Source organism: Dipodomys merriami, unplaced genomic scaffold (genome assembly GCF_024711535.1).
Source record: "Dipodomys merriami isolate MVZ:Mamm:240054 unplaced genomic scaffold, mDipMer1.0.p SCAF_20, whole genome shotgun sequence".
NCBI lineage: Eukaryota > Metazoa > Chordata > Mammalia > Rodentia > Heteromyidae > Dipodomys > Dipodomys merriami.
The window spans coordinates 24,455,647-24,527,735 of NW_027203382.1; the positions used below are offsets into that span (position 1 = coordinate 24,455,647).

At 39.9% G+C, this 72,089-nt stretch overlaps 1 protein-coding gene across 2 annotated transcripts; it reads left to right on the forward strand.

The window, feature by feature from the left end:
• Positions 1-1,346: 1,346 nt before the first annotated feature.
• Srek1 (splicing regulatory glutamic acid and lysine rich protein 1) lies at positions 1,347-40,599 on the forward strand. 2 transcript variants are annotated; one of them, XM_070031262.1, is made up of 12 exons: positions 1,347-1,602; positions 10,515-10,648; positions 16,775-16,890; positions 20,291-20,455; positions 20,838-21,016; positions 22,123-22,253; positions 23,088-23,202; positions 28,886-29,005; positions 29,357-29,719; positions 32,722-32,817; positions 35,162-35,306; positions 37,114-40,599. In XM_070031262.1, the coding sequence occupies exons 1-12, from the start codon at positions 1,442-1,444 to the stop codon at positions 37,261-37,263; spliced, it is 1,875 nt and encodes a 624-aa protein (XP_069887363.1). In that variant the 5' UTR covers positions 1,347-1,441; the 3' UTR covers positions 37,264-40,599. The 2 variants fall into 2 exon arrangements, with proteins under 2 accessions (XP_069887363.1, XP_069887364.1); XM_070031263.1 differs by lacking the exon at positions 1,347-1,602 and adding an exon at positions 16,367-16,490 and having other exon boundaries at positions 10,561-10,648.
• Positions 40,600-72,089: the final 31,490 nt, after the last annotated feature.

Here is a 72,089-nt window from a genome sequence, read left to right on the forward strand (position 1 = left end):
GCTCTACTTCTTGAGCCACACAGCACTGCTTCAAGTTTTTTGGCAGTTACTTAAGGGATAAATCTCACGGACTTTCATGGCTTCACTCAAACCATGATCCTCAGATCTCTGGCTCCTGGAGAGCTAGCAATTACACGAGTGAGCCACCTGCAACAGGCTCTTCTGTAAGGAATCTTTACGTTGACCAACAAGTAAATCTGAATGTAGTGTGGTGTGAGTGGACCACTAGGACGCTTTGGGTTCCTGTGAAGTTATCAGCTGTTTTATCTATTGATTTTAGACTATGGGTGCAAATGTCAACGAGGTGGAAAAGGTCAACAATCTTTGGATTCTCACGAAGGCCTTCCTGATCTTGCAAACGTACTGAAGGGGCTTCGTGACCTTCGGGGTTCTGTCCAAGCATTATGGGGCATTGGGGGTCGCTTATTGATTAAGTTGCAAATTCTAGATGGCCTGTTCGTTCTTCATGTGACCTCGCCTAACCGTGTCAGTATTAATACCTACGTAATGAATGAAGAACTGCAGAGCCAAGCCTCCTCCTAGAAACTCGATCGGAACCTCGCTGTTGAATAAAATATGCATGAAGGATCCAATAAAGGGTCCCACGCATCCATCCCGGGGGACCACGCAGAGGCAGGCAGGCACAGGAGGAAGATTATTATCAGGTTTATTAGCGGGGCCATAGGTTCCCCCAAGAGGGAGCCCAAGGCCTCGGTCCCCATCGAGGAGGGTCTGGGGGGGTAGGAAGTGAGGTAGATGGGAGTTCAGGTGGGACGGGGCGGAGAGAGGGAGGGGCCAGCGGTGTGGCGGGAACTCCGGGGTGGGAGGGGGCCCAGGTGTGGGTGGAGCTGGGGGCAGAGCTGAGCAGGTCACCGACGATCCGCGAGGTGCTTCCCCGCGGGGGCACCGGCCCGACCTACGCCGGCCCGTGCTACGCCGGCCCGTGCGACACGCGGGCGGGAAGGGCGGCGCCAGAGCTGGGTCAAGGATCTGTCTGCGGGGGCCGGGCGTCGTCCCTCGCCTTCACCGTGCCGCACCGCGAGTCAGGCGTCGAGAGCGGAAAGAGCTGGGTTTCCAAGGTGGGGAGGAACCCACGAACAGGACGCAGTCGGGAGGGCACGTCCCGCTAGACACGCGTGACACCCTCGCGGAGAGGAGCAGGAGCCCCAGTCCCCAGCGGCACCCGAAGCCCGGCAGGCTTGGGGGAACGTAGGCCGCAGCATCGCGAGACTCTCGGTTGCCGGGGCGACGCTTCCGGCTGGCGCGCGGGCGCGCCGCCTTGAGAGCAGACGAGTGGTGAAATGTTTGGCTAGACCTGCCCGGCGCCGAGAATTCGCCCGCGGGAGCGCGCTCGCGGCCGCGCGTAGTTTGCTTTCGCGGCTCGGTCGCTGACGCGTCGTAGACGTTGGGGAGCGGGAAGGCCGGCGGCCGCGGGCTCGGGATGAACAGCGGCGGAGGCTTCGGCTTGGGCTTAGGCTTCGGCCTTATCCCCACGGCGGTTATACAGGTGACAAATCTGTCGTCGGCGGTGACCAGCGAGCAGATGCGGACGCTCTTTTCTTTCCTAGGAGAAATCGAGGAGCTGCGGCTCTACCCCCCAGAGTGAGTGCCGGGGCTCGGCTGGGGGAGGGGCGCGGCGCCATAGAGACCCGGGGAGGTGGGGGGGGAAGGCGCGGGCGCGCCGGTCACGTGACGGTCGGGCGCGCCGCGGAGCCCATCTTTGATGAGGGCACCGGGCCCTCGGACCTGGCTCCCCGAGTTCTGGTTGTGGGGTTGACCTCGGCACCGAACGCTTAGGCCGGACTTCGAGTGGCTTCCCTTTCCGAGCCTCTGAGGCCTGCGCTCGCGGCCTGGCGTTTGCGCCGGTGTCCCTGTTCCCTCCCCCCCCCCCCATTTAAGATGGCCGCAGGTGGGCCGGAGTAGCCCTCCCGGCCAGCGCCTGGCCGAGAACGAATCGCCGAGGACGCGCGGAGCCACGGCCCAGGCCCCCAGCGGGAAACCCCGCGGCCAGCGCCCGGCGGGATCGGGCTGGTTTTTGTTCTCCCGTGTGTGCTGGAGATTGAGCCTCGTCTTGAGTGCATCCGACCGCGTCAGTGCGTCCTTGCGGCAGCCGCACTGGACGTCTTCCTCCAAGGAGGACATACAGACCCAAACCTTCGTGTCTGTAACACATGTTACATATGATCATATGTGGTACCCATAAGCAACCGCAAACAATAAATTACGTAAATATATGTGTACAAGGTTGTCCCTGCTCAGTACTTGTATTTTTTTGGGGGGGGAATCCCTGGTTCGGAGGCTTGAACCCAGGGTTTCATGCTGTTCGTTCTACCTTTTTTTTTGCTCATGTATGGCACTCTGCCACTTGAGCATACCTACATCCCGAAACTTTGCGGACCAGACTGGCTTCGATCCCCAGTCCTCCTGGTCTCAACCCCCCTGAGTAGTGAGGGTTACAGGCATGAATCATTGGAGCCCCACTTGTATACTAATTGTATACTTTTAAATCCAGATCGTAACGATTACTTACAGGTTGTAGACACTTTGTTGAAGCGCTAAATTTCCAAGCACATTATATTCTAATGAGAAAACAAGTCCTAAAGATTTCTGCAAACACATTTTTTTTTTTTAAAAAAGCCTCTTAGAAGCCGGGCGCCGGTGGCTCCCGCCTGTAATCCTAGCTACTCAGGAATCTGAGTTGTGACCGAAGTTCAAAGCCGGCCTGGGCAGGAAAGTCCTTGACACTCTTACCTGCAATTAACTACCAGGAAACTGGAAGTGGCGCTGTGGCTCAAGTGGTAGAGTGCTTGCCTTAAGCTGAAGAGCTGAGGGACAGCGCCTAGACCCAGAGTTCAAGCCTCACGACCGACACAGAAAGCTTCTTAGAATACTAAGGTATACCACATTTTATTATGTCAAAATCCTTTGAAAGGAAGGGAAAGTAGTAACATTTAATCGTTTTGGAAAAAATTGCATTTGATTTATTTGGCTTGTAGGGATGCATGAAGACCTATTCTTCATTTATTTCCAACATGCAGTAGTTATGCAGGTTAAGAAGATTCACTTGAATATTCAAATTTACTTAAAAGTTTTTTTCCCATTTTTGTTTTTCAGTATTGAATGCCTACAGAAAGGTTGAAATAGTTCATTGACTGTTCATCAGTGTTGTCTTCACATGCATTCATTAATTCTTTTTGCCACAGTTGCCTATTAAAATTCCCCATTTTTTTTCTTTTATTCTAGTGTATCATCAAAGACTACTCATGACATTTAATTCCTTTAGTCTACAACAGATGTCTCCCTTTCACCCTCACCTTTTGGATCTGTCACAGTATTGACATTTTGTTTTCTAGTTTATTTTGTCTTATATGACTCAAATCTGAGTTTATAGATTGTTTCTTCATAAGATTTAAGTAATATCTTTTGACAAAATCCTGCATAAATGTGTGTGTGTACATTTTGGTTAGAGCTACAGTATTACAGTTTATCTTAATTTAACTTTTGAAGGTGTGCTCAGCCAGTAAAATATTCTGTACTGAATATTAATGTTGGAATAAAGGGTGTTAGAAGAAATCTATCACAGGATATTCTTTTTTTTTTTTTGACAAGGTCTCACTATGTAGAGCAGTCTGGCCTCCAACTCAGGATCCTATTGCTTCATCCTCTAGAGTTATTAGTGTTACAGCTGATGTTATGCCTAGCCCCACATATTCTTCCTTACCAAACAAAATACCATTGTGTGGTTGAATTGTGTGACTAAAATCTGGGTCTGAGTGTTCATAATTAAATGTTACCACTTGGAAGATAAGAGCTTGGAGTTATCTGCTCTTATCTTCAGAACTAGCTTTGAATAAAATTTATTGTCTCTTACTAAAAAACAAATTGTTACTACTTAAAAGTCAAAGAGGATAAAAAGTTCTTTGCTTAAATATCTGGTTCATTAAAATGTAACTATGGACCTCCATAGCAAAACTGTAGCATAAATATAACACACATAAGCCAGTTAAAATCCTTAACTTGCTTTTCCATAAGTGCAGTGCTATATCCTTGTTCAGTGGTATTGACCTGCCTTATTAACAGGTTTTCTCTTCTATTAGGTTGCCACTACCTGGTTGTTACATTAAAGAAGAATTAGCACTCTTGGGCTGAAGTAGATAAAAATGCAGTAGCAGTGTTTGTATTGAAGGTGTAGTTTTTTGTTTTGTTTTTTTGCAGTGCCATATAGACAGTATTTTATGATTAATCTTTAGAAACTGGGGAAAAATTAATTTGTGTTAAAGTTGGAAATACATTTCTTTAGTCAAATGATACTAAAATTTTATGGGACTACAGATTAGAAGAAGGTAATTTGTGAAGCATTTGAAGGAGGCCCTGGGTTCATTCCTTATAATTGAAAGTTAAGATTTTGGTTGCTGTATAAAACTGATAAAAAAATTTAACTCGTTTAGAATAGAGTAGGAATTCAGTTTCATTTTACTTTTGGGGCTTTACAATGTAAACACTAATTCCTGCTTCTTCTTTGTCACTTCTTTTTGTGCTGTCATATGATTAATTATCTAGAATTTTTTTGGGGGGGGGGGAGGAGGTCAGTAGTGGGTCTTGAATTCTGGACCTGGGCACTGTCCCTGAGCTCTTCAGCTCAAGACAAATGCTCTACCACTTGAGCCACAGCATCTCTTCTGGTTTTCTGGTGGTTGGAGATAAGAGTCTCACAGATGTTCCTGCCCTGGCTGGGTTTGAACCTTGACCCTCAGATCTCAGCCTCTTGAGTAGCTAGTATTACAGGCGTGAACCAGTGCCAGCTTGAAATTCTTGCCCGGCTTAAAACCCTTTTCAGTAAACATTTCATTGAAGTATAATCGGTTTATAGCTCTGAGGTTTTTACAAAGTAAGCATACAGGACACTGTAAGTAAGCATAGAGCACACAGATCAGGAGTATTAGTACCTTACAGGTTCTTCTGTGACCTCCAAGTGACTAACCCCTACGGGTAATTCTATTTTGACTATGTTTAGGGACTGGGGTCTAAACTCAGGGTCTCATGCTTTCTAGTCACTACAACCTGAGCTGTACCCTTAATGCTTCTTGTTTTTGTTTTATTTCCACTAGAGCCTCACATTTATGCTGGGCTTGCCTGCATCTTCCTATTTACACTTCTGAGTAGCTGGGATAACAGGCATGAGTTTTGGTAACCTTTTGATCAGGCTGGTCTTTAGCTGAGGACTTTACAATCTTTGCCTCTTCAGTAGTTTTGGGATTGCAGCATTTACCATCATGCCCAGAAAAATTTGCCTTTTTATTTTTTGTTTTTTTGGTGTACTGGTGTTTGAACTCAGTATCTTTTACTTCCTAGGTGAGTGTTCTACACTTGAGCATACCTCTAGCCCCCCTCTTCAAAGTACTAAAAAGAAAATGCAGAAATCTACCAACTATTTACATTTATTTACTTAAAAATATAATTAATATTACTGTGTTGGTGACTTTTTGTTGCTGTGGCTAAGTACCTGACAGAAACAGCTTAAGGGAGAAAGGATTTATTTTGGCTTAGTTTAGAGGTTTCACTTCATATCTGCTGGCTCCATTGCTTTTAGGCCTGTGTCAAGGCAGAAACATCCTGTTGGAAGATCATTATTGGAGGAAAGCTGATTAACTTGAGGCATCCAGGAAGCAATGAGACTGGAGAAAGTGTCCTGTTCTTTGGAAAGATAACCATTAGTGACTTACTTCATTAGCTGCCTCTACCTTCTCAGTAGGAACTCATGAATGGATTAAGACTTTCTAAAGTTATAACCCTCATGATCCATACTTCTCAACTGAAGTTTTTGCATCATGCCACCAACTGAGAGCCAACTTTTTGGCACTTCATATGCAAATCTTAGGAGTCATTTTATGGAAAATAGAGGAAAACATCTCTGATCCTCCTACCCTATCTCAATCCCCCCCCCCCCCATGCCCAAAGGATTGAAACTCGAGCTTTGAAGAAATATGGAATTTCCATACAAAAAGGAGTTAGGGAGGACCTCTAATTCTCTAGATGGAATAGCAGATGCAAAGACCCCGATTATTGGTTTGAGTTCTTGAGGACTGGCTTTCTGAACTACAACTAATATGTTTATATCTGGAGTTTTGAGTGTAGTTAGATGAAACAAGAACAGAGGGTACCTTTGAGGAAATTTAATTGTGGATGCAATTTAGCAGTTAAAGGTCACTGGCAGCTTTTGAGGAAGACTTATTAATGAGCACTTGAAGTTGAACTAATAAGGGTGATATATTAAAAGCAATTGTAATCTAGGTAAAAAATGCTTCAGTCCTGAACTCTAAGGCATTGATAATAAGAATGATGATACAAATAATGTTAACAGGTTTTGGGAAGATAGTCTCCAGTAGGACTTATTGAGCAATTGGGTGAGGAAGATGGAGCTCAAGGTTGGTTTAGATTGGCAGGTTTTAAAACAACCAAGACCTGTTGGACAAAATAGATTGTTTCTTAAACTAAACTGACAGAGTTGGGAATAATATAGACTCATTGGGGCACTCTGAGCTGAAGCTGATCAATCAGCCTTGTATTACTGCTTGCTTTGGCAGCTCAAAAGTTAGTTTAGGAGCTCAGTGGCTCCTAAACCTTCTACAGAAGACATGTTCTGCTCATGTTTAATTGAAAAAAGGGATTTACATGGCTGAACCTTAAGTTCAAGGAATAGAAAATGGAATTTTACCAAGTATTTAAAAGGCATTTGGAAATATGTTGGCAAACATCACTAATGACGGTTAAACTAGTGACTCCCATAATTCAACCTACAGAAATGTGATAGTATCTTTAAGATAAGAAGTTTATGACAAAAGCATATAGTAAAGAGGGAGGATGATGAATTTTGGTCGTATGTGTTAACTGTAAGAAATATGAGGTAAGGGGCTGGGAAGGTAGCTCAGCAGTAGAGTGCATGCCTTGCAAGCATAAGGCCCTGGGTTCGATTCCTCAGCACCACATAAACAGAAAAAGCCAGAAGTGGCGCTGTGGCTCCAGTGGTAGAGCGCTAGCCTTGAGCTGAAGAGCTGAGGGACAGTGTCCAGACCCAGAGTTCAGGCCCCATGACTGCCAAAAAAAAAGAAATATGAGGTAAGCCACTGTGTGTTCAAGGCTTTATTGGGGAACTGACCTGCTGTGCTGCTCCAAGTGGGAATGGAGGTGGCAGCAGGTGTGGGTAAAATTTAAACAGAATATTAGGGGTCAGTCACATGGGTCACATAATGTGGACTGTGGGCATTTGGGGGAGAGTCAGTTCGGAGAAGGAGCTGATATGTGGTCTACCATAATTGGGGGAGAGAGTCTTGTTCCAAGGAGTGTAACGAGAGTGCCTCAACTGGGGCAGGAATTTGTATATCACACCGGGAAAACAGTACACCATTGGGGAAATAAAAACAGATTTTTGTAAACTGGTAGGGATGCTGGACAAGGACTTCGCAGGATTTTCAAGCTGACTCCAATACCTTAGATTCCCATCTTTTTTATGTATAGATCTAAAAAATAAGAGGCAGAGGGTGTGCGAGATTAATTAGCTGCTTCCCACTGGTTGGGGGTGGCGGGGGTTTTAAGGGTAAAAGGCAGAAATGTTGTCTAGTTCAGGAGAAGGTAGCAGCAACAGTTAGTTTCTTGGTGTTTAATGATGTATACATCTTTGCATGAAATCTGAAAGAAGTCTTACAAGATGGGCCAAACAATAAGAAAAGAGTCATTGGAAGGCCTATAAATAGCAGAAAGAAGGGCAGCAATCCATTTAGGGCAGAAAAGAAAAAATTGGATGACTTGGCTAGTTCTTGTCTCCTGGGTCCCAGGCAGTTCTGGGTTTTAGGCGGTCCTGTAGTTGGTGGATCATATCCCTGTATATTCCTGACTGATTAACATCTGGCAAACTGGGTAGGGGAGAGTATGGTGGACTGGTTAAGAATAACCACTCAGAAGTTGGGGCTGGATTGGAGTTGTTCAGAGCCCAGTGCGAGGCCTTGATCATTTCCTGTGCTATAGAATCTGGATGGGACATCCACTATAAATAGAAATAACAAGAAATAGATATAAATTCCTGCTCAGTGAGAAGGTAGACAGGTATGGGCAGTAGATAGGCACGCTTATGAACTGTTTTTCTTTGACCTCCTGGCTCTGGTTAATTGTGAAAGGGCAAGCACAAAATGACTCCATTTAGGATCTGACACCATCTCCCCCTCTTGTCTGTGCAGTTTTTTCAACTGTCTCTGGGTGGACCCTTGTCATCAGGAGTAGTTCTGTCCCAGTGGGTGTAGGAGGTCTCCTCTTGCTGGTATGATGGCCTAGTTGGTGTTTTTGCTCATTACTGGGATGGCATGTCCCAGTTGGCATTTGAGTCCCATTGGAGGAGGAGTGACTGGCAGATTAAATGAGAGTTTTTGCCAATAGCCCCTTTTAATTCCAATTAAAGAAACAAGGAGAGAAATAGAAATAGTTTTTAAGCAGGGCTTACTTGCAACTTACTAAGAATATAAGTTAAGTTTGGCCAATAAATACTTGTGAAAGTTATTTATTCCTCTGGGTCTGACTGTAAATGCTGCAGAGGATCAGATCTGTAATAACAATACTTAATAGTGATCATGGTGAGAATTTTGAAACAGCAACTGATTGAACAATCTAGTTAAATTTTAATATAGCACTTTAGAATACTAATAAAGATTGAAATCATTGTCAGCTCTATATCCAACGCAGCTTATATACTTGGGAAACAGACACATTTGTTTGGGAAACATTTAAAAATTCATAGTACTTTTAGAAACAAATAATATGAAATAAAGGATTTTACCAATCTTGATTAGTTGAAGTGATTAAGAATTAGATGATTAGGCTTTAAATACTAACTTTTTCATTTATTAGCTCTTAGATTGTGATAATTTTCTAGACCTGTTTTGTAACCAGAGTATTTAGTACTGCTACTGTGCAAGTCATGTATGATTTTTTTTGTGTTATCTTTTTGAGTGTGAAAAATCTTAATGCTTCCAATGATTGTAGCTTTCTGTTATGGAGAGAGAGAGAGAGAGAGAGAGAGAGAGAGAGAGAGAGAGAGAGTGTGTGTGTGTGTGTGTGTGTGTGTATGGGTTAGCTCTTTTTCTTGCTAAAAGATAATTCTAAACTTCAATAAAATTTAATTATCAATAAATTAACAAAATGCCTATGAGATAGGATATTGATATATGTAAAAGCTCTTCATTTGTTTTGTGTCTGGTACTTTTTTACTATGTCTGGCTAGAATGACTAGAATAAAATGGATTAGAATCTCCACCATTTCTACACCACCATTTTACACTATAAATTTGCAAAATTTGTTTTTTGGTTTTTTTTTGTCGGTTGTGGAGCTTGAACTCTGGGCTAGAGCTCTTCAGCTCAAGGGGAGTGCTACTGCTTGAGCCACAGTGCTACTTCCGGTTTTCTAGTGGTTTATTGGAGATAAGAGTCTCACAGACTTTCCTACCCAGGCTGGCTTTGAACCGTGATCCTCAGATCTCAGCCTCCTGAGTAGCTAGGATTACAGGCATGAGCCACCGGCGCCTGGCTTGCAAAATTTGTTTGTAAAAATCTTTTGTGTAGAAAAATCACATTACTGGGACTGGGAAGGTGGCTCAGTGGTAGAGTGCTTGCCTTGCTTGCATGAGGCCTTGGGTTTGATTCCTCAGCACCACATAAGTAGAAAAAGCGGGAAGTGGTGCTGTGGCTCAAGTGGTAGGGTGCTAGCCTTGAGCTGAAGTGCTGAGGGACAGCACCCAGGCCCAGAGCTCAGGCCCCATCACCGACACCCTTCCCCACCCCGCCCCGGCAAAAAAAAAAAAATTACATTACTATCTACTCTGAATCATCTGGCATATGTGAAGGACCTTAATTTAATTTCATATTATTTGATTGTTTCTAATTTCTAATTATGAATTTTTTTTAACCAGTGCTCTGGATGAATCCAGGACTTTATATGCTACCAGTGAACAACTCTTAATCCATTTTTAGTGATTTCAGTGAAGGGTTGAAATGGTTACAGATTTGTAGTCTTGAGATTGGAGTTTATAGAGATTTTTGCCTATTTATGATGATACACTGGTTGAACACTTGGGTTGCATAAAGCTGTTTTTGAATTTTACCTGGAATTAGGATTGATTTTCAAATTTTATGTATTAAACCTATAGACCTTACCCAGATAGGTTGAGAGAGGATCATGAGTTTGAGACCAGCCTCGGTGAATTTGAAGCTAGCCTGGGATACACAGTGAGACTGTGTTTCAACCAGGCCTCCCAGACTGACTGTATGAGTGCCTAGATTGCTTTCTTTTTCATTAGACAGATCATCATTAAATAACTAGGTTTTTGCCATTTCCTGTCTAAATGATCCCTAGCAACAAAAATTTCCCAAGTTTTGGTTAGTTAAGATTATGTAGAGATGTAAGGAAGAAATTTTAAATGTAAGTTGACAAGACCAAATGCTTATTAGTCTTTTTTTTTTTTATCTTGCAGCAACACACCTCTTGCTTTTTCCTCCAAAGTATGTTATATTAAGTTTCGTGACCCATCAAGTGTTGGTGTGGCCCAGCATCTAACTAACACGGTTTTTATTGACAGAGCTCTGATAGTTGTTCCTTGTGCAGAAGGTTGGTATCTTGAATTTTTTTTATATTATTGTTTAAACTGTCTTATCTGTTGCTACAGCCTTATGGCTCTTCTAGAAATTGTCATATAAAGTAGACTATCCTCTGGGGTGTGTGGGTATGTGTGTGTGCACATGTGTATGCACATGGTGCACTCACACTTTTGTGTACACACATCCACACTCAAAGAAATTTGGAGAAGGAAAGAACTTTTGCTTAATAGAAAATTAAAGTAGTTAATTTATTACTTGCATATGTGGTTTTACAACTTACTATTTGAAATATTCTCAGACTCTGGTTTCTCTAGTTTGATTTGTCTTTCTATAATCAGTTTGCAGATTATGAAAAGGTTTTTGAAATGGAAAAATATTTCACTTTACCCCTGTGTTCAGTATTAAAATTATAAGTAAGACAGTGTACACATTTTGCCAACTTGATGCTGAGAGATATTTATATTCATTAGAAAAATATTCCTAATTTATACTTTTCTATATTCTTTAAAGGTAATATACCTTAATCATTACTGTGACTCGATTCATTTTCAGTGTAATTGTTTGTTATACACCTGGAACTTTTTCCTTTTATTGGCTTTTTTGGGGGAGATAAGTTGAAAAAAATAAATCATTCTTCAAAGTTTCCATCAAACAAATAGTTATCAAAGATAGGTACAGGGTCAGAGGTCTTACAGATAGTTGTTAAATTTTATGCCTTAAACTACTTTAAGAGCTAATTATTCCTGGGTACTTATGCATGTAATCCAAGCTAGGCTGAGATCTGAGGTCATGGTTTGAAGCCAGCCCAGACAGGAAAGCCCATGAAACTACCATCTCCAGTTAACCACCAAAAAAGCCAAAAGTGGAGCTGTGGCTCAAGTCGTAGAATGCTAGCCTTGAGGGAAAAAACTCAGGGACAGTGCCCAGGCCATGAGTTGGCACCAAAAAAAAAAAAAAAAGATCTAATTGTTGCTAATTCTTTTTACAGAACCATTCACATGTAATAGACTTGCTGAATTTTAACATTTCTGGTTTGTAATTAGCGAGAGCACTGACTGGCATGTATATGCAGACTTTAGAATTATTAATAGATTTAAGTGTACTGTCAAATAGATATTTTCTGATGGATGATGGTAACTTTTACAACAGAAAGGTTTCTCAAACAGTTTAATAGACTTTGATAGGTAATTAAAAAAACTTGTTCTGGGCTTCGTATTAAAATATTGTAGAGTATCTGAAGTAGTTTGCTGCTTGCTTCAGAATGTCTCTTCTGGGATGTCAAAATAAACAGTGAATACCAGGCTGGTAATTTTGAAGTCTCAGAATAAGATATCTTGGATTCGGGGTTAGAATAGGTAGGGAATGTGCAAATGGATTACAGTTAATTTTATGCTTAATATATGCTTATTGGATATTCTGTAAACGTATAGAAAGCCCAAAGTTGGAAATTGAAATGGGAATGGAGCTAGTGTTTAGTTCTAAAATTCATACTAAGAAACTACACAGGGCTGGGAAGGTGGCTCAGTGGTAGAGTACTTGCCTTGCATGCTTGAGGCCCTGGGTTCGATTCCTCAGCACCACATAAGCAAAAAGAAAAAAGCTGGAAGTGGCGCTGTGGCTCAAGTGGTAGAGTGCTAGCCTTGAGCTGAAGAGCTGAAGGACAGCGCCCAGGCTCAGAGAGAGTTCAGGCCCACGACTGGACCCCCCCCCCCAAAAAAAAAAAAAAAAAAAAAGAAAAGAAATTACACAATGCAGTTTGTAAAACTGGAATATTATATAAGAAAATTGTACCACCAGTAGCATAGGATCTATATTATGTTAGGTCATTATTAGTAAATTGGAAGGAGTGAAGAACTAGATATTCCCATAGAATCATTCATATATTAGAGAAGAAGCCCTATTTTGTTATAAATGGTCAAGGTTATGGGCCTATAGAGCCTGTAGAGGTTTCTCTCACTGTTTTACTTGATATAGAGAGGGATAAATGAGCATTTAGTTACAAAATAAATATATTTTTAATACTACTATTTTAAGACAGTTTACTAAATTTTTGATTTGCAAATTAAAGCATACTTTTATTGCACTTTGAGTAAGTAAAAATGTCAGAACACAAACCAGTAAAATAACTGGTATTAAGAACATTCAGATAAACATTTTCATTAGTTATTTAAATATGAGGGTGAACTGTGGAACCTGAAGATTTCACAGCTATTAAAAGTGATTGATTATGCACTACCAGCATAGAAATAATGGATTCTTATACTAAAACATGGTAGCAGAGGCAGCTTGAAATAGACCAAGGATAGTGAGGAAGCTCTAGGGAGATGTTCTGTAGTGCTAAAATCAGCCTCTGCACTTACTGCTAACTGTGTTTGTTCTTCCAACCATAGAAGTAATAGCATGATGTAGATGAGAAAAAAACTCTAGAGAAAATATTTGTGAAAAGTCTTTTCAGTTTTCTTCAATTTGCTGGTTTTAGATTAGAGGGGCTAATATGTTTGGTGTATTATGTTAACAAGTTTCACAACTATTAAGCAATAACTATTGTTGATCAAACATGCCATTGAAAATAAAATGTACTTTCATTATACTTGTCTAAATATGACCTCTTTTTTGTTGTTGCGTGCATTTCAGATTTCTTTTTATAAATGTTAACACTTAGAAAAGATAAAGTCAAACAAAACAGGTGTCAGCCTAATCATCAGTCATAACTTTATGTCCACATTTTCTGGTAGATGGATTTTGACTATTAATTTGGTTTTGTATGTTTTCTCTATGTGATATTTGTGCATTATTAGATGACTAGACTGGCCAAGGCAGACCTGTTACACTTGCCTGAGTTAGGCATTGTTTGCCATGCCACTAAACCTGCCGTCAAGTGAAACCTTCATTGGGGAAATGCGATCGGAGTCTGAACCGCAGAAGATGGACGCCCTGTCTCTGTTTTTTATTGTTTTACTTTTAATTTCATTTCTTTTTCTTTATTTTGTCCCTTTTTCTTTTGTTTTTTTGTTTTTTTTTGTTTTGTTAAATCTCTTTCACTTTTAACTTGTGAGCTGGTTTTCCAGTTCTTTGTAAATGGTATTCCATTAAAAGTTCATAATGTGTTGCAAATTATATGGGGAGATGATTAACAGAACCCAGCCTTAAGATACATTTTCATGCAGTAAGTTATAGTGTTGTGAAGCTCAGTGTGAGTCCTATTTGGTGTTTATAGTTTGATGAGGTACATTTTGTTTTTGAAACATTAAAACCCTTTAAGAATCTTAGGAATACTTTCTCATCTCAGTGCACTGTTTTGTAAGTTTCTTTCCCCCTAGTCTACACATCTTAAAAAAAAACAACTGATAGCTTCTAATTTTCAATTTGTTCCCCTAGAACTCAGGCATAAAAAGTCATCAACTAAAATAAGTAAATTTTATATAACATTCTAAAAGGAGAGGAAAGGGTTTTTTTTTTTTTTTCCTAGCTTGTTTTATAAAGACCTTTTCTTACCCTATGTGGTGAATGGATATTTGAGAAAATGTTGATTATTCGTGTTTTTCAGTTTGCTTGAGTTTTTTATTGAAATTCTTTAGCGATTACTAGCCTTTAAATCTACACACACATAGGTACGTTAAAAATTTTTTTAACTTATTTTTTATTTTTTGCTGGTCCTGATACTTGAACTCAGGCCTGGGCACTGTCCCTGAGCCTCTCTCTGTGCTCAAGGCTAGCATTCTACCACTTTTGAGCCACAGCGCCACTTCTAGCTTTTTCTGAGTAATCTATTGAAGATAAGAATCTTACAGACTTTCCTGCCTGGGCTGGCTTTGAACTGTGATCTTCCAATCTCAGCCTCCTGAGTAGCTAGGATTACAGGCATGAGCCACTGATACCCAGCTAGGATTTATATTTTAATAATGTAAGAGAAATTGTCCCCTTATCCCACTCTGGTTTTTTTGAAGAGTACAATCTGGGAAAAGTAACTGTCTTATAATTTTGTATACTCTGACAGTATAGAGGATATATTTTATAAAGAATTTTATTTTGGAAATTAAGGAATGGTATTTTTAAAGCACCTTAAATCAAATTTAAGATGAAAACTATCAAATTCACAGTTGACTTTTAACAGATTTAAGTATTTTTTGTTGTGAATTTCAGATTTCTTTTTATAAATGTTAACACTTAGGAAAGATAAAGTCGAACCTAACAGGTGTCAGCCTAATTATCAGTTATTACTATCATGGAAAGAAATAAGCATCTGACAACCTGTAGATATGTTTTTAAGGTAGAAGTGAGATTTCATAGTATAATCAACTTTTTGCCCCTGTTGAGTATCCTTTTTTGTTTACACTCTTTATATGTAGTTTGGCATACTAATTGGCAAGCCGCTTTAAATTTGTCACATTATTAGATTGGAATGTTTGGGATTTTTAGTGTACAAAAGTTAGGATAGCGGAAGACAGTTTGCACCTCAGGACACAAATTGATTTATCAAAGGTACTTAGGTTTTACAACAATTTTTAAAATAACTATTTACAACAGATAAGATGAATGTAATATCAATATAAATAGTATAATATATATGGTTACATAGATACATGTGTTAATATAAGTAACTAATACATATAAAATAAGTTAGGATTTCACATCTTCAGTAAGGCCTTTTTGTTTCTATGCATGTTAAGTCTATTCAAAATTTATATAGAAGTAACTGTCTTTTGAAGTTAAAGTAACATAAACTTAGTACTGTAATGTTAGAAAATAGGCAATTGCTAAAGCTACTAAAATAATTTTATTCTGCTCACTAGATGAGATGACTATTACTTAAAGCAAGTTTGTAATTCCATCTTGAATTCTATAATGTTGTTTAGATATTTACTTCTGTTCCACTGGTTGTTTTAGACAGGATTTTGCCACTGAAACCGGCATGGTGCTTTTTGATAATTTATTACGTATATTTATTTCAGCTTAGTGTAATTTTTGTACACTTTTAAAATACTTTTAATGATTTCATAATGGGAATACATAGCCAACTGCCACATATGAGTAGTTCTAAACATATCAACATGTAGTCAACTTTTAAAAAATATTTTCTTTGCTAAGAAGATAAGGAGAATGTGAAAGTTTCAGTACTAGATTTAATTTATTACAATTGAGCAGTTGAATATGGCTAATCATGAATTTACTTTGGAGTAAATTTGATTTTTAGAGTGTAGACTTTTTTCCCGTAGTTTCTAAGATTAGTATTACTCTTGTTATTAAATAAAAGATTTTATTAATTATAAGTATCCATAAGTTGGTTCTAAAAGTTAATATTTTAAGAAGTTTCCAAAGACAAGGAATTTTTTTTAATTCTCATATAATTTTTTTAACAATTTCCCAGGCCTGTTCTATAGAATTAGATTCTTTTTAAGTATCAGATATGTATTCTTGGAGAGAGGCCTTATTAACTGAATGGGTGTAGACTTCCTTCTAAATTGAAGCCGATTACATGAAGTAGGTTTTTATTTTCTTCTGTTAATTTGATATTGAATCTTTTGGTAATTAGGGTAATCCTAATTATTTGCATCACAAGTAGGTTCAGTAACAGGGTAGAGGCACTCATTAAGGAACAAATTCAATTCGCACATATTTGTTTTTTCTTTTTCTTTTTTTTTGACTAATTTGGTTATTTGCCATTTCTGGGGATTAAACTTTAAAAAATGTTCTTCTTTTCTGTATCTGATGTTCTGTGTGCTATTAGTGATGCAGCCAACACGAACGGTTGTCATGTGTAACACAACTTTCGATCACCGCGAAAACACCGTCCTGGGAAAGCGTCCATGCTTGATATCGTTTGGTTCATGAACATTAAGTTTCCAGTACAGGTGACCCATAGCTCAAAGTGTTAAATAATTGTCTACATTATTCAGTTTTTAAAATAATATTCCATTAATGAGATTGTTAGTATTTGAAGTTTTGCTCACTTTTTATTTTTCCTAGTAGAGCAGGATAAAAGGAAAGACTTAAGTTCTTATTTATTTCTTTATACGGATCTAATAGATTCATTTATTATTATTATTTTTTTAAGTGCAAGGGTAATTGTAAAATCATAGTGTAAAGTTGGTGTGGTGTTTCTGCTTTCCATAATGTTTGGAACTTGCCTCTACAGGTAAAATCCCAGAGGAATCCAAAGCCCTGTCTTTATTGGCTCCTGCTCCAACTATGACAAGTCTGATGCCTGGGGCAGGATTGCTTCCCATACCAACCCCAAATCCCTTGACTACAGTAAGTATCATAAACCATCTAAAAAAGAAGTCAGTGTTGAACTATGTAATCAATTTATCTACTTTGGACCTGTTTTATTTTTATATTTTGGTGGTACTGGAGTTTAAACTTGCCTCTTGTTGTTGTTATTAAGGGAGAGGATTCAAAAAACTACTTAGATCTTTCCCATATGTTATCACTGAATTGAACTAGTTTTTTGGAATTAATTCAAGAGTCATTTAAATTTGAGAACTAAGGTAGATAATTGATTAGAAACTCAGTTATTGAAATTTAGTTCATGAAGACTAAAGCCATCTTAAAAATATATGATGATCCACAACCTTAACGTGAAAAGTATTTTAGAAAAACATTTATCTGATGCTGAGAAAATGTAAGGTACAAACATGGTAAAAACATTTTTCATTAATCACAGAATGGATTCCTCCTTGGTGATTTTCAAGTAAGGTTAAACCAGATAATAGTATGGGCACTTGGTTTTTCTTGTCATATTCATCTTTAAAAGGAAAATGAGAGTCAGGTGCCAGTGGCTCACATCTTGTAATCATAGTTGTTTGGGAAGCTGAGATCTGGGGATCATGGTTTGAAGCCAGCCTGGGCAGGAAAGTCCATGAGGCTCTTATCACCAATAAACTACCCCAGAACAGCTGAAGTGGGAACCTGGCTCAAGTGGTAGAGTGCTAGCCTTTAATGAAAGGAGCTTAAAGACAGAGTTCAGGCTCTAGTTTAAGCCACGGGGGGGGGGGGGGGGAGAGAAAAAATAGAGTTCTTTAAACTTATGTTCTTGAAAAACAAGTCTAGAGCCAGGTGCCTATGGCTTGCACCTGTAGTCCTAGCTACTCAGGAGCCTGAGATCTGAGGATAGTATTCAAAAGCCAGTCTAGGCAAGAAAGTCTGTGAGACTATTCTACAATTATCCACCAAAAAGTTGAAAATGGAGCTGTGGCTAAAAGGATAGTGTGCTAAACTTGAGCACAAAAGCTCAGGGACAGCACCAAGGCCCCGAGTTCAAGTCCTAGGACCAGTACCAAAAAAGAAGTCTAGGGTGGTGGGGAAATGTGCCTTAGTGGTAGTGCTTGCCTAGCTTACATGAAGCCTGGGTTCAGTTCCTCAGTAGCACATAAACTGTGGCTCAAAATGGTAGAGTGTTAAATTTCAGCAAAAGAAACTCGGGGACAGTGCCCAGACCCTGAGTTCACGCCCCCGGATTGGGGAGGAAAAGACTATAAAGAAAATACAAAACTTCGAAATACAAACTTTATGTCTTTTAATGTTTATATAGCATTGTTCTGCTGGAGAGCATGACTATGGCCTGTGAGGGAACACTTATTTCTTTTCAGTGATACTGGGATTTGAACTTGGGGCATGCTAGGCAAGTGCTATACCAATAAGCCCTGCCTACAGCTCAAACTGTTTGAAAACCAACTCTTGTTAGTGTGGGAGAAGTGTAGTGAATGAATGATTGGAAGGCAGTGGATGTTTGAGATTGGAGGCATGGATAGGACATTGATTCCTAAGGGTTTTTTATATCATGGAGAGGCGTTTGCATCTTATTTTTAAGGAAATTGGTAGTTGCTAAAGGATTCCTAAGAAGAATGATAATATGATTTGGCTTTTTTAAAAAAAAAGATCAAAGTGGCTGATGTGACAAGAGTAATTAGCATTAGTTTTATTAACTTGTGTTTTCACCTTTGGGAAGGATTATTTAATGGTTGTTAAACCTTAATTTATAGTAAATATATTTGAAGGTATTGTTGGTGGTCTGTATTTTCTAAAATAACATAGTAGAAATGAAAGTGGTTATATATTTTTTTCATCTTTGCAAAATGCTTTTGTTCTTATTTATTTGTTTGTTTATTTATTTGCCAATCCTTGGCCTGAGCACTGTCCTTGAGCTTCTTTTGCTCAAGGTTAGCACTCTACCACAGTGTTACTTGTGGCTTTTTCTGTTTATGTAGTACCCAGGGCTTCATGCATGCTAAGCAAGTACCACTAAGCCATACTCCCAGCCCAGTTTTTCCCTTTTTAAACTCTTAAGATGTTCTGTTTCTTCTGGTTTAAATTCACAGTATAGTTAACATCGTCATTAGTATGTTACTAGTAACTGAATTTACTAAAGCTCTGGGAAGCTTTTTCAAAGGTTTCTGTGTACCACAGTGTAAAGTAAGAGCTTACAGTGAAGTTTTTCCTAAAGTCTGATGCTTGTTACCCTGCTTTTACTGGTAGCTAAGTAGCTTTGGGCAAATTGTTTAATTTTTCTTATGTCTTAATCTGTTTAATTGGCATAACAATAATAAAACCACAATGTTGATACAAGGCTTATGTTAATAATTTGGCAAAATGAAATGTTACGATTGTTAATCAGAAACTGACAATTGATGGGTTTGAAGTACAGTTTAATCCTCATTGTTTGTGAATTCAGTTATATTAGGTAAAAATTTTTGTGTGTCCCCTTTTCTCTGGGTAGTACTAGCATTGACTTTGTGGTCATTTTTTGGAAAAACAAATTTTGATTTTGAATTTTTGAACTCAGGGACTTGTGCTTGGTATATAAGCTTGCCATGCCTCCTACCCTTTTGCTTTTTGCTTAGATAGGTAGGGTCTCCGCTTCTGGGCATGAGATACAGTCTTCCTAGGACTTCTTAGTACCTGATTACAGGCGTACCCCACAATGCTTGGCTTGTTCTTTTACAGTTCTTTCTAATTTTTTGCCCAAACTAACCTCAAACTCTCACCCTTCTTCATTTCCCAAGTAGTAAGATTATAAAGAGCTTGACAATTGTGCTTGACAAGCAATTTCAATTGCTATCTGATATACATATTTCCCAAATCAAATAGGTGGTGCACTTCCTTGTTTCAGTACACATTCTGTAAACGTGTAATTTTTCAGTCTGTTTAGTGTCACAGTTTTTGAATTTTTATACTTCTAGTCATTTAGCATAGTGCTAAAAGGAAAATACAGGTAACCAATGATAGGCTTTACGAAGAAAATGCACATGTACATAAGCTGAGTTGTAGGGTGCTAACCAGGAGCTAGTGAATCAATAACATTGATTGATGAATCAATAATATACTAATTAAGAAGCCTTCAAACAGAAATGTACGTAAGAAAATTGTCTATTGCCTGATGAAAATGTAACTAGAGGCTTCCATATACTTAGTGTTACATATTTCCTAGGATCAGTGGTTCCAATATCAAGTAATGCTGCTTATGAAACTTTATAGACTATAACTACTTTGACTAATAAGAATCAATTGTTCAGTTTTGGAAATATACATAGCTTAAAGTTAGAAGTCTTTACTTTCCATTGTTGAATTATTGTATTCTCAAAATTACAGATGATAATTTGGATACAAATAGAAAATGTATGTTTTGTGCTTTTTTTTTTTTTTTTTAATATAGCTTGGTGTTTCACTTAGCAGTTTGGGAGCTATACCAGCAGCAGCATTAGATCCCAACATCGCCACACTTGGAGAGATCCCACAGCCACCGCTTATGGGGAATGTAGACCCTTCCAAAATTGATGAAATTAGGAGAACAGTCTATGTTGGAAATTTGAATTCCCAGGTAACTAAGAAGAAACCAAATGCGGTACTTCATTCTTTTTAAAAATATTTTCAGTTGATAAAATAATATTTACCTTAGCTGAGCACCCATGGCTCACACATACTTAGTCCTAGCTACTCAGGAGGCTAAAAGAGGAGAATTGTGGTTCTAAGCTAGTCTGGGCGGGAAAGTCCGTAAGTCTTACCTCCAGTTAACCACCAAAAAGTTGGAAGTAGAGTTGTGGCTCAGGTGGTAGAGCACTAGCTTTGAGCACAAAAGCTCAGAGACAGTGTTCAGGCCCTGAGTTCAAGCTTCAGGACCATCACAAAAAAAAAAATGTTTACTGGATTTTATTTTAGAAAACAACAATACATTCCACTGAAGTGTCACTTTGTTTCCTCAGACAACAACAGCTGATCAACTACTTGAATTTTTTAAACAAGTTGGAGAAGTGAAGTTTGTACGGATGGCAGGTGATGAGACTCAGCCAACTCGGTTTGCTTTTGTGGAATTTGCAGACCAAAATTCTGTACCAAGGGCCCTTGCTTTTAATGGAGTTATGTTTGGAGACAGGCCACTGAAGTAAGAAATCCTAAACAAAGAAATTTTAATGGCTTTTATAATTTTTAATTAAATTTTATGTAGTTAAGGCTTTTTTTTCTTTTTTTCTTTTTTTTTTTCTTTTAATAGTAATTGTCAATTTGTGGAAAGGAAGACTGCTAAGTATAAATCAAATACACGACATTTTAGCCTGTATATTTCTAATACGTTTGAAGACGTTTATTTTGTCACTTCCTATTTTTAAGGTTTGATTTACTATTTATGAACCATATGTAATGGTTTTGTGTCTTTATTTGGTTTAAGAAGTTATATTGGTTGTATAATAAGGACTGGAGGCTAATGAACAGCTTAATTTGTAGATGGGAGTATAATACTTATAGTTCTAAAAATTTGGTAAATTCAAAATCCAAGGAAGAAAAATAACATTAAGTATACCCAGCAAGCCAAATATTTTAACTTTTAATATTTGCTCACCTCCTTGTTTATAAAAAATTGGTGTGTTCTTTCAGGTACTTAATAATCCTGTATTTCTTCTGGATTATTAAGACAACCATAGTTTTATCTGAATTTCATGATTGTCTCAGTTACACAGTTTGATCTGGAGCTTATGGTTACAGAATAAATAGCTGTTCTTAGTGTGGAGGGGACAGAGGAGGACACATCAGATTCATTTCTGTCTGTTAGAGAAGCCACTCTTGTTTAGTAGAAGTTTTATCAGATGCCTCCCACATTTGAAGCTGTGTCTGACTCACCTGTGGGACAGGGTTGATACACAGTATTCTCTTTATCCTGCTAGCTTGTACAGGTTACCAGCAAAATCATATCTAAAAGTGATTCCATTTTCAAATTGATATCACAGGTTAACTTAAAATTGTAAGATGTGTAGAAAATACTTGATCTGGTCTTTTTATTGTTAAAGAAGTTTTCTCTTTTTTCCTGGCTTTTGGGAGTTGAGGATAAAAAAGTGAATCTTGGTTTTGAGGCTGACTTAGGTTACTCTGCATTTAGCTATGTCATTTTTAATGTGCTTCTGAGATATCCTCAGATTTATAAATATGTGTAACATTTTTTTGTTTCATGTTTCACCAAATGTGTGTATTTGTGATACACTAATATTTTTAATTTAGAATAAATCACTCCAACAATGCAATAGTAAAACCCCCTGAGATGACGCCTCAGGCTGCAGCTAAGGAATTAGAAGAAGTAATGAAGCGAGTACGAGAGGCACAGTCATTTATCTCAGCAGCTATTGAACCAGGTAAGGCCATATCCTTGCAGTTTAAATATCATAGAACCTTAGAACTGGAAGGAATTGTAGAAATCGTATTGTTCAGTTCCTTCATTTTACCATTGAGAAGACTGAAACTCAAGAAATAGTAAGTGGCTTGCTCAAAGAATGATTTAGTATGAATTGTATTTTCTTGTAATACTAAATTAAAGCAAAAGAGTTACTTAGAAACTTTGTGAGCACAATCAGTGTCGAGAACTGATTTGCCTGAAAGCAAAGTATGAATAATATTGTGAAGCTAAAAAAAGAGTAAGTACACTAAAAATGTTACAATTAAGCAGGTTTACATTCTTTGTAAATTTTAATTCTAATGCTAGAGAAACCATGATTTAGAAAATGTGCAGATAAGTTTTAGCAGGGTAAAGGAGTCTATTCTAAAGTGTTTTTACCTTTGAGCAGATAAATAAGAATCCAATTTAAAATATTTTACCTTTGAGTAGATTTTCTGAGTTAATACTTGGTACTTAAAACTTCAATTCTAGCAAAATAAATAGAGGAAGGCATTAAATTCACTGTCATAGGAATTACAGACGTGTTTTAATCATACATTATGGCAGCAACAAAATACTACGAACAGCTGTTTATAATCATCTGGTTTATATGTACTGCTGCAGGGTGGCTGCACTCAACGAGTTTATGCAATGACTTTCTTGGATGTTACTGAAGGATAATTGCACAGGAGGAGGATGTGCAGAGAGTAGGCCCCTTGCACTATATATGTGGTACATTCCACTTGTGCCTAATTATTAATTGGGATCTTTAATTGTTCTGAGCTTACACTGCAAAGTGGTTTTTTCCTCCCAGAGTCTGGAAAGAGCAATGAAAGAAAAGGCGGTCGATCTCGTTCCCACAGTCGCTCAAAGTCCAGGTCTAGCTCAAAATCCCATTCTAGAAGGAAAAGATCACAATCAAAACACAGGTGAGAATTTCTTAACACCATATTTTAGTGTTTCTTTTTAGTTTTTATTTTAAAAAGGATTTTAAGAAGTTTTGTCAAAAATACAAGAATTCAGAATGAAATTTGTAAATTAGTGTTTGCCTGAAAGTGTGGTTACCATTAACTATTGCTCTGATCATAATACTGTAATAATAATGGAACTTTGTCTAATTGTTAATTTTAATGTTTGAACTAATTTTCAGTTTTTGAAGTTGAGTTTCTATCTAAAGACTAGTTTTTTTTTGTTTTTCTTAAGTGAGTCTTTACACAGCAGTGGCAGATCTGTTTACATTCTTATCTGGAAACAAGGGAACATGTTTAGTGGCTAATGCTGAAAATAGTTGCAGCTGTTTTGTCATCTTTTCCTAGTCTTCTCTAGGACTATATATAACTTTTTAATCTCCAGTGCTGTATCAAATGGAGCACTTTAGCACCTTGGTACTTTTGGGGGTTAGAGCTTCCTCTGTCCACTTTTAGGCATGAAACTTCAAGAGTAACTTGTAACCTTGGTACTGTTGTTGTGCTGTGCTTAAACTCTGTTTCTGTTGTTTATTTGGTTTATGATCATAGCTTTGACAGTCAAATTTTCTTTTTATAATCTGTCATTGATTTGTGTTTATACAAAGAAGACCTCAAAATGTAAACATGCAGTATATCTTGAATGTAGGTCCCTTATGGACATGTCTGAAGTGATAAATTTCTGGTCTTCCATAACATGTGTAAAGGGCTATTGAAATGTGAAAGTGTATTGAGTACTAGTTGCATGTCACTTATGTTACTAGTTGCATGTTACATATGTTACTCATGTCTTAAGGAGAGAGGGATAAGCATATGTGTAAATTGTGTGCAGAGGAGGATGCTGTGGATTCAGCCTTACCTACAAGCTCAGTTGAGGTTTTTTTGTGGTGACCAAGGAGAATCAAAGAATGAGATACGATACTGTGACCTTTCTTTGATTCTTGCCTGACTACTAATATTGATACGTACTTTTGTTACTGTTTAGTTTGCAAAATCTGTTGGGATATGGTTGTATTATCTCTGAGCTCTTACAGTAAGGCAAGTTAAGACCAAGGGAAAGAGAAAGAAGTTAATTTTGTGTAGAAGGAATAAAGCAGTGCAGCAGAAGCCAGAGTTGGAGAAGGAAAGTAGAACCAGAAGCACATTGGCTTGAGACCATGGACATTTCTGTATGTTGACAATATATGTGCGTAGAAGGGGACCAGGTAGAGACACCAAGGAAATACAGAATTGTACTGAAGTGTAATAACTTTCCTGAGGAGGAAAAAAAAAGACTAGTGTCTTCAATCTCATTTTGAAGTGCTGATAATCTCCGTGTAGCTTTTATGTGTTTTTGAAATTATGATAGTTGAGCCATATATTTTATCCATTATCCACTAAAAGTGTGTGTGTGCCTGTGTTTGCACACGTGTGCATGCACTAGTACTGGCACTTGAACTCAAGAGCTTCATGTTCTTCCTTAGCCTTTTCATTCAAGGCTGGTATTCTACTATTTTTGAACCACACCTCCACCCCTGGCTTATTGCTTTATTGAAAATAAGAGTGTTGGATTTGTCTACTTGGGCTGGCTTTGGATTTCAGCCTCTTAGTAGTTAGAGTTACAGGTGAGAACCATCACCAGCACCCAGCTAATGTTTTATTTACATTTTAATTTTAAGTACTATATATTTGGGTATTTCCCTGTTTAAAGAGAAAATTGAAATTAAAAATTCTGATTTTGGGGCTGGGAAGGTGGCTCAGTGGTAGAGCGCTTGCCTTGCATGCATGAGGCCCTGGGTTCGATTCCTCAGCACCACATAAGCAAAAAGAAAAAAAAAAGCCTTGAAGTGGCACTGTGGCTCAAGTGGTAGAACGCTAGCCTTGAGCTGAAGAGCTGAGGGACAGCGCCCAGGCCAAGAGTTAAAGGCCCCTGACCAAATTTAAAAAAAAAAAAAAATTCTGATTTTGATATTTGTGAGAGTACTTTCATATAAGTGTACCTATATAGCTAGTATTAGAAAATAGTAGCTCTTGGCACATGTGTGTCAGGTATATAGATACATGTATGTTCTTTTTGGTCAGCACATCCTGTTTTTACATATGCATTTAGAAACATGTAATCTTAACAAGTTCCTAAACAGATATAAAAGAAGATGCATTCGTTTTTTAAAAGAAAGAGGGAAAATCTGTTACTGAAAAATATTGGATGTAAGGATCTTAACCTTGAAGGAGCCTCTTAGGCTCCAAGGGTCAGGGATGGTAACAGGCCTTTCTTGGCTTTCCCTCCCCTGCCAGGGGCAGCTGGAATTCCTCAAGTCTTGCTCTACCCTCTAGACTTAGCAGGGGTCTTGCTCTTGAGCCAACCTTATGTACTTCTTCAGCCTTTTCCAATACTTCTATACCTGTTCTTCACCAGATACAAAACCACGCCCATGTGGGAGCTCACAGAGTTTCATTCAGTAGAATTTCTAGTTCCTAAACGGAAAGAAGCAGAGAAGGTTGGATAAGGGGCACTAAAATACCCTTAAATGGGAGGAATATGTTCTTAAGTTCCACACTGCAATGGGATGGTTTTAGGTTATGAGTTTATTATACCTTTTACAAAGAACTAAAGGAGATGGAATTTTAAATTCCCATTTGATTACTACATATTGTATATGTATTGATTTATCACATTGTATCCCACAAATGTGTAAACTTTTTCAATTAAGAAAAATTGGTATGATTTACGCTCCCTTTCGCCATTGTTCCTTCCCTTTATGATGGTAAGAGAGAGGAAGATTTTTCTTGTGATGATGTTTCTGGCTAGGACTTGGGAATTATGTTTCTACTTTGTTCAATTTTTGATTTTTTCTTCAGAGAGATAGTGTTAGAAAATGTAGGAATGTAGATACTATACAGAGTGGTTACAGTTTCATGAGTAAGGTAATGAGTACATTGCCTATTGAGCATTGTTATCCCCTCCTTTGTTTGTCCCCTACTGTCCCTATCCCCCCCCCCCAAGTTTGTTTTCAACATAGTGTCTTGTATGTCATCATTTCAATGGGTCAGTCTGTATCCTTGTTTTAGCATTTTGTAATTTCCCTTCCCCTCCCCAAATTAGAAAAATGTATATACAAGATGCAGGGTACTGGAATCAAATACAGTGACAATAGGGTTTATGTCATGGGGGAAAAACATATTAAAAAAAAAAACCACGTTGTACATTAAAAACAACAGCAACAAAGAAAAAAACCTCTTGTGTCCCTATCTTGGGGTTCATTTCTCTTAACATCAGTATGGTAGGAATGTTGTATTTTTAAGTCAGCTTTATAGACCAGCATAGGAACTATAAGACATTTTACTATGTTTTAATGAAAAGCAACTAACTTAGAAATGAACTTTGTTAGAACATGACAGTAAGTTACTATTTATTTATAAAAGTATAATTTTACAAATTATAAAGAATGAAAAAACTACTAGTGATAATGTATCTTGATGTTTGGCTAGATTATCCCTACTCTTTTCTTTGGTTTGGGTTTTTTTTTAAACTGTATTTTTTTTGTCTTTTCATTTTTGGTACTGGGGATCGAACCCAGGATGTTGCACTTGCTAGGCAAGCACTTTGCCACTGAGCTACATCCCAACCCTAGATTATCCCTACTCTTGATTTCATTTAGCATTCATAATCACAGAATTGTTGGTAGGTAAGATAGAGCTGAAACTAAAATTTAATTTCTTTTGGGCAGTGGATTTTGAACTCTAAATCTAAATGGTGAAGTAGAAAGCAAGTGATTGGTACAACCTATGCTTAGGTTTTTGGTTGTTGTGTTTTTTTTTTTAAGTTTCAAGCTAGGTGCCATTGGCTCACACTTGTAATCCTAGCTACTCAGAAGGCTAGGTCTGAGGATTATGCTTTGAAGCCAGTTGGGGAAGGAAAGCCCAGGAGACTTTTAACTCCAATTAAGCACTAAAAAAGCCAGAGTTGGAACTGTGACTCAAGTGGTAGAGCACTATCCTTGGGCAAAAAAACCCTCAGGGACAGCACCCAGACCATAAATAAATTCAACCCCAAGACTGGCACCAAAAAAAGAAAAGAAAAGAAGTTCCTTTGTTTGATTAATGTTAGAAATTAACTGCTTTGAGGAAAATAAAGCAAGAATTTATATTTTAGCATAGTTTACTAGACTAGAAATCTTTAAACTTTAAGTACATAAAAGCAAAGGCACTTTAAAAGATTATTTTTTATTACCTAGCCTTTGGTGGCTAATACCTGTAATCCTAGCTACTCAGAAGGCTGAGATATGAAGATTTTGGTCCAAAGTCAAGCCTGGTTGGGAAAAATCCATGTTTCTTATCTCCAAATAACTCCAAAAAGCTGGAAGTAGAGCTGTGTGGCACATCTATTCTTGAGCAAAAAAAGCTCAGGGCGCTTGCCTTGCATGCATGAGGCCCTGGGTTCGATTCCTCAGCACCACATAAGCAAAAAGAAAAAAGCCGGAAGTGGCGCTGTGGCTCAAGCGATAGAGTGCTAGCCTTGAGCTGAAGAGCTGAGGGACAGCACCCAGGCCAAGAGTTCAGGCCCCATGACCGGACCCCAAAAAAAAAAGTACACATTTCTTTTTTTTAATAATCATACTTTGAATTAAAAGTTTTAAATATTTACTCTGTAAGGCTTTAGGCAATTTTACATACATGGGATTGAGTCCTTATGACACCTATGGGAGATCTAGGTGAGAATCTTCTTCCTCTACAGACTAAAATTTAGACAGGATAGGAACTAGTCAGAACTCATGGTTAGTATGTGTGTGTGTCAGAGCTAAGTTTTAGGGCTGCATTGTCAAAACTCCAAAGCCGGTGAAGCTGTTTTCTTTGTTACTAAAGCTGTGTGCAACTAGCTTAACTTCATGTGTAATGATTTTTATTTTGTCTCACTGTTATGAAGTACTGTGATATATTTTCTTCCACATTCTATTTTTTTTATTGTAAAATACTATACAGAGGGTTACAGTTACATGAGTAAGGTAATGAGTACACTTCCTATTGAGCATTGTTACCCCCTCCATTGTTTTCCCCCTACCATCCCTTCCCTCCCTCCCTTCCTTTTTTTTTTTTTGATTGTGATTAAGTGATTACATAATTTCCCGAATTTCACAGTATTGTGGAATAATGATGCTCATTTAAAGTCACAAGTTCATTCTAACTTTCCTGGAGCAAATTGTCTATCACAGTCTATAACATATAGCGGTGTACACATGTTATACACCATACACCACATTCTATTTTTTTGTGGCAAACTAGTACACACCCATTTATAGATCTTACTGAGCCACATAACTCTGTCAAGATGAATCATAACCAGATTACAAGCAAACCAAGAGTTAAAGACAGTATATGGTGTGAAAACTTAGGCTAACAGAAAAATCTTTAATTTGAGGCATCTAATATTTTGGTGGAAAAGGAAGTCTTTCCTGAAAATATCAACGTAAGTCTGACATAGGAAATAACTATTTAATTCTTTCTGTTTTACACATTGAGACATCTGGTAAAATTTCTAATTAATGAAGAGGGTTTTAAAATATTTATTAATACTATTAGGATAAATGTTTACAATTTCTTATTTAAAAGACGTAACTTTTTTATAGTTGAAGTTCTAAGTTTTGATTTCCTAACATTTGTTTTTCTTCAGAAGTAGATCCCACAACAGATCGCATTCAAGACAGAAAGATAGACGGAGATCTAAGAGCCCACATAAAAAACGCTCCAAGTCAAGAGAGAGGAGGAAGTCAAGGAGTCGTTCACGTTCGCGGTGAGCTTCAGAGAAATTATGTATAAGCTGTCATTGGTTTCATGTTTTAAAAATCTGTGGTTTATGTTTATGAGAGAAGTAAGTTTTTCTGATTGTTTTAGTAATCTAGGATTAATACTCATTGTCACTTAACTTGAATCTGACTATAATTGTGACTCATGAGGTTTCCAAACTACTTAGCCTGGTAATCACTTCATTCACCAGCTCTGTGTACACCTGAGTTATATAGAAATTTATATGTAGTATCTGTAGCCATTATACATTATTTTGTGTTGGTAAGTTTTGAAGGGGGGAGGTCCTTTTTGCGTAGAATTATTTTAGTTATGAATTTATTTCTGTTTGCTTTTCAAGGGACAAGAGAAAAGATACACGAGAAAAGCTGAAGGAAAAGGAAAGAGTTAAAGATAGAGACAAAGAAAGAGAAAAAGAGAGAGAAAGGGAAAAGGAGCGTGAAAAAGAGAAGGAACGGGGCAGGAACAAAGATAAAGACCGAGACAAAGAACGGGAAAAGGACAAGGAAAAGGATAGAGAGAAAGAGCGGGAAAAAGAACATGAAAAGGAACGAGACAAAGAAAAAGAAAAGGAGCAGGACAAAGAAAAGGAGCGTGAAAAGGACAAAGCCAAAGAGGTAGATGAAAAAAGGAAGAAGGATAAGAAGTCCAGAACACCACCCAGAAGTTACAATGCCTCCAGACGATCTCGTAGTACCAGCAGGTTTGATAATAATTAATGTTTTTCACTAAGCGGTTTATTAATGACAAATGGGAACTTAGAGTTTAGCTAAAGAGAAAAGATAAACTGAAAATGGTACCAGTCTTTTCTCGGAACATTTCCCCTAATTGCAAAGTGAATAGTTCTTGAGAAGGATTGCTACAGTACTGAATCTATGAGAAAGGAGGTGATGTTGGACAAGATAATTGAAAAATTTTAGCTGTGTTTTACAGTACACTATTTCAACACAGGTGATTATTGTAATTATTTTCTTGGAGGATAGGATGTCACTGTAGGTATTCAAAAATACTAAAATTTAAACTATATATAAAATGTTTATGTATATAGTAATATATGAAATTATATATATATCTAGATTGAACTACTAGTCTTCTATTCTTTGAAATAGCGTGGTAAATTTTAACAGGCAAAAATGATTTTTTATTTGATTGATTTATTTATTTTTATTGTGAACATACTGTACAGAGGGGTTACAATTACATGGGCAAGATAATGAGTGCATTTCTTATCAAGCATTGCAGCCAAAAATGATTTTTTAAAGTTGTTTCGTAGTCACCTGGATTAATATTTTATCTTTCATGTTGCCTGTATAACACTGAAATTTTGATTGTCCTTTGTCAGCTTAGCTGTTTGTCTTAAGACCTTTCAGTTTACCAATAGGTACACTGCCATCAGGTGGCAGCACGTTGCCATAGGAAGGCTGCAGAAGACAGCCTTCCCCAGAGTTATCTAAACCTATGAAACCATGACTAAATTGGAATTTCTTGTTAAATTGTCTCATAAAGATGTTAAAAAATACAGCAAATATTAATGATGAGTTTTCATTGAAAACAATTTGGGATAAAGGAAGATGTTTCCTGGTTTTTAAATTTGTGCTTTTACAATTTATTAATAGCCTTTAATATTAAAAGATAAGGGGTAATGTCAGACTTTCGTTGGGTACTTTACTATGTGCCAAATACTATGTCTACTGACTTTTTCATGTCTCATCTTACTTAATTCTCACAACGGCTTATTAGAAGATTCATAGGAAACTGAAGGTTAAGCTTCATTCTTAATAGAAAAGCACTCTGCCTCTTGAGTTACATCTCCAGCCCTTTTTTTTACTCTCTTTAAAAAATTAGATATTTAAAAATTTTTAAATTCGTTTTTATTATAATAAAGGGAGATATAGGGGCTGAGAAGGTGGCTCAGTGGTAGAGCACTTGCCTTGCATGCCTTAGGCCTTGGGTTCGATTCCTTAGCACCACATAAGCAAAAAGAAAAAAGCTGGAAGTGGCGCTGTGGCTCAAGTGGTAGAGCACTGGCCTTGAGCTGACGAGCTGAGGGACCCACGACCAGACCCAAAAAAAAAAAAGAAAAAAAGGGTGATGTACAGGGGTTACCATTTCATAAGTCAAGTAATGAGTACATTTCCCTTTTTATTTGTTTTTTTGTTTTGCTGGTCCTAGAGCAAAACTCTGGGCCTGGACACACTGTCCCTGAGCTGCTTTTGTCCAAGGCTAGCACTCTACCATTTGAGCTATAGCACCACTTCGGGCTTTTTCTGAGTAGTTGATTGGAGTCTCATGGACTTCTTTGCCCTGGCTGGCTTTGAACTATAATCCTCAGATCTCAGCCTCCTGCGTAGCTAGAATTACAGGCACAAGACACCAGTGCTCAGCTGAGGACATTTCTTTTTGACCATTTGCACTATCATCCAATGCTTTTTTATTCTGATTATTTTTCAGATAGTGTCTTGTTTTTTGTTTCAGGCAGGTCCAGACCACAATTCTTCTGTTGAAATTGGGTCTCATGAATTTTTCTGTCCAGGATAGCCTGGATCTGCATTGCTCCCAGTATTTACCTCCCAAGTAGCCACCATAGTTTTTAAACTATTTGGTATTTATTGCTTACCTTGCCATATTTAGATTCTGATTATTAAGTTGATAGATAGCAGTAATAGTGGGAATGGCAATTTTTCTATAAAACAGTAATTTACATACCTTTTTTTTTGAGATACCGAATAGTAGTTCACAGAAAATTTGTTCCACAGAGGGCAGCAAGAAGCGTAGTTAGATGAATGACTAAGGACCTATAGGAAAAACATTATAAATTATTAAGGAAGATTTAACTTGGAAAGAATATGAGACATCAATTATTGTTTATTTGTAACATAAAAATGAGATCCTATACCCTTTCTCATTTCAAGTCTTACATGATGGTTTTGTAAGTCTGTATAATTTATGGTTTATATTTTAACCTTCACTAAAATCAGATAATAGTACATATTTATAAAGAATGTGAATTTAACTGGCCTTTAAGGGGGTTAGAGATGTAGCTTAAAGGTAAAGTGTTTATCTTGAAGGAGGTCCCTTCATGTGACTCTTAGCACCAAAAAGGCAGGGCGGGGGGTGTTAAAGTACACATAAAGAGTAGTGGTGCTTTTATGAAATTCCAGCACTTGAGAGGTTAAGGGAATCAAATTATGACTTTGAGGCTAGCTTGGGCTATATCTTAAGATCCTGTCTAAATTAATAAACAGGCTTCTGAAGAATACTACTTATTTGAGAGTATCAAGGTCTCTTTTACATTTATATACACATACACACTTAAAAAAAATTTTAAGGCAGTGCCAGGGTTTGAACCAAGTCTTATGATAGCTTGGCTGACATTCTACCAGTGAACCACCCTTTCAGCCTTGTTCTGCACTGATTATTGAGGTAGGGTCTTGCTTTTGCCCAGGTCTGAGCCTAGACTACCATCTCTGCCTATTTTACTCTTGCTGCTGTAGCTTGGATGACAATTAAACCATACCCAACTACAAAGTGAGAAAGAATCATGAATGTATGTTAAGCTAGTCCTTAAGTCTCAGTCTGATCTCGTCTCCTAAGGAACTAGGATTATAGGTGTGATCCAGTGGTGCCCAACTTTCTTTTACATTTTTTACACTACTGTTTTTTTACCCAGTTGTGATTTTTAAAAATGACATTTCTGACTTGTAGGGAAAGGCGGAGGAGGAGAAGCAGGAGTTCTTCCAGATCACCAAGAACATCAAAAACCTTAAAAAGAAAATCTTCTAGGTCTCCATCCCCTAGGAGGTAGGTTGATAATAAGAAATAATTTAAAAAAACAATTTGGCCCCTATACATGAGAGTTTATTTCTTGGCTTTCTTCTGCAGACCTTTGATTCTTACACTAGTATCACATTTTCAGTTATTGTAATTTTACAGTTATTTTGAAATCAAGAAGTCTTCCAGCTTTTTATTTTTTTATTTTAAACATTGTTATGGTCTTTTGCAGATCCATCAGGATTCCATATAAATTTTAGAATGTTTTTCTGTATCTGCAAACCAATGCTATTGGTATTTTTTTCTTTTTATATTGGGGTTTGAACTCAGAGCCTGTCACTTGTTGGCTGGAGGTGTACCATTTGAGCCATATCTCCACCCTGACTTTTTGCTTAGTAATTAGGAGATGGAGTCTTGCAGATTTTTCTGACAGGACTGGCCGCAAACTGTGATTCCTTCCTTGTCTGTTTCCTGCTTCGATAGGTTTATAGGCTTGAGTTACCAACACCTGGCTGCTATTGGAATATTGATAGTGATTGCATTGAGACAATATATTGCTCTTGGTTGGTATTTTAATCTTAACAATATTTAAATCTTATTTATGTCTTTCAGCACTGTGTTATCTTTTCCAGTGTACAATTTTTTGCCTCTTTTAAGTTATTATTTCAGCCTTTTTTTGTCTTCAGTTACTTTTCATATCTTTTCCTATCCTTTTCTCTTCCCTTTCCCTGTGTCTGCCAATGGCAATTTGGGTATTTATAACATTGCACAGGGGCTGGGAAGGTGGCTCAGTGGTAGAGTGCTTGCCTTGCATGCATGAGGCCCTGGGTTCGATTCCTTAGCACCACATAAGCAAAAAGAAAAAAAAAGCCAGAAGTGGCGCTGTGGCTCAAGTGGTAGAGCTAGCCTTGAGCTGAAGAGCTGAGGAACAGCGCCCAGGTCCAGAGTTCAGGCCCCAGGACCGGACACCCGCCCCCCCCCCAAAAAAAATTGCACAACAAAGGCTAATAACTGCAGACAGCTCACAAGAAGCATATGTGTCTGTCTAGTCATGTACCTAATAACTTTGTGGCCTTTGGGCCGGATGTTTCCTATGAGAAGGCTAGTGATATAATAGTAGGTTATTTGAACTTTGCTAGTGGTCATTCAGCTCTGCCTAGAACTACATCTGGTTCTTTATTTTTGTTTTTCCTTCTTTAGTCCATTTTATTCCCATATTGCTTTGAAAAATACATAAGAAAATACTGTACAATTACATCTAATCCACGGGTGATTGTATCCAGGATTTCCTATGGATACCAAAATCCATGGATGTTCAACCTTTACACAAAGTGATATATTTATAAATGATGTAACCATCCTCTTGGGAACTTTTTAATCTCCAGATTATATATAATGCCTAATACAATGTAAATTCTATGTAAACGATTGTTATATTATTTTAGAGACAAGAAAAAATGTCAAGGCTAGGACTATCATTCAGTGGTAGAATGCCTGTTCTCAGTACCACCAAAAAAATACATACTTAGTACAGATGCAACTTTTTTTTTTTTTTTTGTCCAGTCCTGGGGCTTGAATGCAGGGCCTAGCCACTGTCCTGGAGTTTCTTTCACTCAAGGCTAGCACTGTACCAGTTGAGCCACAGTGCCACTTCTGGCTTTTTCTGTTTATGTGGTACTGAGGAATGGAATCCAGGGCTTCATGCATTCTAGGCAAGCACTTTACCGTTAAGCCACATATTCAGCCCAGATGTGTCTTTATTCCCATATATTTTTTATTTGTTGTTAATTGAATCTATGGATTCTGTTGAATCCACAGATACAAGCCAACTGTATTTGGTCTTATTTTTGTCCTTATTCCAGTAGATAAATAAGTCTTGAATATTTAAAAAGTAATACAAACTGACAGTGTGTCATGTTTTATGTGAACACATTGTGGTTGCCGCAAAATGATATGTATCTGTAAAAATCGAATTGAGCTAAAGAGTACAGGTCAGATCATAGGCTCCCCATCCCTTTTTTTTTTTTTTTTTGGGTCCGGTCGTGGGGCTTGAACTCTAGGCCTGGGCGCTGTCCCTCAGCTCTTCAGCTCAAGGCTAATGCTCTACCACTTGAGCCACAGCGCCACTTCTGGCTTTTTTCTTTTTGCTTATGTGGTGCTGAGGAATCGAACCCAGGGCCTCGAGCATGCAAGGCAAGCGCTCTACTACTGAGCCACCTTCCCAGCCCCCCCCATCCCATTTTTTTTTGTCAAACCATTTTAATAGTATCATTTGTAGTGGATTATTTTAGAGATCTTGTATTAGATAAGGGTATTTAGTCAATACAATAGGTAGTTTTTTAGAATTTTACTGACATATATCAATATTTTACAGTCGAAACAAGAAAGACAAAAAGAGAGAAAAAGAAAGGGACCATATCAGTGAAAGAAGAGAAAGAGAACGTTCAACGTCCACTAGGAAAAGTTCTAATGACAGAGATGGGAAGGAGAAGCTGGAGAAGAACAGCACCTCAGTTAAAGTAAGTAGCAATCAGGACCTGGGCATAAAATAACTGAGATTGTTTTTAAACGGCAAGCTTTTTTTTTTTTTTTTTTTTTTTTGCTGGTCATGGAGCTTGAACTCTGGGCCTGGGCACTGTTCTGAGCTCTTCAGCTCAAGGCTAGCACTTTACCACTTGAGCCATAGCACCCACTTCCAGCTTTTTCTGTGTATGTGGTACTGAGGAATCGAACCCAGGGCCTCATGCATGCAAGGCAAGCACTCTACCACTGAGCCACCTTCCCAGCCCTAAACGGCAAGCTTTTTGAAGCAGCTGTATCCTGTGTATTGCTAGCGTTGTTAAATATTATTAATATTAACAATTTTTAAAATTAAAATTTAAAGAGACAGTATTTGTGCAATTGCATTCTTTATAGAGAATTGAGAGAGTGGCATACAATAAGAAAATTTTTTAGAAAATCTACAGCTAATAAATATATTTGGTTAAGGTTTCTTCCTGATGCCATTTTCCTCAGTATATACATTTCTGCAAATTTGATGAGGCTTTCTGTTACTGCTTTTGTAACATATAGCTAAAGTCAGGTTTGTTGAATAATACATAGTTGAAAGCCATTTTCCACCAAGCAGACTTTTTCTTGGATATTTTAAATACTTATGGAATTGTATCTGTTTACTATCCTTAAGGCATATTTATATTTGTACATCGTGAGTTCTAAAATTACATAATTTTTACTTACTCTCATTGCAGAGGTTTCTTGCCATCACTGGTGATAACAGTAATATCTATTGAATGTGTATTCAATATGTGCCACATATTCTTTGTTCTCATTTAAGCTGAGGACAGAATTTGGCCTGTTCTAGAATAGTCTTTCCTGATAGGATTTTCTCCATTCTCCTATTTTTATTTCTCATTGCATTTTTTTTTTAACTATTTTTTTTTGGGTGGGGGGTGGCTTTTCTGTTTTGGTACTGGGGATCAAACCCAGGACATTGCACTTGCTAGGCAAGTGTTTTGCACTGAGCTACATCCCAGCCCTCTCATTGGATCTGTAAAGCAGTTTCTTTTTTTTTTTCTCCATTCCTGGGGCTTGAACTCTGGGCCTGAGCACTGCCCCAAAGCCTCTGTGCTCAATGCTAGTGCTCTCTCACTTGAGCCACAGCTCCACTTCCAGTTTTTTCTGAGGAGTTTATTGGAGATAAGCATCTCACAGACTTTGCTACCCAGGCTGGCCTTGAACAGTGATCCTTAGATCTCAGCCTTGTGAGTAGCTGGGATTACAGGTATGAGCCACTGGCACCCGGCTGAAAGCAGTTGCATTGTTTCAATAGATATAGCTCCTGTTCTTAGGTCTTTCATAACATTCATTCTACACTTAGAATTTTTGTTTCACTTATTTTAATTTCTGTGGATTGTCCATCTTTTGAAGAAAGCAGAAAGGGCAAATTTTGATAGCTTTTTGCATGCTTCTTTTTGTATATGTGCCAGTCCTGAGGCTTGGACTCAGGGCCTGGGGGCTGTCCCTGAGATTTTGTGCTCAATGCCAGCACTGCCATCTAAGCCACAGCTCCACTTCCAGCTTTTCAGTGGTTACTTGGAGATAAGAGTTTTATGGACTAGCCTGCCCAGGCTGGCTTCCCATTGCCATCCTTAGATGTCAACCTAAGTTGAATAGCTACTATTCTAGGCATGAGCCATTAATACACAGATACATGCATTTTTAGTGGAAGAAAAGACTCCAGTTTTATTTATTCCCCAAAGATGAAGTTACATCATTTAGTGAAAATAGACAGGTTGAAAGTAGTAAATATGTACTTTAATATTGTAGGAGAAAGAGCACAATAAAGAACCAGATTCAAGTGTGAGCAAAGAAGTAGATGACAAAGATGCACCAAGGACTGAGGAAAGCAAAGTACAACAGAATGGGAATTGTCAGCCAAATGAAGAGAGCCTCACTACCAAAACAGAAGTGGTATAGGACTAATGTACCTTTACAGTCAACGCTGGAATAAAATCCAAAGCTTTCCATTCTCTCAGCAAGACGTAAACAGCAAGGAAACCTAATGGAGTATAAAGATAGACTCTAAAGCTTCTCCAACTCTTAGTTGATGTTGTGGACATCTTGTTACTGAGTAAGAAAATAAAGCATGGACAACATGAAAATACCAGATGTTACCCAAACTCATCATCTAAAATCTGTGCATTTCCATGGTGGCTGACACACTTGTGTGGTTTGTTAGTGTTTGCCAAGAACCATTGCAAACAAATTAAACATCAAAGATCCACCTTTCTATTTTCCCTAAAGACTTGAGATAAGCATTGGAGACTCTTTAAAAAATGCTAGTTACTGAATTTTGTATTGTTTTACTTTTTTTAAAAAAAGTTCAATATATATAGGTTGATGTGCTTGAAATCGGTGCAGATATATATACACACACTTGTAAGTGCAAAGTATGTAAGATGTTTTAACAGTTACTTCACAGGATTTACAGTGATTGTGGTAAATTCTCACTATTGTGTTTTCTTTTGCTCACTGCTTAGGACAGCAGTTTTTCTTTAAATAGTTTTACAGATTAAAGTTACTTAAATAAGTGGATTATAAAACAACTGACAATGCATGCTACTGTTCTCTTTCAAAAAGGAAGAGCAACTGTGCTGAATACTAAAAAAATATATTAGTATTCAGTGTTTAGAGTCAACGGGTCTACCCACACAGTAACTGTTTCTTTTAGAAGTTTCTTGATATTTCCAAGCTTATTATGAGTACTATTGCAGTGTATTTTTTCAGCAGTAGGTGGCAAAGGAAACTGGGTTTTCAAAATGGGCTATGGAGCACAAGCTGAAGCTTTAGTGCCTTCTACAATGTGGTATACTGTTTCTAGAGTTTTATATGTGTTAGTCATTCTCAATTCATATGTAATCTAAATGGTTACTCTATTGACACCCATAGAGAAGCATATAAGTGGTATGCAGAAGAGCTTACTTAGAGAAGTCCTGTTTTGAAGACTTTAGGGTTTAATTAAACAACAATTCAGTTTTGGGACCATCTGTTTTATACTGTGATAATTGAAAATGAACATGCTTTTATTTTCCTCAAATCAAACCATTTAGTTGACTATTTTGGATGGCCTTAATTATTACCTCTCAATCATATTCTCATAAGTGATGTGTAGAAATTATATTTAAAGGGAGGACTAGGAATATACAGGATCTTGTTTTATGTTTAAAGATGCATTTACTTGAGTTTAAAATATAGGTCATCCATCATTATTAGGCTTGCTTTTCACAGAAAAGTATTTAAATGACAATAGTTCTAAAGTTTTCTCCCCAAACGATTACCTGTAGTCTCTGAACTCTTTGCATTGTTACATTTCCAAAAAGTGATAAATTAGCATGTTAAAAAAATCAAGTATAATTATTTTAATGCAGTCTAATACAATCAAATTACTCAGTTGCCTTACCTCATGGGATGAGTTATAGATTTAAAGCTAAGTAGCACATAAGTTACTTGGTTTCAACTTGAGTTTTAATGTTAATACTGTTGAAACTTTTAAGCATTTGGTGGAGAATGGAAAGAGTTGCCCTTTTTGCAAGTAATGAAGCCTGATTTGATTATGAAGCTGCTTAATCATCTTCATGTGTTCAGAATTACTGTGTTTTTTTCACTGTGTACATTAAAATTTTAGCAAATGCTTTACTATGTAAAGTATAAATGGTCATTGTAATCATTCAGCCACATATGTTGGCTGGTAAACAGCTTATTCTGATATAAGAATGCTTGGATGCATATGGGAAGATTGTGAAGGAGTGTGTGTCTTACATCAACAGCTGTCTTATTTATGATATGTAAGTAGAATAGAGCATATGTTTGGATCTTTGTTATTTTTCAGTACCATTTCTCTAATAAAGCTAAGTATTTTAGAGGAAAGTTATTTGTTTATGCATTTCATAAACCATCTAACTTCATCTTGCTCTTGTTTTAGTTGTTACAGAGATTGTTTTGGGAGGGTGCATGTTTGTGTGGGGACTATAAAAAAATCTTTTAAAATTTAAGTGTATTCTTGTACTCTGGATCTTCATTAAAATATTTTTTATGTTGGAAGTTAATATTTAATTTGATTCCTACTGCTTTGTTTTGTTGTTGTTGCTGATAATTTATTCAGCACTAAAATAATCATACCAATCATGAAGAACTGATAGTTAACGTTGAAAATGGACCGGAACATAAGAGATCTAGAAAGTGAAATTAGGTTTGTATGTAGGATTTGACTTTTACATGGAAGCAAAGCTCTTTAGGTCTAGAGGTGCAAGTGTGTATGAGAGATATAGATAGACTTTTTTTCTCTGTTGTTCACTTAGACTTGGTAAGTTTCCATTTCTTTCAGGGTATTTTAGTTTTTCTTTAAGACTATCCTTTCTCATCCAAGGTATATGTCAGGAAAACTTGAGGTAGTTCCCAGGTGACAGCCTGGTAACGGGGTGACTTGTCTTTCTCACAGTTCTGAACCATTTGTGTTGGTGCCCTCTCTTATTCTGACTTTTTAGCAGAGCACACTAATTGATAACTTCAGGTGAGATCCTTTATAAACTGCCTAGTTATACATGGGGGAGTTAAATATTCTTAAATGGGACAATTATTTCCATGTTTTTTTCCACCTCATCTAAATAGCTGATAATTATATACACTAGTAAGATTGTGACCTTTTCTGTGTTTGGAATTTTTTGAACAGGCTCATTGTTATGTTGACCTTTATAAGTGTCAGACGACATACTCAAAAATAAACCTGGCATTTATTACAAAACTTTTTTGTCAAATAATTTTTTTATTCTTTTGTATTGCTATCTTTATTTTAAAAGTAAAAAAACAAAACCAGAAGAAGAAACTTAATCTAGACCTGTTCTCAGCTGAAAAATTTCCATATTTAAGGGTTATAATGTTTACTAATAAGCTTTAAAATTTGACTTTTAACCTACATATATAACAAATATAGATTATGATTTATTTCACTTAATCATTTTTACTTGTTGACTTAACATTTGTATCCATGAAAAGGGCTTCATCAATGAGTCATGTCTTACATTTCCACAAAAGGTGAAGTCAAGCCATTTCCACTGTTAGTGTTTTTGTATTTTTTATTTTAATTATTGTGTATGATTAGTGTTCTCTCATGTTAATTTACTAATGTAATAGTCACTCAAATTATTTTTATATTTCAAAATTAGTGCTCTTAAAAAGGTTTAATTGCACATCTGGAAGCAGGTATCTAGAATAAATATAAAGTAATGTTAGAATAAAACTATTTCCCTACTTTAATCTTTGGTTTGTGGATGATTTATTTTGTTTTATTGACATTATTATTACTAGTATTACTACTACTATTGATGGTTTTGCCTTAAAAGTAATATTATTAAAAAAAATAAAAATTTGTGGTTGGGGATTTAACTCGATGGAAGAGCACTTACTTGCCTAGCAGATTCAAGGCCCTGAATTTGGCCTTTTGCTCAGGAAAAATAAAGCTAGAAAAAAAATTAAAGTGACTTAGGATTTTTGGGGGGTCAATATTTAGGTTAGATTTAGTGACTAATCTCTTTTTTTATCCCAATCTAAAGTAATTCATGGTTTCTAGCAATTAAAATGATCAGTTCATATCTACTGTAACTTCATTTTCGGTGGTGCTGGGGATGAGCCCACATGCTGATCCCACATCCTAGTGTCGTATACCCTCTACTTCCAATGCAACGTTTTCTAGTATTTTTAAGATGGGTTTTTTATTTGTTGCCTGATATTTAAAGCTTAAATGCAAATACATTTTAATTTGGAAAATTAGCAGTTTTGGGGAGACCAGATCTTGGAATGGAGTAGTAGTTTCTTGATTAGTTTTTGTTTGCTAGGTAATTAACTACATTAATTCAAGTCTGTGAAAATTACACATAAAGAATAGAGATTGGTTTCTACCAGTTTAAAGGTATTGGGGGGGGCAACATATTTTATAGGAATAATCTAGAGAACTCCTAATTGCCACCAACATTAAACTTGAATATAATGTGGAACATATATATATAGATAAATTTAATAGTTTAAAAAAGTTGTCCTAGTCTTGTATAGTTTAATAGAACAGAACTACAGATTATCCAGGTAAGATTTTGGGTCTATATTTATGGGAGTAGGATTGTTTTTAAATGTTTTTATAATATAATTTTATCAAATGATGCAATTATTTTGCTATATTTTTAATAAAATGAGAATCTTGAAATCTTAAAATTTAACATTTGTGACATTAATTTGCATTTCTCAACTTTCTTTTATAACTGCAAGGTGGTGTTGGGCTCTTCTAGGGTTCAAAATTATTACCAAAATTGGGGTTACTGCTTTTCATATTGAACAGTTTTTTTGTAGTGTTCTAGTAAATGACAGTTGTTCTCTCAGCTTCCCTTTTGCTCATGGAATCAGCCTCCTAGGATGTTTGTGCAGTAAAAATAGTCTCCATGTCTTAAAACAGAAAAGTGGAATGAATGCCTTCCCCCATTTTTTTGGAAGTATAGTTATCCCTTTGGTCAGCGGGCTTAAATACTTGATATAGTTAGCATCAAGTGAGAGCCTGTTAATCAAAAATACCTCTTTTTAAAAAATTACCTGTTGGAGGGGAAGGGAAGTGAAGGGTAAACAAAGGAGGAGGCTGCAATGCTTGGTAAGAAATGTATGCATTATCCTGCCCATGTAATTGTAGCCCCTCTGTACAGTATGTTCTCAAATAAAATAAAATACAATTAAAAAAAAATTACCTGTTGGAATAAGTTTAGAATTGTGTGTGACTTAATAGAATACCCATCTAATAATCTTTAAAAGATTATTTGGTCACAATTTTATAGTACATGTAATTTTTATAATTTGTGTGTGTGTGTGTATGTGTGTGTGGTCATGGGCTTGAACCCTGGGCCTGAGCACTGTCCCTCCAGCATTTCAGCTCACTTGAACCACAGCGCCACTTCTGGTTTTATGTGTGGTTTATTGGAGAGAAAAGTCTCATGGACTTTCCTGCCCTGGCTTGCTTTGAACTGCGATCCTCAGATCTCAGCCTCTCGATCAGCTAAGATTACAGGCATGAGCTACCAACGCCTGGCTCGCTCTTTCTTTCTCTCTCTCCCTCCCTTCCTTCCTTCCTTCCTTCCTTCCTTCCTTCCTTCCTTCCTTCCTTCCTTCCTTCCTTCCTTCCTTCCTTCCTTCCTTCCTTCCTTCCTTCCTTCCTTCCTTTCTTTCTTTCTCTCTTTCTTTCTCTCTTGCCAGTCCTGGGCTTGAACTCTGGACCTGGGCACTGTCCCTCAGCTCTTCAGCTCAAGGCAAGCACTCTACCACTGGAGCCACAGCGCCACTTCCGGCTTTTTCTGCTTATGTGGTGCTGAGGAATGGAACCCAGGGCCTCATGCATGCAAGACAAGCACTCTACCACTGAGCTACCTTCCCAGCCCTTTTTTTTTTTAACCTTAGAAAAACATCCTAAGATTCACTGAAAAAAAGTCTCTTAGAAAGTATACTATAATATAGCTATAGTGTCTAGTGAGAGGTGGTAAATAGAATTAGTTATGTAGGTATTTGCCTACAGTTAACTGACACATTGAATGTTATTGAAATACGGGACAACTTGAAAACTTTTTTTGTTATTGTAAAGGTGATAATACAGAGGGCTTACAGTTATATAAAGTCAGGTAGTGAGTGGACAATGCCACTCCTTCCAGTTTTTCCCTCCCATTCCCACCCACAATTTGTATGGTTCATTTTCAACAGTGTTTAGTGAGTGCCAGTGCTGCATTTGTTTGTTCTTTGTCCCTCTATTTCCCAGCCACCCTTTTTCAAAGACACGAACAAGGCAAAAGGAAAATTAAAAACAAACTACAAAGAAAAAACTTGTTTCCATGTCCTAGAGTTCATTTTGGTAAATATTTTATATGATCAGATACACATAGGCATTGCACCTTTGTACTCCTAAGAATATCCTCCTTTGGCGTCACTGTGTGAATGTCCAGAGTCCTACTTAATTTGCCATGTTCCAGTTTATATTCAGTCTAACTTCTGAGAGAAAACATGCACCATTTGTCTCTCTGAGTTTAGCTTACCTCACTTAACATTTGTTCTAGGTCCATCAATTTCCCTGCAAATGACCTACTATCCTTTCTAATGGCTGTGTAAAATTCCATTGTGTATAGGTACCACATTTTTTGCATTCACTTATCTGTTGTAGGACATCTGGGCTGTTTCCAGTCATTGTGTTATTGTGAATAGTGCAGCAATGAGCATGGTATCCTGGCTTGTGATATTTCACTTATTTTGACTTTGGATCGCCTCTCCCCCCCCCCCCCCTCTGCCCCCATACACATACACTTTGGTGCTATGCATTTCTTTAAAACACTACTTTTATCTACATCCTCACAAATTTTGTGCCAGTACTGAGTTTGACTTCACTTGGGTTTTTTGCTCATAGCTTTCGTCCGGTTAAGTTTTGAAGTCTATTTTCATTCAGTTCAAATGTTTCATAATTTTCTCTTAGGTTTTTTATGTTATTTAACATCTAAATATTTAGAAATTTTCAAACAATTCTGTTACTAATTTGTAATTAAGCTGCAGTTAAGGAACATACTTTGTATGATTTTATTCCTTTTAAATTACTTTGTCTTAATGTTAAGCCATTGAATCAATTCTCAACCTCCTCCCTACACATAAGTAAATTATCTTGTTTTGTGGCCCACAAAATAAATCACTTTACTAAGTGTTCCTTGTGCACTTTTTTAAAAAGGGTATTGTCTGATGGTTGATATTCTTATCTCTCCTCCCTCTCCCCCCCGCACACCCCCAGTTAGTGAAAGGTCTTGAATTCTGACAAGCTTTAGATTTGCTTTTCTTTGGTTGTACCCGTGTTTGAATTTAGGATCTTATGTTTCAAGTACTCCACTGCCAAACCACACCTTTAGGTAGGCTGGAACATTGGACCACCATACCTTGTTTATTTGTTGAGATGAAATTCTCCCTTTTTGTTTTGTTTTCATGCCAGGGTAGTTTGTACTCAGGGCCTGGATGTTGTCCCTGAGCTTTTGCTCAAGGGTAGCACTCCACCACTTGAGCCACAGCTTCATTTCTGGCTATTTTTGGTATTTAGTTTGAGCTAAATCTCATGGACTTTCCTGCCCAGGCTGGCTTTGAACCACATTCCTCAGATTTCAATTTGCTGAATAGGATTACAGGTGTGAGCCATCAGCTCCCAGCTTTATTTACTTTTAACATTAGCATGGTCTTTTCTCATCATTTAACTTCATATTTTGCATTTTTATATTTAAAGTGCTTCTTGTGTGGGCAGTGTGTAGTTTGATCTTGCTTTTGCTCAGTTTTATAATCTTTGTAGTTCAGTTGTTAAATAGCGAGGGTTAGTGAGAGTTGTAAGCAACCTCCTGGTCCATGGCTTGGCAAGTGGAGTTCAGTTTGGCATGTAGGCTTCCTTGTACTGAGCACTGTGTGATAAACAGACCTCATAAGACATGGCTAGGACACTTGTGACAGCAAATCTTTCGCTACTGTCCCATTAAACAAATAAAAGCACTACCATGTAACCAAGAGATTAATTGGCTTGAGAAGGGTTCAGAATGTAACTGAAATCTTAGGCCCATGTAACTACACTGCAGGCCAATAAGAATAAACTGCACAGGGTGCTGGTGGCTCATGCCTGTAATCCTAGCCACTCAGGAGGCTGAGATCTGAGCATTATGGTTCCTGCCAGCCCAGGCATGAAAGTCCTAAGACTAATATCTCCAGCTAACCACCAGAAAACTGGAAATGGCACTGTGGTTCAAAATACTTTGAGCAGAAGAGCTCAGGAACAGCACCCAGACTCTTGAGTTCAAGCCCCAGGACCAACGTAGATAGATAGATAGATAGATAGATAGATAGATAGACAGACTGCACGTGGCGACAGTAATTTAGGACATTAAGAGGATTATGGAAATAGTTCTTTCCTTCCTAACTTTACAGGTGAGTTGCTCCAGCAGGAGGCAGGGAGGGGCCTCTGGTCCAGTTGAGAAGCAGGTACTCTGTGTCCTGCCCATGAATGTGGTGATTCTAGGCTGTGTTCCATCCATGACCAGTTCTTGACCATCATCATTTTCCATTTCCAACAGTTAATTGTCACTTTGGTCAAGTTTGGATAGATTTTCTTTCAATGTGCTGTTTTGCAATCCACCTGAAAAATACAGATAAAAATCAGTTCTCTGGTTTGATGATTATAGGGTTTGCAAATGTTAGTTATAGCATTTGGAAAAATACAGTCTTCAAGGAAGTCCTGGTTTCTGGCAGTAGTAATTTCATTATTCTTGATCAATCGACCAAGATATCTGGTTTAATGCAATGTATGTTCAAAGATGTCCTAATTTTTAGTACATCACTTATAAAAAGTATTATAGATTCTAAAATAAACAACGAGGATATCTCCTAATGCATTCTAATGTGATCTTTCTGTTCTTCCATATCAAGTGGCACAAGTTTAATGAGCAATTTAATTACTTGATGAAACAGGCTTTTTGTTGTTGTTGTTGTTCCAGAGGTTGGAGTGATCTTGTTTCAAACGGAATGGCAGAATTCTGGCTAGAAAATTTTACCTTCAAGGAATGGGACCTGCTTGAGATATTTCCCAACCCTCCCAAATTCTTCACTTGACTTCTTTACTAAATACTGCTGAGTGAATCCACAAACTTGAGAGCTGGATTTCCCTTGGGAAATAGTCCCATGTTCTCAAACACCACAGGTGAGGGACTTAAAATTGCAAAAACAATGGGTTTGGGAAGTTGTTTGAAGTCAGAAATGGAAGTTCAGCAGGGCCATGTTCTCTCTGAGGACTGGGGAGAAACTGTTCAGTGCCTTTCTCTGAGCTTTTAGTGTTACCAGCAATCTTTGGTATTCCTTAGTTTACAGAAGTAGCACCGCAATTTCTGCCTTTGACATTTTCCTGTGGGTATCCTTGTGTCTCCTTTTAAGGACACATCCTGCTCCACTAACCTCATCTTAACAAATTACCTTTGCAATGAGCCTGTTTCTGAATAAAATCACATACTCAGCTGTCACGAGGTAGCCTGTAAGCATTATTTTAGAGGAGACACTTCTACTCACTTTGGTATCTCTGTGAGTACAAGCACTCACTAATTACCATCGTTTTCATGGGCGCTTGAAGTTAGGTGAAAGTAGAAATATGCAGGGCACCAGGGTACATAAAACTATTCCACTTGCTTGTGGACAAATGAGTGGTAACATGAAACTGAGGTATTAATTAGAAAAAAATCAACATGTGTAGTGTCTTAGTCTGCTTGAGCTCCTATGATGAATACCTTGGATTGGATAGCTTATAAAAACCAGCGTGTAGCCGGGCGCTGGTGGTTCACGCCTGTAATCCTAGCTACTCAGGAGGCTGAGATCTGAGGATCGCGGTTCAAAGCCAGCCCCGGCAGGAGAGACCGTGAGACTCCTATCTCCAATAAACCACCAGAAAACTGGAAGTGGCGCTGTAGCTCAAGTGGTAGAGTGCTTGCCTTGAGCTGAAGAGCTGAGGGACAGCGCCCAGGCCCAGAGTTCAAGCCACACAACCGACCAAAACAAAACAAAACAAAACAAAAAACCAGCATGTGTTGCTTATAGTTCTAGAGGCTGTGAAGTACAAGATTAAGGTCTTGGCAGATTGATGTCTGGAGAAGGTCCATTTCCTCAAAGATGGTGCCTTCTGAATTCTCATATAGGGGAGAGGGCTAACATACTTCCTCAGGTATCTTCTTTTTTTGGTCAGTTGTGAGACTTGAACCCCAGGCCTGGGCACTGTCCCTGAGCTTTTTTGCTAACACTTTGAGACATAGTGTTACTTCCGCTTTTCTGGAGCTTAATTGGACTTAAGTTTCTCATAGAGGGCTGGGAAGGTGGCTCAGTGGTAGAGTGCTTGCCTTGCATGCAAGAGGCCCTGGGTTCGATTCCTAAGCACCACATAAGCAGAAAAAGCCAGAAGTGGCACTATGGCTTAAGTGATAGAGCACTAGCCTTGAGGTGAAGAACTGAGGGACAGCGCCCAGGCCCAGAGTTCAGGCCCCACAACTGACACACACAAAAAAAGTCGTGTAGACTTTTCTGCCAAGGCTGACTTTGAACCATGATCCTCAGACCACAACCTCCTGAGTAGCTAGGATTGCAGGCATGAGATATGGGTATCCATTGTAGAGATAACTCATTAAGCTCTGTTCAATGCACTCCAGGTGGGTCTCTCCCCTGGGAGAGACCTGCCATTTTGCTTCTCCCTCTGTGTCCATGGACTCATTCTTTGAGACCACAGAGGCAAAAGACCCAAACCAGGTGTTGAGTTATTACTGGCAAGTGAAATGGCAAAGCCTATGATAGCATAAGGATTTTGTTGGGGAAGGAGGGACTTGTATTCTAGCAGGAAAACAAAGGATTCTCTTATTCTCTTAACACTCAAGGCAGTACTTCATCTCTGGTCACCAAAATAGACTGGGGCATTTCCCCCCAAAAAAGCTATTCTCCAGCACATACCAACACAGCATCCTCTGATTCAATTCAATTCTGAAGTTGAGTCAGGATCCCTAGGTTTAGGACTTGGCCCCACAAAAACTCAATGCTTCACATGAATTGCAAATCCCAGGTGTTTCTGCCCAACTGGGTATACATGACCCCCGCTGCATTTATCTCACAGACCTTGTGAAGGCATTTTACTTATGGGTTTATACAGATGAACACAGGTGCAGGACTTAAGTAGGGAAAGCTGTGAGGGAAGGCCCTGACAGCTTCCATGTCCTCTCTGGGTGTGCTTTCCACATGTTCTACAACCCAGAAATTCTCTGAGTCCCGTCCTTCTGAGTGTTTACAGTGGCTTTTTTTTTATGTAGCCATGATTGGTAATGGCCTCTGGTAACTGCCGGAGTATTGTACAGATGCCCCTGAGGCCTGGGTTAATTAAAACTTGATCTCCAGTGGGTGAGGAGGTGATGGAACCTGGACCCCAGTAGGAGGAGGGTGTATTCTTGAAGGAAACCTTGGGTACCAGGCCTCTTCCTCTCTGCTTCTGCTCTGCAGGCCACAATGTGAGCAGCTTTGATAGACCACAGACTCCCCACCAAGACAAACTTCCACAGGCTCAAAAGGAAAGCCTGGACCCAGGATGAAAATCTCTAAAATGGAGAGCCAAAAGAAACCTCTTCTCCTTAGGAAGTTCTTTACTTTAGGTATTTTGGTATAGTTACATAAAGCTGACTAACAAAGTGATTGGACTCAACTTTCAGTCCTTCTCCCCACCTTGAGAAATGGTTAGAATGAGGGACTGAAAGTTCCAGACCACTCTCTAATCCCTGGGTTGTTCCCCTGTCTGCCCTCAAGCCACCTAAGCCACAACTCCCAATCCAATCCTTTTTTAATTTTTTATTTGTCGGTTGTGGGGCTTGAACTCTAAGCCTAAGTGCTGTCCTTGCGCTCTTCAGCTCAAGGTGAGCACTTTATCAGTTGAGCCACAGTGCCAGTTCTGGTTTTCTGTTGGTTAATTGGAGATTAGAGTCTCAAGGACTTTCCTGCCCGGGCTGGCTTTGAACTTCGATTCTCAGATCTCAGCCTGCTGGGTAGCTAGGATTACAGGCATGAGCCACCGGCTCCTGGCCCGATCCTATAATTAGTATCCCCCAAAGACATTTATCACTAAAGAGATTCCAAAAGTCTTAGGGCCATAAAACTTGACAGACCAAATCTATACTTTGTTTAGTTTTTTGGTTGTGGGGCTTAAACTCAGGGCCTAGGCACTGTCTCTAAGTTCTTCTGCTCAAGGCTAGCATTCTATCACTTTTTAAATTTCATTTCTTTTTCTGTTTATGTGGTATGAAGGAATCAAACCCAGGACTTCATGCATGCTAGGCAAGCACTCTACTACTAAACCACATTCCCAGCCCCGCATTCTACCATTTTGAACCATAGCTCCACTTCTAGTTTTCTGGTGGCTAATTGGAAATAAGAGTCTCATGGATTTTCTTTCCTAGGCTGGCTTTGAACTGCCATCCTCAGATCGCAGCCTCCTGAGTAGCTAGGCTTACAGGCATGAGCTACTAGCACCTGACTTTGTATATTTCTTAATATAAATCATAGTATCAATGTGACCAAGGACACAACAGAGATTATAGACTTTCTTTGCTTCTTTCCTACTAAATAGCTGTGAAACCCAATCCTACCATGTGTACGGTGTGTGTGTGCATGCGTGCATGCACCCATGCATGCTGTGCTGAAGGGCTTTCTGAAGTAAAGTGGAGTTCATGAGCCGAGACGGAGCTGAGCTGCCCAAATTGGTTTCAGCTGATGGCCTTTGTTAGTGGAGGCCCAGGCTGCTGCTATCTGTCTTGTTTTGGTTTTGGTTTTCATTTTCTTTCTGAATTCATTTCTGGAGCTGGGGGCCTCAAAAATAACAAGCTTTTAAAATGACTGACTATGTTCTCTGGCTTCACAGATCCCAATTGCCTTAGCCATGTGTTCTGAGGGCCCTTATTGTCCAGACTCAGCCCCACAGAACAGTGCCAGCCAGGGAGCCTGGGCACTGTGTGCTCTTGGCTGGGGGTGGGGGGTTGAGGGGTGTAGGGGTAGGAGGACAATTGAGGAAGGTAACTTTATGCATACTCAGATGCTGACACCCATTGGCTAAATTCTACAGCATTCTTTAGCTCCCTAAGGCTGTACTAAAGTCTGGAACTGCAGAGCAAGTGCCTTTTGCACTGGCTCATGCAAGGTAGCCAGCTACACTTGCATGACGTCACCAGATGGCATTTGTCCCTCTGAGATTTGCCCCTCCAGGATTTTGCCTCCAGCCTAGAGCTAGAGTCAGTTGAAAGCAGAGCCCTGAGCACAGATGAAACAGGAAAGCCATGGGAAATTGCCTAAATAGCATGGGTCTGCAAGACCTAGGGGCTGAGTGGGAAAGATGAGCTTGAGGGTTTGGAACTAAGCGTGGAAGAAAATAAGGGTGGGAAGGGTTTATGGACGGCCAGGCCATCCAGAAGTGTGCTGAGCTGCTTGCTGAGGCCTGGGCGCTGTTGATGAAGGGCAAGGCATAGCTCTCTGAGCACAGTGCCCACAAAAGTGCTGAGGAAGGGGGAATGTTAGAATGGATTTGCGTGGCCTCGCCTGAGCAACAAGATGCACTGACGAGAAGATGGGTGTTTTCTAGATGTGCAAGGGTGGCTGACGTAGGGCTCTATCCAACTGGCCTCGCTAGTAGTGATTCCCGTGAATAGTGGAAATAATTAACCTACCAGGCATTTGTGTTGAGGGTGGGCAGGGGGTTAGGTGCTGCTTTGTAGTGCCAATAGATACTTGCCCTGGAGAAAGCTCTCTTTCTCCCATAGCCTACTTTGGAGGGTAAAACTGTCATCATCAAGCAGCAGTTCAGGCCAGAAAAAGTAGCTTCAGTCTCATTTGTACCCCACCCACTATCATGTTTGCATCACATGACACTTCTCCACCACCCTCCCCTCATTGGCTGGACCAGGTCAGGTCCTGCTCCTCACCTGGATGGTCCAGGGCTCTCCTACCTGCCTTCCTCCCTACTGCTCACACTCTTTCCAAAGCTACGGCACTGCCCCCAAAGAAAACCATTCAGAAGCTTTCCATTGCTCCAGAGCATGGAAGGCCTGGGGATATGGCTGATCCCATTCATTCTGCATTCTAGTCTCCCAGACCCGCAAGGTAACTTGAGGGAAGTTGAGTCAGAGGGAGTAAGGCCACACAGCTGTTAACAAGCTGGCCTTGGAGGTATACACAGGGAGAGAAACGGGAGTTTGTTAGTATCTGGAGCCAAAATATCTTTGGCCTACAGTATCCCTGGACAATCTTGGTTAAAAAATAATGACTTTTCTACCTTTAATAAAAAAAGGCACCAAGCTTGGTGCCAGTGGTTCACCTAGCTACTCCACAGGCTGAGATCTAGGATCAGAGTTTGAAACCAGCCTGGTCAGTTAAGTCTGTGAGACTCTTATCTCCAACTATCCTCCTAAAAGCCAGAAGTGGAACTGTGGCTCAAATAGTAGAGTGCTAGTCTTGATCAATAAGGCTCGGGACAGCACCCAGGTCCAGAGTTCAAGCCCCAGGACTCACATGTACGTGCGTGCGCGCGCGCGCACACACACACACACACACACACACACACACACGCTATGTTTGAAGTGAGATTCAGTTACTCTACTAAAAAGTCATACCTAATGCAGTCCCCATCAGTTTTCCCAGTCCAAATTCCATTTTCCTCCTTTGATTGGACACTCTGTTCTCCACTCACCCTCTGACCCCATCTTACTGCTCCATTTCCTGTCCTCTGGTCAACTTACAATGCCCTCTGCACCCCTTCCCCCCTTCCAATCTCATCTCTCCAAGCCCAAATTCACTGCTCCTTCAAGGCCCAATGTTGCCTTCAGGAAAAGTTTCTTCAGATATTTAGCGGAATAATTAGATAGGCTTGCTTGTCCTGCATTTTTCAGCTCAGGCGGAAATATTCCAAGGTAACAAGCAGTTGTGTGCACACAGCCCTGTGCCTTTTGGCAATGCATGTGTTGTACTCAGACTGAGCTGCCAAAGCTGCTCCTAGACAAGACAGGAATCACACCATTTATCATAGAAATTGATTTTTCTCCAGCGTGGATTACTAAGATAGATCTATCTTACTTTGAACTTGGAATGTGCTGCTGCACAAAAATCACAATAAAGTATTCAGCAGCAAGGTCGGTGGAAGGTATTGACGCTCCCAAACGTAAATTGTTTCATTCTGACCTCAGCAAGAATGCAGAATGGCTCTGCAGTTGGTGCCAAATCCTCCCAACTGTCTACATCTTTTCTTGCATGCTTAACAGCCACATCCAAGCCCTACCTGTCCCCAACTGTTTTGTTGGCCTGTTCTTCTTTTAGATGGATGGTTGAACTCAATTTCAAAACAAACCCAACTAGCCCAATTTTATCCATTTTAGAATTCAAAGACTAAAGTAGAAGCACATGCTAAGGTTATTCTGGGTTGGGTTCTTTAAACCTGGGAGATGCTGGCTTCAGATTAGCTGTAATTTAGCAGAAATTAGTAAGCCTAATTATTACACATAATGCAGCAGTAAAAGTCACTATGACAATCAACTCTGTTTTCTCTTTTGTCAAGAGGAAATGACCGAATCTACCTCACAGTATTTTGTTAAGAATTAGAAATAAGCTGGGCACTGGTGGCTCATGACTGTAATCCTAGCTACTCAGGAATCTGAGATCTGAGGATCACAGTTCAAAGCCAGCCCTGGGAAGCAAAGTCTGTGAGACTCCTATCTCCAATTAACTACCAGAAAACCAGAAATGGCACTGTGCCTCAAAGTGGCAGAGTGATAGCCTAGAACAAAAGAGCTCAAGGCCAGTGCTCAGGCCCCAAGTTTATACCCATGATTAACAACAAAAAAATTAATAACACCTATAAAAACTGGGCTCTGAAGACTTATAACTGTGAGACTGTAATTCTACTCAGAAGGCTGAGATCTGAAGATCATGGATCCAAGTCAGCCCAAGTAGAAAAATCTGAGAGACCATATTTCCAGTTTACCAGCAAAATACTAGACTGGAGACCTGCTTACCGTGGTAGAGTGCCAGCTGTGAGTGGAACAAGCCGAGTGAAAGAGTACAAGGCCCTAGAGCTGGGAATGTGGCTCACTGGTAGAGTGCTTGCCTTTCATTCATGAAGCCCTGGGTTCCATTCCTCAGTACCACATAAACAGAAAAAGCCAGAAGAGTATGAGGCCATGAGTTCAAGTGCTGGCACTTGCACAGATACACACAAAGAGAATTAGAAATAACACATTAAGTGTCCAGCATAGTATCTAGAACAAAGAAGAAACTTAATAGATACTTAATAGTCTATTAAGTAATCTTAAGTGGTAGATCTAACATATAGCTGCTACTATTAGTATTAGTATAGTTTGTTTTTTTTGGGTCCGGTCGTGGGGCCTGAACTCTGGGCCTGGGCACTGTCCCTCAGCTCTTCAGCTCAAGGCTAGCGCTCTACCACTTGACCCACAGCGCCACTTCTGGCTTTTTATTTCCCCCCTGCTTATGTGGTGCTGAGGAATCAAACCCAGGGCCTCATGCATGCAAGGCAAGCGCTCTACCACTGAGCCACCTTCCCAGTCCCCAGTTAGACCCTCATGTAGCTAGAAACCAAATGCTATGCTGGTACCAAGGAAAGGGAGGGAAAGGCTTTAAAGATTTGGAAGTAAGGAGTAGTGAAGTAGGGTTTTGGAGGGCAGCGCTGGGAGAGACCTTTTGACGACAGGATTTACTCTGGTCTGGAGAATATTCTCTCTGTTCCAACTCATATCTAACACTGGGGTTCTGATTTACCTCAACATTGGTTCTGTGCTGGTCAAGGGTTCGAGCCAGATGCATGTCATGCAGCTCAGAGGCAAGCCTCATGACTTTTGGGGGTTTGCTTCCTTCAGGACTTCCTGGTTCTCTGAATGTCTTTTTTTTTTGTGCTCCTACCAGAGAGCTAGGCCTTGTTTATCTTGTTCTGCCCTTCATGCCCTAAATCATGTCTTCCTTCGGGGGGCAAACACTGGTAAGACAGGTAAGATAGTGACAGCAATGCAATGCAATGGCTTTGCGGGGCACAGGGGTCTTCTGCTTAGGCAAGTGCCCCTCCCTAACAGGCCAGGGATTTTGCCACCACTGACACTCCCAGGAGTCCTGCTTACTACTTCATGCTGCCCACTGTTGGTCCTCCTCTCCACTGTCCCCTTCACATCCTCCTGCTGTCCAAGCAAGAGTATCCTGAAGTTGAAAACACACAGCTAGCTCTCCACTGGCTCTGTAGTTCTTCAATACTTGACTTTCCCAGCCCTCCGGCCACTCTTGGCTCTTCTTTAACAAGATGCTGCTTGAAACTATACCAAGTGAGTTTGATCTTCAACATCTCCTAAAGGCCTATGTGTAAAAGGCTTTGTCCTCATCTTGGTACTGCTGTAAGGAAGCTTTAGGAGGCAGAGCCTCATGGGAGGTGTGTGGGGAGAGATGCCCACATTGGTCTCTTCCTCTTTTTTGCTCTGGCCATGCGGTGAACAGAATTTTCCAACCACGTGCTCCTGCCCCAAGGTGCTGTCTCATCACAGGCCCAAAGCGATGAGGCCAACCTCCAGAACCTCACACTTCCTCTCTTTTAAGATAAGGTCTATAGGGCTGGGAAGGTGGCTCAGTGGTAGAGCCCTTGCCTTGCATGCCTGAGGCCCTGGGTTCAATTCCTCAGCACCACATAAGCAAAAAGAAAAGAGCCGGAACAGTATAACCCCTGCTTTCACTGTATTTGATGTCGGTATAATTTGTGGAGGGGAAGGGGAAAAACAAGTCGTTTAAATAAGGATACAGGTGGACCTGTTGCAACAATGAGAAGTACAAGTTGTCATGTCAAAAACGAACTTTACAACTTGTGGGGGGGGGAGGATTGGGAGGGGGAGGAGGATGGGAAGGGATGGGAAGGGTAAACAAAGGAGGAGGCTGCAATGCTTGATAAGAAATGTACTCACTATCTTGCCCATGTAATTGTAACCCCTCTGTACAGTATTTTCACAATAAAAATAAAATAAAATAAAACAAAAGAAAAAAGCCGGAAGTGGCGCTGTGGCTCAAGTAGTAGAGTGCTAGCCTTGAGCTGAAGAGCTGAGGGACAGCGCCCAGGCCCAGAGTTCAGGCCCCACGACCGGACCCCCCCCCCAAAAAAAAAAAAAAAAAGATAAGGTCTATGTGGATATCCAACTTGCTATCCTCCTGCTCACCTCCCAGGTGCTGAGATTACAGTGTGTGCCATGATGCTTACTAATTAATTAATTCATGTGTGTATGTATGTATGTATTTTGCTAGTCCTGGGGCTTGAATTCTGGGATTGGGCGCTGTCCCTGAGCTCTTTGCTCAAGGCTAGCACTCTACCAGTTTGAGCCATAGTTTCACTTCTAGTTTTCTGGTGGCTAATTGGAGATGAGTCTCATGGACTTTCTTGCCCAGGCTAGCTTTGAACTGTCATCCTTAGATTGCAGCCTCCTGAGTAGTTAGGATTACAAGCATGAGCCACCAGCACCTGGCTTTGTATATTTCTTAATATAAATCATAGAATCCATGTTACCAAGGACATAACAGAGATTATAGGCTTTCTTTGCTTCTTTCCTAACAAGTAGCCTGTGAAAACCAATCTACCATGTGTACAGTATGTGTGTATATGTGTGTGTATGCATGCACTCACACATGCTATGCTGAAGGGCCTTTTTGCTCAAGACAAGTACTCTTCCACCTGAGCCACAGTGCCACTTGTGGCTTTTTTTTTTTTTGAGTATTTTATTGGAGATAAGAGTCTCATAGAGTTTCCTGCCCAGGCTGGCTTTGAACCATGATCCTCCCATCTCAGAATCCTAAGTGGCTAGGATTACAGGATGAGCCACTGGTGCCCAGCTAATTTGATTTATTTTGATAACAGAAAACTGATTCAGTGGGGGAATAAGAGGAAGAACTTTCTTCATTTTCGTAGATCTAGAATACTACTATGAAGAAATCAACATTGTTAATGTGTTGGTATCTTTTCTTTCAGTGTATTTTTTTTAAGTATTATGATTTAAACTCACATTTTCCTAGCAAGCACTTGAGCCATACCCCAAGTCATTTAGTGACTTTGAGTCTTGAGTTTTTGCCCAAGCTGGCCTTGGAACTTAATCATCTTAACTTCAACTTCTGAATAATGAGTTACAGGCATGTAGTGGATTGTTTTGAGATATGATTTTGGTAACTTTTGCCTGGGCTGGCCTTGAACCACAGCACTCCTATCTCCATTTTCCAAGTAGCTGCTGTGTGTTTTCTTTATAAACATTTATACACAATTGAAATCTATGTATAGATTAGCAGGTTAGTCTTTATAATATTATTATGAGAATTTCCCAAGTATTTTAAAAATATTAAAAAAATTAAAATATGAGTAAAATATTTTAAATTTCCAAGTATCTTATCTATCACTGAAATGTTGGAAATGTTGGAAAAGGAGAACATCACAAAAAATACAAAATTAGTATGTGTAGTTCTACCACCCAGAAATAATTCAACATTTTGATGTGAACACAGAGTGGAATTTCTTCATTCTTCTATAAATTTTATATATTTAAATTACGTATACTACTTTGAAAGTTTTTTTTTTTTTTTGGTTTAACTTGATTCATTGGCTGGGCGGTGGTGGCTCATGCCTGTAATCCTAGCTACTCAGTAGGCTGAGATCTGAGGATCAAAGTTTAAAGCCAGTCTAAGCAGACAAATCTGATAGGCTCTTACCTCCAATTAGCCAGCAAAAAGCCAGAACTAGAGATGTGGCTCAAGTGGTGTAGCACTAGCCTTGAGCAAAAAAGCTAAGCAAGAGTACAAGACCTTGAGTATAAGCTCCAGTTCTGGCACCACACACACACACACACACACACACACACACACACACACACACACACACACACACACACACACACACACATTAAATAAATAACCTAATACATTGTATTTTCCATACATTTCAATAATCTTCTATAGTGCATTTTAAGTGTTGCATTATATTCTATTACATTCTTTACCAGATATATTAAATGATAAATAATCAGAAATTATAAATTAGGTTACTTACAATTTTTCCTTTTAGAATGAAAATCTAATAAACACCATTAGCATTCATAGAGGTAACTCTTTTTGTACATATCTCTACTTTTATATTTTGGATAAATTCTAGAATGTAGTTGAGGAAAGAAGACATTTTATACTGATTGCCAAATTGAGGATTGGTAACTATGTAGAATATTTTCATATTTCTGCACTCATGTCAAGTGAGGTACCTTTATTTAAAATATATATTCTAATCGAATAGATTAAAAAAGGCCATTTAAAAACTCCAATTACTTTTGATTTTGTGTATACTATGAAAAATTGTATCCTATGAATATTTTGCAATGTTAGAAGGAAAATTCTTTTCCTACTCACATTTTGTGCTAATAAGCTTTCACGAATGCTTGTCTTTTTTTCTATGTATGCACCTGCTTGTTCGTCTATGCATCCACCCAGCCGCCATCTTTCCCCATTGCTTATTTCCTTACCCTAGACTTAACAGAATGAAGTTACTGAATCATACATGAACATTGTCCCCTTATCTTGGTTAGAAAAGTATACTTTTTCATTCTAGAGCATTTATAAAACTAATATAAAGGAGAAGAAAGTTTCTCCTTGTCAGAGAAGCTCACTGTCCACCAAAATCTCCTTTTGTGGGGGAGGGTGGTAAATTAGTCTAGGAATTCATTTCCCAGACTCACACCTGCATGTATGATCTAACCAGTGGCTGGGGAGCAGGTCACTTTCAAGCGAAGACTTTGAAGTTCCAGGTGTATTTTCTTCAGGATTCTCCTGCTGGCAGGATGCAAGTGCTAATGAGGCTTCCAGGGATGTGAGAACCACAAGGTAGAAGGGGTCTGGGTCTCTTAATCACTGCCTGGAAGGAAGAAGAGAGTCACCTCCTGACTGAGCACCTCAGCTGTACTGCCACATAAGATACAAAGCTACACGACCTCCATTGGGCCAGCTCTCTGTAACTCAGCAAGCTCTTCTGTTCTATTTTAGGTTTTGAGATATTAGACATAGATTCTTTTTTTTTTCTTGGTCGGTCATGTGACTTGAACTCTGGGCCTGGGCACTGTCCCTCAGCTCTTCAGCTCAAGGCTAGCGCTCTACCACTTGAGCCACAGCACCATTTCCGATTTTCTGTTGGTTAATTGGAGAGAGTCTCATGAATTTTCCTGCCCTGAGTCGGTTTGGAACCATAATCCTCAGATCTCAGCCTCCTGAGTAGCTAGGATTACAGGCGTGAGCCACCAGCGCCGGCACAGACATAGGTTCTTACTGTGTAGTCCATGCTGGCCTGGAATCTGCAATCTTTCTGCCTCCATCTTACCAGTGCTGGTATTACAATTGTGTACCAACACACTCAGCTTCAGTGATTGATTCTTGCTTTCATTTTGCTGTGTGTTTTTTAAAAATAAAATATTTTTATGCCTTGGTTTAGATTAGGGAGTGGCTTTTTTGTTTTTTGTTTTTGTTTTTTTTTGATGGACCTGGGGCTTGTACTCTGGGCCTGGGTGCTGTCCCTGAGCTTCTTTTGCTCAAGGCTAATGCTCTACCACTTGAGCCACAGCTCCGCTTCTGGATTTTCTGTGATTAATTGGAAATAAGAGTCTCACAGGCTTTCCTGTCTGGGCTGACATCAAACTGTGATCCCCAGATCTCAGCCTTCTGAGTAGCTAGGATTACAGGCATGAGCCACCAGCGCCTGACCCATTTTTTTCTTTTTCTTTTTCTTTTCTTCACTGTGTTTGTATCAAATTTTTTTGTCTCCTTTACATAAGGGCACTTGGATTGTCCAAGGCAATTTAATCACATGGGCCAAGACCTTGTAGTTCATAAGGTACGCTTTATTGGTTACAGGAATTGGGAGCTCATGGCTGTGTGAGGCCAGACCTCAGCCCACTTTCCTGTTAAAGACCCTTGGACCCCAGTCCCAGCACTTGCACACCCAGCCATAATGACTTGCTTTATTTGCTATTGTTTTGGGGGACAAGGTTTCCCTGTGTAGCTCAGGCTGTTGTGGCCAAGTCCACTTGGTAATGGTCACTTTTGAGCATGTGAGCCCACTCAGGTGTGAACCAACCCACTCAGGTCTTAACACTTCTTTGGGTTTCTTGAGAGTTTCTTCTTATCAGTAATCTGTCTTCCCTACTCCAGCTCAGTCTCCAGATCATAGCTGGATTCGTGAAGTGGAGTTTGCAATTGCTGTGCGCTATTGGGACTTCCTGATCCTATGAACGTAGAAAGCAGGGTCATTTGCCCATCAGCTGTACTTTTTCCTTAATTCCTCCCCTTTCCTCTTGTCCCTCTTTCCTTGCCTGCCTATCTTTCTGCCTTCCTTTTCTGTGCTGGTACCAGGACAAGGTCTGGACACAGTCTCTTAGCTTTTATGCTCAAGGCTGGTACTCGGCCACTTGAGTGATAGCTCTACTTGCAGCTTTTTGCTGGTTAATTGGAGGTGTCCTTGAGGAGAGCTGTGGGGTACTAAGGGTGTGGCCCATGCTGTCTGAAATTGGTGTCTCAGGACTATAGGGGAGTAGCTGGCATCTACCAGTGCTCTTCCCTTTGTTATGGGCTGTGTAGGATACTGGAAGTAACTCTGATTGGCTTATAGGAAACATGCGTAGTCCTCTCCATTTTGGGTTGTATTTAACTGGGCCTCAGTTGGTTTACATGATGTGGAACACAATGTCATCAGCCTAATCTCCCCAGATTCTACTTGCCAAGTGGATTTGGTCTTGTTTGCATTACTCTAGGACTCAGTCAGACATGGCCACAAGAACAGGTCCTGGTGATTGATTGTAAGACAAACAGTGTTAAACTTTCTAAGTGGGTGCTTCTTTTGGGGTGGTGGTAGTAGTACTGGTTCTGAACTCAGGTTCTCTACTACTTGAGCCAGACCCTTCATACCCTTAGGTTTTTTGTTTGTTTCCTTGCCTTAGTTATTTTTCAGAGAGTGTCTCAAGCTCTCTTTCCCGGGGCTGGCCTTTGGACTGTGATTCTTGTCACTCTACCTCCCAAGTAGCATGGAATGCAGATGTGTTCCACTACAGCTGGCTCACTGTTTAATTTTCCATTTCAAAAATTCATTTCCTGGGGCTGGGAAGGTGGCTTAGTGGTAGAGTGCTTACCTTGCATGCATGAGGCCCTGGGTTCAATTCCTCAGCACCACATAAGCAGAAAAAGCTGGAAGTAGTGCTGTGGCTCAAGTGGTAGAGTGCTAGCCTTGAGCTGAAGAGCTGAGGGACAGTGCCCAGGCCCAGAGTTCAGGCCCCACGACAGACTAAACAAACAAACAAATAAATAATCCATTTCCTGCCGGGCGCTGGTGACTTATGCCTCTAATCCTAGCTACTCAGGAGGCTGAGATCAGAGGGTCGGGGTTCAAAACCAGCTCCGGCAGGAAAGTCCTTGAGACTCTTATCTCCAATTAACCAACATAAAACCGGAAGTGGTGCTGTGGCTCAGTGGTAGAGTGCTAGTCTTGAGCTGAAGAGCTCAGGGACAGCGCCCAGGGCCAGAGTTCAAACCTTATGACACCCTCCCCCCCCAAAAAAAAATTCATTTCCTGTCCCATTCTCTCATTGTAAGCGGCTTGCAGGCTGCCGTGTCTTACTTTGCTGCATTTTCATAAATCAAATTTATGATCAGCCTTGATAAAAGCTAGTAATGTTTGAATCTTACACTGGTTAAAATCACATGCGTCTCAAGACCCCCGTAGGACAAACATTTAAAGAATTCTTGGAGCCAAGTGCCAGTGGCTCACACCAGCTACTCAGAAGCCTGAGATCTAATGATCTTGGTTCAAAATCAGTCAGTGAAGACAAATCTGCTAAAAGCTGAAAGTAAAGCTGTTACTCAAGAGGTGAAGCATCAGCCTTGAGCAAAAAAGCTAAGAGACAATGCCTAGAACCTGAGTTCAAGCCCCAGTACTGGTGCCTGTGCCTGTGCATGTGTGTGTGTGTGTGTGTGTGTGTGTGTGTGTGTGTGTGTGTGTGTGTGTGTACATGCACACACAGATTATTGAGCAAAGTTGGGATGAATGAGATGATAAATTTCCCGTGTGGTTATAGAAATGCAGTCATTTATTTGAACAATTTTTTTCATGACAGAGGCCTCCTGAATGAGTTCTACCATATATATATATATTTTCCGGTTGTGTGGCTTAAACTCTGGGCCTGGGTGCTGTCCCTCAGCTCTTCAGCTCAAGGCAAGCACTCTACCACTTGAGCCACAGCACCACTTGTGGTTTTCTGGTGGCTTATTGGAGACCAGAGTCTCACGGACTTTCCTGCCTGAGTTGTCTCAGCCTCCTGAGTAGCTAGGATTACAGGTGTGAGCTACTGGCACCTGACTTACATCCTTTCTTGAACACTAGCTGCTTGTCCCAAATACCTGTTAGGCAGCCCAAGCCAAGAAAGCTTTTTTTTTTGTTTTCTTCTGGTCCTGGGGCTTGAACTCAGGGCCTGAGTGGAGCTTTTATGTTCAAGGCTAGTGTTCTAGCCACCACTTGAGCCACAGCTCTACTTCTGGCTTTTTTTGTATTTTATTTGAGATAAGAGTCTCACAGCTTTGCACTATGATCTTTAGATCTCAATCTCCTGAATAGCTAGGATTACAGGTATGAGTCATGAGTGCCCAGCTGCATGGGTCTAATTTTTGTCAGTGAGGAAATCCTAAACGTGCCAACAAGGGGGAAATTCAATGGAGGAAAGGGGAGGAAGAGAGAACACCCCAAGAAAGAGCTCTTTCTGCTGGGAACAGCCAGGTCCCTTGAAACACTATTCCATCATGGCCTGTTTTAGTCACTCTCCCCAGGAACAGACAGTAAGGTCTGTGATACAAGCGTGGGTGATTTTCAAGGTCAGGAGGACTGTGAAAGCTGAGCTCTTGCCCAAGGCCTAGAGCAGAGCAAGGGATGGCGGAACAGCTGTCTGGGTCAAGGTTCTCAGGTGGGTTTTGCTTAGGACCGCCTCTGCCTGTGTCCTCTGGCGTCCTCTGCTGGTTGCCAGCCAGCAACACATATTGTTTGCTGCCTGTGCTGGCGGAGCCCCTCTCACATTGCCATGGGGCGCAGGGCCAACACGACAAGCTCTTTGGAAGCCTGCAGGCAGCCTGCTGCCAAACCGGTCTCTATTCAGGATAGTCTAGGATGGGTTAAAATGGGAACTCTCCCTGAGAGGTGTTTTATTTATATTTAATAGTTTAAAGAAAATGCACTTAAACAAACCTTAATTTTTTTACATGGTCTCATGCTAGGCAGTCTGTATTTGCCTAGGACTCTCTTGATAGCTCGGATTGTCCTTGAATTCCAGATTTTTCCTGCCTCAGTCTCCCTAGTGACGGGGTTTCAGGCATGTGCCACCACGACTGGTCATAAACTAGTAGTATTAATTAATTTGGGGACTCTGCAGCAGAGACCAACTGTTAAGTGCATAGTTTGAATGTATGCACTGTAACTACAGCTGGGATCTAGCAATATCCCGCTGCTTTTCCTTGTGCCAAGCCACATTACTCAACCTGTTGCTTAAGGCAACAGTTTTCTGTTGTTATTCTCATTTCTGTATTTGAAAGTTTTTTTAAAATTAAAATTAATAGAAGCATGAATATGTACTTTTGGGGATAATTTTTGTGGTTGTTTAATATTTTAAAAATTATGCTGGGTGCTGGTGGCTCATGACTATAATCTTAGCTACTCAGGAGCCTGAGATCTGAGCATTACAGTTCAAAGCCAGTCTGGGCAGGAAAGTCTGTGAGATTCTTATCTCCAGTTAGTCACCAGAAAATTGGAAGTTGTGCTGTGGCTTAAAGTGGTAGAGTGCTAGCCTTGAGCAAAAAGAAAAACAGCTCAGGGACAAGATGTAGGCTGAGTTCAAGCCATGACTGACAAAAAGAAATCATCAAGGTTGTTGTTAGTGGTAGTATGTTTTCTTTCCATTAAAAAAAAAAAGCAACCCTCACTATTTAACAACCCTCACAATTTAGCCATTCTATTGTTGATGAGCATTTGAGTTGATTTGGGCTATAAAGAATATACTTGTGTGCATGTTCTTTTTTCTTTCTATTACTGGGGCTTGAACTCAGGGCCTGGGCACTGTCCCTGGGCTTCTTTTGCTCAAGGCTGGCACTCTAACACTTGAGCCACAGAACCACTTCTGGCTTTTTCTGTTTATGTGGTATGGAGGAATTGAACCCAGGGCTTTATGCATGCTAGGCAAGCACTCTTCCACTAAGCCACATTCCCAGCCTTTGTGTGCATATTTTACACATTTCTTTTGATGTAAACATGTGCCTTACCTTTGGGTATGTAGCTAGAGATGGAATATGTTAGGCCAGAGGGTGTACACATGTTTATTGCATAGATGTGGACAAGTTCCTAAGTAGTTCTACCAGTTTATGTTCCCAGTGGTTGTGTAAAGATCCCAGTAGCTCCATACTAACCACCATGTAGGATTTTTGGCTTTTACTTTTAAATACCTTAGCCATGGCTAGGTAGAGATGTTTGGGGGTTTTGAATCACATTTCTATGGTGAACTTAAACTGCTATTAAAAAAATAGACTTACTGGCTATTCAGATGTTCTTTTTTGTGTTGTATTTCAATGTGTAGATTTCAATGAATGGCCTAGATCTATTCCTACATACATGCTCTATGTTACTACATATATACCTCAAGTATATGGTACATATGTATGTGACAGAGTATGCAAGTCTACCTATTTATACATCTACTTAAAGTACCTAAACATATTTTTTCTAATTATCTCAGTATAATTGGGATAATGTAGTACAGGCTGGTAAAAAAATGGACTGCAGGGCTCGGAATGTGGCTTAGTGGTAGAGTGCTTGCCTAGCATGCATGAAACCCTGGGTTTGATTCCCACATAAACAGAATAAACCACTGCTGTGGCTCAAGTGGTAGAGCAGTATCCTTGAGCAAAAGAAGCTTAGGGACAGTGCCCAGGCCCTGAGTTCAAGTCCCAAGATTGGCAAAAGAAAAAAGAAAAAGGACTGCAAATTGACCCTTTTCTCCTTTTCTCTGTAATCAGACTTTTTGCAATCTGATTAGGAACACCCCCTCCTCCCCACCAGCAGGGGGCAGACAAGTTCCCCTCAGAGCTTTGTGGCCTTTAGTGTTGGTCAGTGAGATACAGTAGAAGATAAAGTGAGATTCTGAGGGTCCCTCAGGAGACCCTCCTGCTTCCCCACTTCTGCCACAGAACCACATCAGGACTCTAAGGTTCAATTTCCCGCTCTGTAAGTTGGAAATCACCTTTGTTTGGTACACAGTAGATTCTCAATAAATTAATATGTTTATCATTATTACCATTTATAAATCAGCTCATAGTTCCAGAGGCCTAAGCTCTCTTTTCAGCCATTTAATCCATTTGTGGCTATTTACCCTGAGCTGACACTGACACTTAGCCTTCTGCTGCCTGCCATTCTGACTTTCCTGTGTCCTTTGGGATCTGGGCTTTCTGCCCTTTATCCCCGGATGACCTTGACCTGCCCTGTGTGAACTGCATCTGACTCGCAGTTTTGACAGTGAACGTTTACAAGACACTCCTGCCTGTGGAGAGACTGCGGTCTCAGCTTCATGTTTTAAATCTTCCTTCAATTGAATAAGAAAAACAACAACAACAACTAGTTTCCTGGTTTTCCCATTTGGAAATACACATGTAAGCAAAATTTCTTCATTTATATTCCCTCATGCTCTTCAAGGAGGCTGAGTTTTGAGTTATCACAGTGTGTGTGTGTACACACCTGGACTGCGCGTGCGTGTGTCTTCCCCAGTGACACAAGGCAATCCGTCATTCTGGCAATGAAGAATGAGCCTCTTAGACAGCAGGATTGAGAAGCAGAAAGCCTGGTTGTGCTGTTCCTCTGGGCAGATGACCTTGGCCTTCCTCATAGGCCAGAGTGGTCAGCGCTGACACTAGGGTCATGACCAAATGAGGTGTTTGTACAGCTGAGCTGTGCTCCATCGGCTGGAGTTGTGACTCATCTGCTTTCGTGTTCTTCCATGGAGGAGGGGGAGCAGAGTCTGCCATTTGCCGGAGCAACACAGGAGCCACCTACATGTCTGTAACTCCCCCAAACATGCCACACCCTGGGTACCCATGTTGTTACCCTCACACAAAGGCAGTGTGGCCCCTTCAGTATTTTCAAAGGCTTTTGTCTGGTCTTCTCCAGGAATCAGTGAGTATGGAAGGTAGTATAGAAACTAATGAGTAAGTCTGCAGGCTCAAATCAGCCCACCCAGGTGTCTGGCTGGGTGGCCTTGAGTGAGTTAATTTACATCTCTGAACTTCTGTTTTCCTGTTGGTATATGTTTTTTTGTTTTTTTTTTGTTTTTTTTTTTTTTTTTGGTCCAGTCATGGGGCCTGAACTCTGGGCCTGGGCGCTGTCCCTCAGCTCTTCAGCTCAAGGCCAGCGCTCTATCACTTGAGCTACAGCGCCACTTCTGGTTTTTTCTTTTTTTGCTTATGTGGTACTGAGGAATCAAACCCACGGCCTCATGCATGCAAGACAAGCGCTCTACCACTGAGCCACCTTCCCAGCCCTCCTGTTGGTATTAAACTGCAAAAGAACAATACCCTCCACAGAGGCTTGCTGTGAAAGTGAATGAAGTGACTATGTGACAGACCAACAGCCAGTATCAGACTAAATGATGACAGAGTAAAACTATTTCGTCTAAAACCAGCAACAAGGCAAATGTCCACTCTCTCCACTCCTTTTCAATGCAATACTGAATCCCTAGCTAGAGCAATAAGGCAAGAGAAAGACACAAAAGGGATTCCCATAGGGAAAGAAGAAGTCAAACTATTCCTTTTTGTAGATGTCATGATCTTATATCTAAAGGACCTGAGAGACTCTATCCACAAGCTCCTAGAGCTGATCAATAACTTTGACACAACGTAGGAGGATACAAAGTCAACCCACAAAATTCTGTAGCTTTCTTGTATACTAACAATGTACAGCTAGAGAGGGAAATTGGGAAAACAATCCCATTTGCAGTAGCCTCAATAAAATACTTAGGAATAAACCTAACCAAGGAAGTAAAAGACCTCTACAGTGAAAACTATGAAGGTCTGAAGAAAGAAATCAAATGTGCCATCAGGAAATAGAAAGACCTCCCATGTTCTGATATTAATATTGTAAAAATGACCATACTGCTAAAGGTGATCTTCAAATTCAGTGCAATCCCCACCAAAATCCTAATGACATCTTTACTTAGATAGAGAAACAATATAAAAATTCATATGGAGCAACAAAAGACCTCATGGAGCCAAAGCAATTTGAGACAAAAAAGAAGGTAATGCTAGTAGAATCCCAATTTTAGACCTTAAACTCTACTACAGAGCTATAATAACAAAAATCAGTTTGGTACTGTCACACAGATAGGCCTGAAGATCAATAGAACAGAACAGAAGACCCAGAAATAAAGCCATATACTCACAGTTATCTGATATTTGACAAGGGAACCCAAAATATATGTTGGAAAAAAGATAGCCTCTTCAATAATTGGTGTTGGGAAGATTGGACATACATATGTAGAAAACTAAAATTGGATTCCTGTCTGTCACTTTGCACCAGTATCAATTTAAAATGGATTAAAGACCTCAACCTCAGACCTGAAACTTTGAAACTACTGCGAGATGGAGTAGGAGAAGTCTTTTCGTAGGCAGGAAGTTTTGAAAAGAATCCAGGGGCATGGCAAATATGAGAGAGATCTGACTAATGGGATTACATCAAACTAGAGTTTCTGCACAGCAAAAGACTTAGTTACTAAGCTAGGAAGACAGCCATCAGACTGGGAGAAGATATTTACCAGCTATAAATCTGACATTGGCCTAATATCCCAAATATGCAAAGAGCTCAAGAAATTAGGCCCCCCCAAAAATGATAAGATCAATAAATGGACAAAGGAGCTCAAAAGAGTCATCTCAGAAGAAGAATGGTTAATAGCCACATGAGGAAATGCAGAAATGCTCAACATCCATGGCTATAAAGGAAATGCAAATCAAAATGACATTAAGAGTCCATTTTACCCTAGTTAGATTGGCCAACATCAAGAATTTGAAAAAAGAAATACTGGTGGGCTTGTGGGGAGAAAGGAACCCTATTGTACAGTTGTTGGGATGTAAACTAGTACAATCACTCTGGATGGCAGTTTGGAGGGCCCTCAAAAAACTAAACATAGAACAACCTTGTGATCCAAGCGTACCATCTTTGGATATCTATCTAGAACATCACAAGCCAGGATACAGTAAAGACACTTGCACATCCATGTTCATTGCTGCACTATTCACAACAGCCAAGTTAATGGAAACAGCCCAGATGCCCTATAGTAGATTAAGTGGATCAAAAAATGTGGTACATATATACACAAGGGAATTTTACTCATCCATTAGAAAAAACAATATGCCATTAGCAGGGAAATGGTGGGCCCTAGAACAAATCATGTTTAGTCAGGTAAGCCCAACCCAGAGAGACAAATGGCACATGTTTTTTCTCTCATGTGGAAGCTAGATCTAAAATATTACTGATTGTAATAACTAGTGTGGGATTCTATGCATTTACACACAGACTAAAGGAGGATACACTTTGGGGAAGAACCCAAAGGTGTAACTCTTCTGAACATCTACAGTGCTATTTATTGAAACCAATGCCAAGAAATTAAAAAAAAACATATTTTAGGTGGGGCTGAAGGGAGCAGAAATGAAAGAGGAAGAGTGAGCAAATGCCATCATTGTATTCAATATGCATTATGTAGAAAATGAACTAAGCAACTAGTGGGCAGGGACAGGAGGGGGGGGAATGGGAGAACGCGAAGGAAGGGACATTGTCAGGAAGCGTGGCTTATGGAATTGCAACTCCTTTGTATAACTCCTTAATAATAACAGTAGAAAAACAATGAAGGAAGCAATTCAATGAGATATTTACAAATACTGGAGCCCGGTGGCCATGGCTCAGTGGTAAGGGTCTAAAGTGCTGGGCTTATTTGGGTACCCAAAGTAAAAACTCAAAAACAACAAAAACAAAAAAGCACAGGTAAGAGCAATTTAAGGAAGGATTATTCTTGCTCACTCACTTGGGAATGACTATTTCATCTCATTTTCTTCCCCTGTATTTTTAGTTGGCTTTCATCCAAGCATTCACCAAGCAAGCCAATTCTTGGCACGGCTCTGGAGAGAGTTGCCCCACCCTGTGTCTTGTGGGAGGGTGTCCATCTTCCCAGTGGGTTGTGCAGACTCATCTTTGCCCAAGCTGATTTAGTTGAAAGCCTTTGGTTTGTCTATCATGTCTATCTTCCTCTCCTGGGTCATCAGGAAAGAGCTCCATGCTCATGGGCCTCTGTCTTATGGACTTGCAGGACTAGGTCTTCCCTGTGGCAAAAGAGGGCTGGGCAGCCATGGAGCAAAGTGTGTATGTGAGGAGCCTGGGTGACCCAACCACCCAGTGGAGAAGCAGCCAGCTGGACTGCACAAGTGTCCTGAAACACATGGTGCTGGGCAGGGCCTACATAGGAGACCTCACGGGCTCCAGGACGTAACTGGCCAGTGGAAACCAAACTTTCATATGGGCTGGGTTCTGCGCACGCCCTAGCTTCATCCACTACTTACCTCTGAGGGGACCTGACAGAGCAGGGGTCCAAAGCAGGGTATTTCCACCCCGTGCTGTTGTGGGCTCCATCCATCATGGGGTACAGACCCTGCCTCTCTGTATAGTCAGGAAGATGGCTCTCCAAGGCTCCCTGTGCACCAGTGGGGAAAGTGCTCTGTAGTGCTCAGCAGCTGTGGCCAACGTGTCCTTTATCATGGTTGGAGCTTCCTCCCTTCCCTCTCACCCCAAGCTGTGCTCCAGCGCCATAGGTCCAGGGATTGTGTGTGGGGCCTTTGGCGAGTTGTGGAAGGCCAGCTCAGCTTCCGGAGTCTGGGGAAGCCCTCACTGCCCTTCTAACAACTTCCAGGGTGACTGTGGCTGCTGTTGTGGAGGACGGTGGGTTAAGTAGAAGGGCATCAAGCAGAGGGCCTCAAAGCATTTATCTAACAGCAGCAGCTGTTGCCTCTGGGAACTTGCCAGAAATGGAACTCCTTGGGTCTGGTCTCCTCCCTGTGGCTGCAGAAGCGGGCCTGGTAGCCTGCAGCCTCACAAGCTCCTGAGAGATTCTGACGTTCTCTTGTGGAGAGGAACTGGCCTGGGAAGCAGATCCCACATTACTGTTCATGTTGCCAGTGTTTTGTCTTAGAAACAGCAGAGGGAAAGTTGAAGACCATTTGTGCGTTGATATTTGAGGAAAGAGTCTCTGGAGAAGGTGACAATGTTCACACCTGACAGTTATCACTTGATTAACAGCTAGGAAGGAAAAGGAAGACAATTTTTTTAAATTACAAAAGAAGTCCGTGTTTACTTAAAAAAATTGCACAATATGAACATAGTAAAGTAAGAGGAGGTGAAGTTTTGCTCTTCTACTGCTCTTCTCATTTCCTGTGAGAAATAACCATCACTTTGAATTTGAGGTGTAGAATCAAATATTTCTCTTCCAATAATTAAAACAGTAGATTAGCATACTCTATGGAACCCAGGATCTCGCTATATGGCTCCAGGGTAGATTTAGGTCTCATGATCTTCTGGTCCTAGGTTCTCAGATGCTGGGATTGTAGGCATGTACCACAATGCTTAGCTATAGAATTATTTTATTTTTTTATGTCAGCTCTGGGACTTGAATTCAGGGGCTGGACCTTCTCTCTGAGCTCTTTTGCTCAAAGCTCATGCTCTACTACTTGAGTGATACCTCAATTTCTGGCTTTTTTTGGTGATTGATTAGAGATGAGTCTCATAGACTTTCTTGCCCAGGCTGGCTTTGAATTGAGATCGTTAGCTCTCAGCCTCTTTACTTGCTAGGATTACAGGCATGGGCCACTGGAACCTAGGTTTTTAAATATAAAAATTATATCACTTTATACATATTTTTGAAATTATAAGATATGCATCTATTTACCAATTGACTAGATAAAGGCTTCACCTTGTATTCTAGTATTTGTCCTTTGAAGGAGCCTGTAAAGTCCTGGCTTCATGTGGTGGCTGATGCCACAGTGAGAAAGGATCTGATGGTCTCATGGCAGAGGGTGGTAGCTGAGTATAAGGGAAGGGGGGATCTTGCCTGAGAATACTGAGCTCCGGGACTCCCCCCTACCCTTGGGCTTCTGCTAGTGTGAGTGCCAAGCCTGGAGGTGTGAGGTCCTCCTCGGGCCTCAGAGTGGTGGCATGCCCTCTCATCTCCTGCCATCAGAGGCTTGAAGGCCACCACAAGGAATAGAAACAGCTGTAGGAGAAAGGGAGTTGCTAGACCAGGTCTCACAGATTTTTAGGGCAGTCTAGATCTCAGCAATAGGAATTCATGTCTCTTCTTCCCAGTTTTTGCTGTAAGAGTCAGCAGCTACCTTTCTTGCTTTAGTTCATGTTTAGGCTTTTGAATGGTCTGAATCAGTTGTGCCAACATATTTCTCTGGATTGTGAGGAAAAGATGGTGGAGTTCAAAGAGATGGGAAGAATGATCGCTCCTGGGGCACACAGGTGCCAACCTTGCGCTTCCTGTCTGGAAGCTGTGTGTATGGGTTAACGGTGCTCTTTGCCTTATTTGGTTAAGGTGGAGGGGGATGAGATGTCATACAGACCACACTAGCACAGTGCCGGCGATCTGGGTACATATTTGCCCTTATTTTTTTTTACTTTTATTTTTATTTTTTGCCAGTCTTGGGGCTTGAATTGTGGGCCTGAGTGCTGTCCCTGAGCTTTTGTACTCAAGGCTAGTGCTGTACCACTTGAGCTGCAGCTCCATTTCTGGCTTTTTTTTTTTTTTGTAGTTTACTGGAGATAAGAGTCTCATGGACTTTCCTGCCCAGGCTGGCTTCCACCTGAGATCCTCAAATCTCAGCCTCCTGAGAGCTAGAATGATATGCGTCAGTCACCAGTGCCTGGGCTGTTTGCCCTTATTTTTGTAATTACGGAATCTAGCAGTGTGTTCTCTTTCTGAAGGATAGCTTTACATTGTTCATGTTGTATGTGAATCATTCAGCTGAAGAGGAGGCTGGGGAGGAGGGGTGTGTGTGTGGCCTGCCCAGCAGGACTCCCAGTGTGGCTGATTCTTGACTTGGATCTATAGGGGACACACTGCATTTCTTGTTGGTTTTTATTGGGGGAGTCTTCTATAGAATCTTACTTGAATGGTCTGGGATTCACTCACAGCTGATGGCAAGGGTCTCCGTGGGTCTTTGCCAGGTACCACTTGCTATAGCAGCCTCGTTGTCTCCCTGACCTTATAGCTGATCTCTGCAGGCTCACTTTTGTGTGCTTTTTCATATGCTTTCTTACAGGGCAGATCTTCATTCATTTACCTTCTGGACAAGGATTTTGTTAGCTTCTTTATTTCATTATTTAGGATTTATTGGTTTTATGTATTTACCTGAGTGCTTGTGCATGGATGTGGGCTCCCCATGTAGGTATACCCACCACTGTGTGCTTTAAAGAGGTCATAAATGTATTGATGGGAGCTGAGTGATAAGGAAAATGAGGTTTGTGCTGGAATGGTCTTAGTTCCCGGTGGAACCCCCGAGGATGTCTTTACAGACTTAAGTGTACTTAAGTCTGTAATGTATTATTGAAGAGGAGACTATTCTAATTCAGATCACAGTGATTTGTAGCTATCCAAGGTTATGAAGACCTTTTGTGAGATGGCTTACTGGATTTTCCAGGCTAGCAGAGAATGCTAAACTCTTGATACCCAATGCTGATTTTTCTGATTTCTTGCTTTATTGCTGTGGATCTTGCTGTAAAACATGAGCACAATTTTGGGGGGAATAAACTGTTATAGAATTGAAAAGCCCTGAGGCATTCTGGATATGAGTCATAAATAAAACCCAGTTGTTACACAGAGAATATATGAGCATAGCAATTCTTTGATCATGTTACAGATGATATTATTTGATCAACTTCTTCCAATTTATCCTATCAGATGTCTGGCAAAAAAGTGGAAAGGTGATGGGAGACAGGTGTTTTGAAACAGATGATTTAAATACTATTGGCATTTGTGTGTGTTTACCCTCTAGTGACA

What these genes read in the sequence shown, in the direction of transcription:
- Srek1 (XM_070031262.1), top strand. Translation starts at nt 1,442, where the DNA reads ATGAACAGCGGCGGAGGCTTCGGCTTGGGCTTAGGCTTCGGCCTTATC. An exon ending in TTTGGAGACAGGCCACTGAA is followed by an intron (nt 21,017 to 22,122) that starts GTAAGAAATCCT and finishes TTTTTAATTTAG; the next exon opens with AATAAATCACTCCAACAATG. An exon ending in CGATCTCGTAGTACCAGCAG is followed by an intron (nt 29,720 to 32,721) that starts GTTTGATAATAA and finishes TCTGACTTGTAG; the next exon opens with GGAAAGGCGGAGGAGGAGAA.